Source organism: Sorex araneus, chromosome 3 (genome assembly GCF_027595985.1).
Source record: "Sorex araneus isolate mSorAra2 chromosome 3, mSorAra2.pri, whole genome shotgun sequence".
Classification (NCBI taxonomy): domain Eukaryota; kingdom Metazoa; phylum Chordata; class Mammalia; order Eulipotyphla; family Soricidae; genus Sorex; species Sorex araneus.
In genome coordinates, this window is record NC_073304.1 from 122,325,923 (window position 1) to 122,396,694 (window position 70,772).

A 70,772-nucleotide genomic window follows, 5' to 3' on the forward strand; every position below is an offset into this window, starting at 1 on the left:
ACCCCATCCCCAATTTCTCTTGTTTATCAAAAGTATTCTTTTCTCAAGAGCACTCTATAATTTTTGTGTGTTTGTTTGAGCCACACCCAAGCAGAGCTCAGGGGCTACTCCTAGGTGATGCCAGGGAAGGATTGCTCCTGGCAATGCTCAGGGGGGCAGTGAATAGTGGTGGATCAAACCCAGACCAGGCCTCTTGTATGTTTAGCCTATTGGGTTCTTTCTCTGACCAGTCAATTTATAGAGATCACCTGAAGGCGGTAGTTAGAAAAATAGCAAACCATTTCTGATATAGATGCAGTCTTTTTTTTTATATTTTTAAAATTAAAAAAAATTTTTATTAGTGAATCACCGTGAGACAAAGTTACAGACTTACAGGTTTTCATGCTTACATTTCAGTCATACAATGATTGAGCATCCATCCCTCCACCAGTGCCCATTTTCCACCAATGGTCCCAGTATCCCTCCCACCACCCCCACCCTGTCCCCTTCACCCCACCCTGCCTCTGTGGCTGGGCATTCCCATTTGCTCGCTCTCTCTTTTTGGGTGTTGTGGTTTGCTACAGAGGTATTAAGTACGCATAGATGCAGTCTTTATGGTAGGGATCGACCTTACACCCCTTTATAAGGTCACAAGTCTTACAAAGGGGACTTTAAGAGACAATGCATTAAATGTTAAGCTACTGTGTTCGCAAATAGAAATAAATAGGACCAATGGAAAAACAATACTGCCCTAAGATTTAATGAATTGGGACTAAGGATAAAATATTTCAATGGCAGCAACATAGAAAGGCTCAAAAAAGTGTTAGATCTCAATTTAGATTGGTACGAAAAGTATTGATCTAGAAAGTGAGTTGAGTAATTCAGAAACCATTCCTGGTGATTAAAAGAGAGAGAGAGATAGCAAGATATTGAAATTTGACCAGAGAGATAATACAGAGGTTAAGGTGCTTTTGCCTTGCACCTGGTGAATCCTAATTCCATCTCTGGTACTATATGCATGCATCCCCACCCCGAGCCCACCAGGAAGGATCTCTGAGCAAAGAACCAGGTATAAGACGTAAGCAATGCCAGGTGTGGCCCCCAACAGGTAAACAAACAAAAGATATTGAAATCAAAGACATAAATAGAATACAGTTGTTTAAATAACTAGGAAAGTTATAAATTTATATCTCATTTGTCAAAATGTAATATAGCAAATAGCATTGGGACAAGTATGTGCAAGCATTTTAAACTCACCAAGTGCTGTGTGATTTTTGACAGTCACTGTTATGGTTTTTTTAATATTATTGCTATCATGATTGTGAGCCCTGAGCAATGCCATGTGCAGCCCCCACAAATTGGAGTCTTTGGTTGTATGCTTTGAAATGCATATCTGGTTAGGAATTCCCAGATTCTCTAGTTAGCTGTGTGATCTGGAACAAGATACCTAATCTTTCTGTGTCTCAACTTCCTTACTTATGAAATGGAGATGATAAAAAAAACAGTATCTCCCAGCATAAAGAACTCACATAGGGATTCTTACTCACTGCTGGCAGGAATATTAACTCTTCCCCCCCCCCCTTTTTTTTTTTTTTGCTTTTTGGGTCACACCTGGCGATGCACAGGGGTCACTCCTGGCTCTGCGCTCAAGAATTACCCCTGGCGGTGGTCAGGGGACCATATGGGATGCTGGGAATCTAACCTGGGTCAGCCGCATGCAGGTCAAATGCCCTACCCACTGTGCTATCGCTCCAGCCCCAACTCTTCCCCTTTTTTTGCAAAACAGTATGAATAGCTTTTTATAAAAAAAAAAAACTACAAATGGAGCTTCCATATGATCCAGCAATTTCACTTCTTGGCATCTACTCTGAGAGCCCAAATACTCTATTCAGAAAAAAAAAAAGTTGTGCTTTTATATTTATTGCAGCACTCTCCACATTTCCAGCTAAAACCTGGAAACAACACACATGTCCAAGAATAGAAGGCTGGATAAAGAAACTACAGCACATATACACAGTGGAATACTACTAGGCTATAAGAAAAGATGAAATCAGGCAATTTGCTGCTATGTGGATGGGACTGGAGTGCTTCAGGTTGGGGAAAGTTAGAAGGAAAGAGACAGACACAGAATGATCTCTCACAAATCCACGGTATAAGCAAATACAGTAGGGAAATAACAAATACCCCAAAGCAACAGAAACTGAGAACTAGTCTTCAGCAGGAAGCTTGGAGGGATGAGCTGAAGGGGGGAGACTGGGACAATGGTGGACAGTCTGGTGTTGGAATGTTTTATACATAAAACCCAACCTGATAGTTTAGAAACTGTGGTGCCTAAAATTTTTTTTAAGAAATTGAAAAAGGTAAAAATTCAATGGCAATTTCCCTTATGATATAGTAAGCTTTTATCAGCAAGGACTTTATCTAAATGCTGGGATTCTCAGCTCACAAATAGGACCCAAAGCTCTGATATTTCAACCTAGCTAAGAAAAAAGTTCTCTAGAGAAAAGGTAGCATATGACATCAGGGCCAGTGTGGCACTGGGTTGGCATGGACTGAAACATGCACCGGTTGTGCTGATTCTTGTGGCACAGTCACGTTTCTACAGGATTTTGGATTTCCAACTAAAATCCCCATACAATGAGAAAGCAATTGTCCCAGGAAAGACTGCAGACTGGGTTTTTCTTTGTGTTCCCCCTAGTCCCTAAGTTTCTCCATGAACCTCAATCTAGCAAGCCATATGTATTTCATCAATATTGGTTGCATTTGATATTATTGGTACTATTTTGATATTATATTGATATTACTTTATATGAGTGGTTGCATTTTTATATTGTTTTTAAATTGCTTTATACTAAATTGTACTGCTTCTTTTATCCATAAAAGTACTCAAATTGGGTCTGGAATAACTGGAGTTCAGTCTCCGGCATCCAATATGGTCCCCTGAACCTGTCAGGAGTGATTCCTGAGTGCAGAGTCAGGTGTAATCCCTGAGCACCATGTGCCCCAGAAAAATAATAAATAAATAAATAATTTAAAGTATTTAAATTAAGGGGGTGGAGTGATAGTACAGCAAGTAGGGCATTTGCCTTGCATGTGGCCAACCCTGGTTTAGTCCCCAGCACCCCATACAGTCCCCTGATTGTTTCAGGAGTGATCCCTGAGCACAGAGCCAGGAGTAAATCCTAAGAATTACTGGGTAAGGCCCCCAAATCAAAAAACACATATATTTCTTAAGTTAATATTAAAATACGGGGCTGGAGTGATAGCACAGTGGGTAGGGCATTTGCCTTGCATGTGGCTGACCCGGGTTCTATTCCCAGCATCCCATATGGTCCCCTGAGCACTGCCGGGAGTGATTCCTGTGTTCATGAGCCAGGAGTAACTCCTGTACATCGCCAGGTGTGACCCGAAAGGCAAAAAAATAAAATAAATAAAAATTGAAAAAAATATTAGAAATACATACATAAGAAGTTCAAATCATTTTAAAAACTCAAGGAATGAGGGACACATCTGGTGGTGCTCAGGGGTCACTCCTTCCCCTATACTCAGGGGTTACTCCTTCTTTTATACTAAGGGGACAGGTGGTAGCAGAAATTAAACCCAGCCCTCCAGAATGCAAGGACATGCTCCAGTCCCTAGAGTTACCCCCTCTGGCGCAAATATTGAAAGGATAAGAATCGTCTAGAGAGAATCTTGGAGCCCGTAGTATTACCAAGTCAAGTGTGCTTCTATGCATAACCTAACACCTATGCACAGAGGCTGCAGCGAGCAACGGTTTAAGATAAAGCTTTAGAATCAAATATGCCTACATTTAAGACAAGATTTGGCACAGCATTGCTAGACCTGTGTATTGAACCCTGGCTTGGTTGGCTAAGCATCACCAGGAGCGGCCCCTAGGCCCCCTGAACATTGCCTGGGGGCACCCCTAAAATAAAATTTATAACACAGGCAGCACGTTTATAACTTATTGCTGTCTTTGAAAGGCAGGCTTCTTGAAAGCTAATGTGATTCTTCTTTTTTTCTTTTTCTCAAATTTTATTGAATTACTGTGAGATAGTTACAAGCTTTCATGTTTGGGTTACAATCTCACAATGATCAAACACCCATCCCTCCACCAGTGCACATTCCCCACCACCAATATCCCCAGTATACCTCCCCTTTCCCACCCTCCCCTGCCTCCATGGAAGACAGTATTCCCCATACTCTCTCTACTTTTGGGCATTATGGCTTGCAGCACAGACACTGAGAGGTCTTCATGTTTGGTCCGCTAATATGATTCTTCTTTTAACCCATGTGTGCATTGATTTCTAAGTTGTGTGATTATAGAAGACTTAAAATTTTTTCTTTGGAACCAGAGTGATAGTACAGTGGGTAGAGGATTTGTCTGTGTAGTTCAATCCCTGGCATCCACTGAGGTCCCCTGAGCCTACCAGAAGTGATTCCTGATACCAAGCTAGGAGTAACCTCTCAGCATACTGGGTGTGGCCCAAAAGCAATAAATAAATAAATAAAACTTTTCTCTTATTTGTAGTAAATGTTCTTCTACAATAAACAGAATGTTTTTGTAATCATTAAAAACAAAATTAAAAGTAAAATAAAAGGGGCCAGAGTGACAGTATAGGGCAAGGCATCTGCCTTGCATGCTACCAACCTGGGTTTGATTCCTGGCATCCCATATGATCCTCCGAGAACCACCAGAAAGTAATTCCTGAGGCAGGAGTAACCCCTGAGCATCACCAGGTGTGACCCAAAAAGCCAAAATTAATTTTTTAAAATTTTAAATAAAATAGGGGCCAGAGCAATAGTACAACAAGTAAGGTGCTTGCCTTGCACGCTGCCAACCCAGGTTCGATGCCCAGCATCCCATATGGCCCCTTAAGGGTGTTGGAGCCATAGATGGTACAATGGATAAGGCATTTGCCTTGCATGTGGCTGACCTGGTTTAGGTCTCTTGCATCCCATACAGATCTCTTAATCTGCCATGAGTGCAGAGCCAGGAACAATCCTTGGGCATCACTGGGTGTGGCCCCCAAACCAAAAAATGTAGCACTGTAGCACAGTCATCCCGTTGTTCATTGATTTGCTCGAGTAGGCACCAGTAATGTCTCCATTGTGAGACTTGTTGTTACTGTTTTTGGCATCGAATGACTGGAGCGATGGCACAGCGGGTAGGGTGTTTGCCTTGCATGCAGCCAACTTGGGTTTGATTCCTCCATTCCTCTCAGAGAGCCCGGCAAGCTACTGAGAGTATTCCGCCTGCACGGCAGAGCCTGGCAAGCTACCCATGGCATATTCGCTATGCCAAAAACCAAAAAACAGAAAGAAAAATTTCATGTGGTCCCCTGAGCACGGAATGATTTCTGAGTGCAAAGCCAGGGATGAGCATGGACAGATGTGGCCAAAATAAATAAATAAATAATAATAATAATAATAATAACAAAGCTCTTCTACTTCTTTTGTGACATAGTCTTTAGGTAATTACATTATGCCTCTGTTTCTGTGAAAATGGAGGTGATAATAATAAAACCTATCTCACGGGCTTCCTGGAATAATAAGTTAGATAGCATTGGATGAATACTTAGGAGAGCCTGAAAGAGAAATGACTTAATCAAGTTTGCTAGTAATGATGCAGAAATACTGAAACAAAACATAAGGTCAGCTATAGATCCAGGTTGATAGTTGCTTCTTTGATGTAGCAATATAGAGCTAATATTGGTTTTAGCACACAAGCTAGTTGTTTCTTTTTGATAGCTATATTGTATTCAAATGTGTGGCTGTATGTAACTAATCCCCAGCTCCTAGATCTTGGTGTTTCTAATATTTTACTATTATAAACGACAACAATAAAAATGCTTGTTGCACATACATTGATTCAAACTTGGATAAGTGTTTCTATAGGAAAAATCCTAGAAATGGAATTGCTGGATCAAAGCATATGAATTTTTAAATATATTAATAAACAATGAATTACAACCTATCAGCCTCAAAGTTTGCATGGCTTTACAGTTTGATCAATGCGTGAGCTTTGTTGCCTCATGGTTGGTGCATTTCAACCAGACTCTGTGGCAATTTGTTTTGAATGTCCCCATAGTTACAGAATTAAGGACTTCACGCTACTAGCTCTCATTGTATTCCTTTATCTTACCAGAAATCATAAACTCATAAGAACATAGCAACCAATTTTCTGCAGCAAATATTCAGAATCACAGCCTGACAAAGAATGTTTATGTCATTTCCAGACGAGGAAGAAGATTGGAATTTCTTCGCCTTTCCAGTGGCTAATAGGAAGAACACTTGAAATTAGAACAACCCATTAGTTTTGGAAATAAGATGACTATATCTGCGTCCATGTTTGTTTTTGCGACTTGGACCTTCATTTAATACACTGAGACACACTCTCTTACAGTTACATTGTCTTTGTGCAGAGCTGTCCAGTGATTTGGGTACTCAGTGGTTGTTGCTTTCCAAATGCCATTTTTATTTGTTTTTCTTTTTTGGAGGGGTGGGGTACACCTGAAGTTGCTCAGGGCTTAGTCCTGGCTGAACACTCAGGGATCACTCCTGGAGAGCTCAGGGGACAATATGGGGTACCGGACATCCTACCTTGGGTCAGCCGCATGCAAGGCAAATGCCCGACCCATTGAAGTATTTTCTGGCCCCTGCCAGATGCCTTTTTTTGTTTGGGGGGCCACACCTGTTGATACTCAGGGCTTACTCCTTGCTCTGAACTCAGGAGTCACTCTTGGTGCTTGGGGGACTATACGGGATGTCAGGGATCAAACCCAGGTTGACTGTTTGGAAGGCAAGTGCCCTACCTGCTGTACTATGACTCTGGCCCCACCAGATGCCTTTTAAGAAAGTCACAGACAACAGGTGTAGAACATCACTGCTACTGAACAGTGCCGCCAAGCTGACAGGCCACTTCAGTGGTGGCTAAAATTGATACTCACTTTTATTTTTAACTGAAACGTTTACCCACAAAACAAGTAGCCATGTTCCCAATAGTTGCTTTTTTGTTTCTTTGTTTGTTTTTTGAGTCACACCTGGCGATGCACACAGGTTACTCCTGGTTCTGCACTCAGAAGTTACTCCTGGCGGTGCTCAGGGGGACCATATGCAATGCTGGGAATCGAACCCGAGTCAGCCGCATGCAAGGCAAACGCCCTACATGCTGTGCCCTACATGCTCCAGCCCCCAGTTGCTTTTTTATATCTGATTATGCTATCACTTTAAGAAGTTTTAACAGTCACAACAAGTCTCACAATGGAGATGTTACTGGTGCCTGCTTGAGCAAATCGATGAGCAATGGGATGACAGTGACAGTGACAGAGAATTGAGGGGGAGGAGTCGGAGGTTTGGTCACTGCAGTATCTTAAGCCTTTTCCCAAGTCCCAAGGTCTAAACTCTAAGATCTAGGTCTTATGGTCAAGAGGGACTGTGAAGGCAAATGCCTTAAGTCCTGTATTCTCTCCTTTTTTTCTCTGGATCTACTTTGGGTTTTATCACACTTTTGTTTGTTTGTTTTGGGCCACACCCTCACCATGTTCAAGGGTTCCTCCCGGCTCTGCACTAGGAATCACTCCTGGAGGTGCTTGAGGGACCATATAGGATGCTGGAGATCAAACCCAGGTCAGTGCATGCAAGGCAAACACCCAGCACCCTACTGGCTGTACTATATCTCCAACCCTAGAGGCTTTTAGATCTTTTCTATTAATTCATGGTTATGGAAAATACGTACTTCATGTTCTCCTTTCTCTGTATCTGTCTCTGTGTCTCTGTCTCTCTCTCACACACATTGCTCACTCTACACACACACACACACACACACACACACACACACACACACACACACACACTCCCCAATTTTCCCCGAATAATTATACCATAATTTTTGGTTAGATCAATGTGCAGTTTTTACATTACAATGACAAGTTATATTATTTCCAGCTGAGCATTGTACGTTATGATGATTATAATGTTTTCCTTATAAATTGTTTTTGTTTTCTTGGCTTAACAATCACCTCCTGGCATATTTGCTTAGTTTTTTTGTGTAATGGTTCCAATCCATCATCCTAATCTAAAAATCGCCTCAGCTTGGAGCTCTGTCCTAGGGGTAGGAATGTGTCATATAAAGATTCTCAAAGTGTGATCCTCAGTATCAGTGACAGCAATGGCATTGGGATCTCTTAGAAACACATCTGTTCAAGCCCTACAAGAGATCCACCTGTCCCCCGCTGCTGGGGGGTGGGCCTCAGTCTGGAGTTGAACCAGGCCCCCAGGTGATGCCAGACACTACTCCAGCCTGAGAGCTACTGGTAGAATGGTTATGGATTTGGAGGCTGGGACCTAAGGTGGAGAAGGCAGGGTGGGGTCACATCCCAAGCTTACAGCTTGCCCTGGGTCCATCCTTGTCCCTCACTGGGACCCTCCCTTTGGGAATGCTAGGAAGTAAGGACAAATGAGACTTAACTCAAGTAAATATGATGGATGCCTAGGAGTAAATATTATTTGGAGTCAATTAACTCCCATGTTACAAAAGCATAGCATCAACTGTCTTCCTGTGTCTATACAAAAAGGACATTGCTAAATAAACCATGCAAAGGACATAAAGGAAAGAGAAAAGCAATATAGGATTATTAGTACTTGATGGAAATGGGTGTGCCTCAGGAGCATTGTTGTGGGAGTAGCTTAATAAACCTAAGCTCCTTGAGGAAGGAACAAGGACAACCTAATGTTATCCAACAATAGTATATATAGATAGTATAGTGGAATGGTAATATAGCTTGTTTTGCACACAGCTGAAACTTTTATAAGTGGAAGGAGCCAGGCGCACTCAGCAAAGTTTAAGTCAGGAATTCTTTATTAGCTGACCAGAGATTGTTCTCTCTGTGCCCAGAATTTGAACAGAAAAGCAGCCACCTGAACTGCCTTTCTGGGCTTTTTATGGACCCTGTTCACCTCCCATTCCCATCTAAGCAAGAGAGCAAGCTGGATTCAGAAGCCAAAAATAAGCAATTAGCAAAGCAACCTATTGATTAAAAAAATAGGACTATTAGTAGGACAATACGTGAACAATTCATTGATTAATATAGAAACCCCCCAAAATAAGAAACCAAAGATAAGACAGTAAAACAATAGTAAAACAGACATCAAAACAGAGAAGTTAGACAACAGCGAAATGATTGACTGATATAGGGGTTTAAATATAAGCAATAAGCTCCCCTCTTTATTATTAATCCACCCACATCATGGGTCCTGTTTTTCTGCCAAGTAAGCACATGGCCTATCCACTGCCAGATGACCACACTTCCTGCTTCTCTGCCAAGTTCACTTGCACACTTCCTGCTTTTCTGCTGTGCGAACCTGCCTCCATCTTATCTGTCAAAGGGGCTCACACTTTGGGCACCGGGGTCAAAAAAGTTTACTTCTTTCTCATGGGAATGGGGTCAGTTGGTCTTCCACAGAAACCGGATTTGATCCCTGGCAACCCAGATGGTCTCTTGAGCCCACCAGGAACACAGAGCCAGAGCACTGCTGGGTGTGACCCCAAAACCAAAAACAGTCTGCAGGGTACGGCTATGGGAAAGGAGAATCATGATTCTACACCTCAGTCTGGAATACTCTGTAGAAAAACCTACCTGAAACTCAGCTTTCCAGCTCTCCGGCTTACCCTGCAGTATGGGAAATATGCAAATGCTCAAGAATCCCAAAGCCCTTCCCATGGCCCACAAAGCACTGCCCCATGCCAGGGTCCCACTTCATCTCTCCCATATTGTCTGGGACCCTTCCCCATTCACTGGGCTCCAGCCTCACTCCCTCCCCCGGGTACTTCCTGTCTCCGGGCCTTTACATTTCCTGTTCCCTGTGACCTCTGATTCTTTCATTGGCTCTGCATTTGAATTATTGGTTTATTTCTGTAGGTCTCTGCTCCTCACACAGCTTTTCCTAAACAGATTATTCGAAAGTTGTGCAGAGGAGCTGGAGAGATAGTATAGCGGGTAGAGCATTTGCCTGGCGTGTGGCCCATCCAGGTGGGTTTGATCCCTGGCATCCCATATGGTCCCCCAAGCTCCACCAGGAATGATCCCTGTGTGCAGAGCCAGGAGTAAGCCCAGAGCATCTTGGGGTGTGGCTCCCCTGAAGCCAATTGTTGCAGAAATTCTGGCAAGGGGAACAGACAAAGACATACACTCAGAGGAACAGGGAGAAAAAACTAGTTTACTCAACTAGTGCCAGCTTGAAGTTGCCTCCAAGGCGTGAGCATCTGGCTCAAGGTTTAGGCCACATTTATCCAGTGCTCCTGCCAGGGCTGGGAAACAGTCTGCACCTGCAGCTGGGGAGCAGAGTGGGCGGGGCTCCACTTGACAGAGGGACAGAGGACACAAACACTGCGGGTGCTTTAGTAGACAGTCTTGCTAAAAGAGACCAGAAGTCAGTCTTTCCCTGATAGTGGTGATGAGGACAAAGCAGAAACAGGAACCGGACCACTCTTTACAGGAATCCCCCCATTATAGATCTCGGTATAGGTCCAGGGGAAGACATCCTGGGTATCAGAATTTCATTGTAGGGGGGCCAGAGTGATCATATAGCAGGTAGGGTGCTTGCTTTGTACACGGTCAACCTGGGTTCAATCCCCAGCATTGCATATAGTCCCCCCAGCCCACCAGGAGTGATTCCTGAGCACAGAGTCAAGAGCCACCCCTCAGATAGTCAATAATTAAATGTTAAATTAAATGAAGATCAGGCTTCCCACTCATTTGTGGAATATAAAGTAACAGAATGGGAGACTAACACCCAAAGATAGTAGAGATAAGTACCAGGAGGATTGGAAGCTGGCCTCACACACTGGAGGAAAATGCAGCTCAGATAGAGAAGGGACCACCAAGTAAAGGATGCTTGGAGGACCTTTTCCTTGGATGGGAGACCGTTTCCTTGGATGGGAGATGTGTGCTGAAAGTAGACTATGGACCGAACACGATGGCCATTTAGTACCTGTATTACAAACCATAACACCCCAAAGGAGAGAGAGAGTAAAAGGGAATGCGCCTGCCACAGAGGCAGGGGGTGGTGGGTGGGTGGGTGGGAGGGATACTGGGATCATTGGTGGTGGAGAATGGACACTAGAGAAGGGACACTCTATCACTGTGTGACTGAAACATAAGCATGAGAGTTTGTAAGTCTGTAACTATACCTCACTGTGATAAATTAAAAAAAAAAAAAGGTAAGCTTTCCTTCACAAAATGGCTTCCGATCATTCCTTTGCTGTCCCTTTACCTATTTTCTTGTCCTTTGTAAGATTGGGTTTTTTTTTTTTTTTGAGGGGGTGAACCTCATTGTTACTGGTGATTTGGATGAAGTGGGGAAGTAAGGAAGCCTCCTTGAGAGAACAATGTTCTAACCTCTTCGCTCTCCACAGCTCTGTCACCTGGGGAAATGTCTGGCTGAGGTCAGGACTGTGGAGTCTGTGCCAGCAGGATGACACTGGCCCACTAGCTCTGCATGGCAGCTGTTAAGCGACACCCAAAGCCCCTTTGTCTGCACATCCCCAACCTCCTGAGTTCTTGGGAGTTGGAGCGAAGAGGTTGTTCTTCACAAAAAAAAAAAAAAAAGAAAAAAGTCCATCCTAACCTCTGCCTGTTTGCCAGGAATGCTGCCTTCCCTCACAGAAAAGAATTTAGGAGGACAGGAAATAGGGAAGAGAAGTTTATTTGGGAAACAAGGGACAAGGACAAGAGCTTCACAGTTAGGAGAGAGCACAGACCCCTCCAGAGTGGAGTCAGGTATACACACCGAGCAGAGCTACTGCGAATTTCCCAAGAGTAAGAAAGTACATATTTTGGGCAGATAAAGGGGCCCACTACTCCAGAAGGGGCAAATATGCCCTAAAGAAAGGACTCATCCTAGGTGGAGATGTGCACCACTTCCCCCCAGTGGGGAAATGCTTACCTCTGCCAAGCCATAGTTTTCCTAAACTGCCCCCGCCAAGGTCTATTTCTTGGGCACTGCCAAGTTGGCGGTGGTTGGGGGTGTATGTGTGTGTGTGTGTGTGTGTGTGCAAGGTTGGAACTGTTGATGGTCTCCTTTGCTATCCTTAGTATGGCCTTTGTTCCAGGGATGGAGTAGTCCAAACTTGCTCTGGTCCTGGAACTCTGCATCTTAAAGGTTTCCATCCTGGTCCCTTCAGATGGGCATTTCAAAGGTCTTCATCTTCGGGCTGGTTTAGATTCCAGTGTTTTCCCCCCTGTTTTTCCCAATCCACATCCCGGTGTGTGTGTGTGGGTGGGGGGTTGGCATTTCTCAGCCATTTATTTTCTCAGTCAAGGGCAGGGCCTGCTGACACTGCTCTGCTCTGCTTCCCTTTCCCTTCCTTTCTTCTGTCAAATACTGAGCTCCAGAATCGTGTGGTACTGGCTCTGACTGCAGGGCTGCAGAGGTGGATATGTTCTTCATGCAAAAAGGTATAGAGGGACGTGGGCCAGAAATGTTCCAATGATGCTTACCTGCTGTGCTATGTAAGTGGTATGAATTGCGGAGGCCAAGGGAGGGGTCTTGGTTTAAATCTCAGGGGCAGGTTGACTGAAATGAATCCATTCATGTCTTTTCAGTCTTCAGCTTCCACAAAGGATCAAAGTCTTTATTTTTTAAAAACATTTCCATAGTTGGGGGGGCTGGAGTGATAGCACAGCAGGTAGGGTGTTTGCCTTGCATGCGGCTGACCCGGGTTCAAATCCCAGCATCCCATATGGTCCCCTGAGCACCGCCAGGGGTGATTCCTGAGTGCATGAGCCAGGAGTGACCCCTGTGCATTGCTAGGTGTGACCCAAAAAGAAAAAAAAAAACCATTTCCATAGTTGGGGTAGAAACATAATACAGATGATAAGGGACAGCTTTGCACCTAGCTAACCTGGGTTCAATATCCTGCATCCTATTGGGTCCCCTGAGCCCTTCCCAAAGTAATTTTTGAGCAGTCAGGGATTACTCTCAGCATTGCCAGGTGTGGCCCCCAAACCAAAAATAAATAAATATGTTTTTCCATGTGCGCGATAGCACAGCGGTAGGGCATTTGCCTTGCACACAGCCAACCTGGGTTCAATTCCTCCGCTCCTCTCAGAGAGCCCGGCAAGCTACCGAGAGTATCTTGCCCTCATGGCAGAGCCTGGCAAGCTACCCATGGCATATCCGATATGACAAACACAGTAACAACAAATCTCACAATGGAGACATTACTGGTTCCTGTTTGAGCAAATCGATGAGCAACGGGATGACAGTGACAGTGACAGTTTTTCCATAGTCTTAGAACATCTATTGTGGACACCTCATGTTCCTTTTCCTAGAACTATGAGATTTTCAAACCTTACCAATTTTTATAGCTATATGTAGAATTGTTTTAATGCTTTTTTTCATTTAAGCAAATAAACTTTTATTTTTATTATTATTTTTTTTGCTTTTTGGGTCACACCCAGTGATGCTCAGGGGTTACTCCTGGCTTTGCACTCAGGAATTACTCCTGGCAGTGCTTGGGGGACCACATGGGATGCCGGGGATCGAACCCGGGTAGGCCGCGTGCAAGGCAAACGCCCTACCCACTGTGCTATCGCTCCGGTCCCGCAAATAAACTTTTAAATAAAAAACAAACAAACCAGGGGTCAGAGTAATAGTATCGCGGGGAGGGCATATATGTCTTGCATGGGTTTGATCCCTGCCATCCCATGTGGCCTCCCGGTACAGTCAGGAATGATTCCTGAGTGTGGAATTAGAAATAACCCTTGAGCATCATTGGGTGTGACCCCAAAAGCCAAATAAATAAATAATAATAATAATGAAAAATAAAACCAGTCAGGTCCAGGGAGATAACCCAGTGGTCAGGGCGCATGGCTGGCATGCACAGGGTTGGAATTCAATACCAACACTGCAAGGTTCCCTACACACGGCCATGTGTGGCCCCAGAAGCCCCAGCAATGCTGGGCTCAAGCACTGCGCCATCCAACATGGCTGGCAGAGTGCTACCCAGAGTAGCTCCTGGCTCCCCTGGAGAGTGCTTGGGGGTCCCCCCCTCAACTCAGCAGCAAACACAATCCCCAGTGTCCAAACCTCCTCTCAGACTTTTCATCTGTCCATGGAACAAAGGATAATAAATTACCTCACAATACTGGTATGAGGATTCTTTGTTATCCCTGACTCTCAGCAAGCAGAAAACTATAAAATGTTGGCTACTGGTCCTGGTGACAATCAACGTTTTTTTCTACAACTTATGGAAAACCAAAATAAAGAAATCAAACGAGCCATCGACAAATTTTCAAGTAGCCCGATCTTTCACACAGCAATCGAAAGGATTCACATTTATTTTGTGGTTCTCCTCAAACTCCAGATCCAATTCCCCTTGAAATGTGCCTGGGGAAGCATGCCAGGAGTCCCCTGGCCTTGCTCCACCTGGAGGGCAGTGAATGCAGGAGGAGGTCAGCCTGCTCCAGCCTCTGTCATTTGAAGTGCCAAGACACATCGGTCCATGGCTACAGGGTTTGGCTTTGCTTCCTTGCCTTTTAAAATCAGCTTTATTGAACCAGAGTGTAGAATGAGTGAGTAGGGTGCTTACCTTGCATGCATTCTAGCCCTGGTTTCCCATACAGTCCCCCAATCACTACCAGGAGTGATCCCTGAGTGCAAAGCCCTGAGAACCACTGGGTATGGCCCCAAAATCAAAACAAAAAATCAGTTTTATTGGGCCACAGAAATAGAAGTAGGCCTTGAGCACTGCTGGGTGAAGTCCATACCCACCCCCCAAATAAAACAAATAAACTATTGCAGTATAATCTACATACAACAAAATTTTGGTTTTTGTTTTGTTTTTGGGCCAGAGGTGCTCAGGGGTTACTCTTGGCTCTGCACTCAGGAGTCATTACTGGTGGGCTGGGGGAAGGGGAACCATATGGATGCTGGACATCAAACCTGGGTCAGCCATGTGCAAGGCAAGCACCCTACCCACTGTACTAGCACCCCAGCCTTTATAATAAAATTTCAATACCCAGAAATTGTTCCCTAGTGCTCCTTATCAGTCAGCTCTCACCCCAGAGGTTATAAGGGATAATCACTGATAGATTTTTTTCTAACACCAGAGATCAGTATTGCTGGGCAGTTATATTTAGGAAATCATAAATATGGACTCGTCCCCATTTTTGTAGCCTTATTGAAGGCTACAAAACTCAAGTGCATTCGTGGCACCTATTTAAAATTTACAATTCGAAGTGTTTGCAACATTTTGTCTCTCAAACTCTTATAACACAAGCATTTCAAGGTAATGAGTATATATACTACCCCAAAGAATGTCCTCACATGCTTTTGCTTTTTGGGTCACACCTGGCAATGTTCAGGGGTTACTCCTAGCTCTGCACTCCAGAATTACTCCTGCTTGGGGGACCCTATGGACCATATGGTATGCTGGGGGTTGAAACTGGGTTGGCCTCATGCAAGGCAAATGCTTAACTCACTGTACTATTGTTCCAGCCCTCCATCTTTTTGCCTCCCTCACTTCAATTACTGATTTACTTTCTGTGACTGCATATTCATTTACACTTCTGAGAGTAGTATATATGGGGCTAGAGCAATAGTAGAGTGGGTAGGGAACTCGCCTAGCATGCGGCCAACCCAGGTTCAATCCCTGGCACCCCATAGGGTCTCCCTGAGCCCACCTGAGTGATCCCTGAGTGCAGAGCCAGGAATAAGCCGTGAGCACTGCCAGGTGTGGCCCCCAAATAAATAACAATAAAAGGGAGGGCTATATAAAATCAGCAGGACTGCCCGGCACCTGCTGTCTTTCATTCAGCATTCTCATTTTGATCCACCCATGTTGTATCAATACCTCATTTCCTTTTCCCCTGAGCAGTGTTTCATGGCATACCATCCTTTGGCTACCCATTCATTTGTTGACAAATGTTACTGTTTTCTAGTTCGAGATTCTTAGGCGGAAAGCCATTATGAACATTTTAAAATGAGTACATTTTTCATGCATCTTGAGTAAATAGCTAGGTGTGGAACTGCTGGACCATGAGGTAGCACTGTAGCACTGTCGTCCCGTTGTTCATCGATTTGCTCAAGCAGGCACCAGTAATGTCTCCATTGTGAGACTTGTTACAAGCAGGCACCAGTAATGTCTCCATTGTGAGACTTGTTACTGTTTTTGGCATATCGAATACTCCATGGGCAGCTTGCCAGGCTCTGCTGTGCAGGTGGGATGCTCTTGGTAGCTTATCCGGCTCTCTGAGAGGGGTGCAGGAATCGAACCCGGGTAGGCCGTGTAAGAGGTAAACGCCCTACCCACTGTGCTATCCCTCCATCCCTGGGCCACGAGGTAGATGTAAAAATTTAATTGTACAAAAAAGTTGCCTGGCTCCCCACTCCCTACCCTCCACTCGCATCCTCCTCCTGCCCTTGTACCATTTTACAATCATTCTCATCAACTGGATAAAGTTTAAAGTCAGTCCTGTTCCTACCCAGTGGCTTATGTACATGTTTTCTCTTCCTGAAATACCTTTCAGGTTTGGGCATGGCTGGCTTCAGGGCTCAGCTCAAATGTCATACTCCAAAGAGGCTCTTAGAGGCTGAATGTCCTCCCCAACTCTGATGGTCAGTTCACAGCCCCAGCTCCTCTGTGCTGGAGAGGAGGTATTTGGTGGGGGTGACCCGAGTGAAACCCAATAGGGTGGGGTCCTAATCCAATTTGATTTAAGTCCTTAGAAGGGAGGAGCCACACATAGTGGAAGTCGCCTAGAGGAGGTCTCAGAGGAAACCAAACCTGCCGACACTTAGATCTGAGATTTCTATCTCCAGAAAGGTGAGGAAATGAGTTTGCCTGTTGACCAGGTTTGTGCTACTTTGCGACAGCAATCCTAGAAAACTGAGACAGAGGATGTCCAATCACAATTTTGCAGTTGATTTATTAACTTATTCAGGCAAGAACTATCAACAAATGCTAAAACCAATAGAGAATGTCTGAGCAAGAACCAGATAAATAGCTTCAAAATATCTTCCCACAATATTTAACAGCCCCAAGGGGAACTTCTCAGAGGTGCTCCTTAGCAAATACTGTCAAATGCTTAAATATAACATCACCGATATTGGGATTAAACCGTTATGTAACTCTGAGCTAATACACTTAGTAAGGATCCAAGTTGAGCTTGGGTAGTATCCTGCCCAAGATGCAGAATCTGAATCCAATGTGAAAAAAAAAAATCAAAGAAATCTAAATTTAGGGTCACCTACAAATATATATCAGGTGGGACTATTTTATCTATTTTTTGTTTTGTTCTTTTTGAGTCACACCTGGTGATGCACAGGAATTACTCCTTGCGGTGCTCAGGGGACCATATGGGATGCTGGGAATTGAACCTGGGTCGGCCGCGTGCAAGGCAAATGCCCTACCCACTGTGCTATCGCTCCAGCCCCAAGGTGGGACTATTTTAAAGTGTCAAGATTGTGAAAGACAAAGAAGTCCTAACGTCTGCCTTTCCAGATTAAAGAAAAAAAAGAGGGACTGGGATCCTCCTGAGTGGTAGAACATGGGTGAGGCTCTGAGTTCAATCCCTGAGATTACAAAATACAAGAAACAAAGAGGCATGCCAATTAAACGCAACATGTGACCTTTCATTGGGTAGTTAGAAATACCAATAAAGCACATAATTGGGACTAGGAGCAAAAATTAAATATGCAGGGTTTAGTAAATAAAACAATCATATAATTATCAAAGTGATTCCCGATTTTGAAAATTATAAGATTACACAAAAAATTAAGGTTACAAGATTATCTTTATTCTTAGGGAGTACACATGTATTAGTGGCACACAGAATAAAGTGATATAATATTTGAACTTTAAAATGATTTACGGGAAAAATACAACCAATTATACTAGTAATACATTATATATGTATATATACTATGTTTCTATTTGCCCAGTTATCATTCATCCATCCATCCACAATCATAAACATACACAACTAATTAGGGATAATGTAAATGTAGTAAAATATGACAACTTACTATTCTGAAAGAAGAGTGTATGAAAATTAAAACAAAATTGGGTGGGGTAGGGGGAAGGTTGGACAACACCTGGTGATGCTCAGGAAACCATACAGCAAGGAACAGGGATGGACCACTTTGGTTGGTCCCCTGCACTATCTCCCCAGGCTAGGATAAAGTATAAGAGAATTGTTTTTTTTTTTTTTTTCTGTGAGCCATAACCAACATTTAATCAAACTACAGGTATTAAAGTAGTGAAAGTGAAGCTTCGGTTCCTTATGTTCCTAAGAGAATTATTATTCTTGTAATTTACATGTAAAGTTGACCCTTAAATTTCTTTTTGTTGCATTTAAACTTTATTGTACAACAAAAAGAAATTTAAGGTTCTAATACACAAAGTTACTGCACCTTCACCACCACCAAAGTACCTGAGATACTACACCACTGTTCTTTTTTTTCTACTTTCTGTCTATTAACAGGAATAGTGATTATAAACAGAAGTAGTGATTATGAAAGCAAAATCAGATTTTGACCATGATTACAATTCCAATGAGCTGCTTTATTGGTAGAATGAAACTGAGGTACACTATAGATAAAATTGGTGAAAAGTCCAGCAAAGTGGCATGTGTGTCTTTAATCATTTTCATATTCTTTAACTTTCATATTCTTCTTTAACTTTCTCAATTAAGGAAGTACCAAATTTTTGCTTTGCTACCAAATTTTTTTTTTTTTTGGCTTTTCTTTGGGTCATCACCAGGGTGATGCACAGAGGTTACTCCTAGCTTTTGCACTGAGGAATTACTCCTGGCAGTACTCAGGGGACCATATGGGATGCTGGGAATTGAACCCGGGTCGGCCGAGTACAAGGCAAATGCCCTACCTGCTGTACTACAGCTCTGGCCCTTTGCTACCAAACTTAATTTAATTTGTACACAACTCTAGAAACCAAAGTTTATAGCCAACACAAGACTCTCAAGTCTCAAGTCAATTTTCAATTGAATTCCAGTGGTCTCTTAAATCTTGCCAGTCCCAACTTCCCATCTAAGTGACTTATCCTTCCTCTGTATCTCACAGAAATCTAGTAGCAGTTTTGAGTTTGGTGTACCTTATGATATGCCTCACAGGATCAAACCACATTATGTGCACCTTCTTTACTAGCCTCGAAGTCCTATGTATAAACCAGGTCCTATGCCTAAGACACTGATATAAAGTTTTTTTTTGTTGTTTGTTTTGTGCCACACTTGGAGGTGCCCAGGACTTACTCCTGGTTCCGTGCTCATCGATCACTCTGGTGGAGCTTGGGACTGAACCCAGGTCAGTTGCTACAAAGTAAGAGTCCTACACATTATACTATTTTTCCTGCCCCACTAATATAAGCTTTAGCTCAATTTGGACATAATTAGCACTAAAAACATTTGTGTACTTAAATTTTCATTTGATTCTCTTGACTTTCGGTGATTAAAAATAGGACATAAATACTATGTGAGATATAGCTATAATATAATGGACACACTGATTCTGACAATAATGTAAAGAATTTATAACCAAGCTTATACGGTTTGCATGCTCGTTTCTCATTTCTTGGTTTTTCAAAAGCAGGATGTCTGGAAATTCAGTCTGATAAGTAACTTCACTAAACTGAACTATTAGCCATGGAGAAAGGTAACAGATCTACATGACACGATTTTATCTGCACTTCTTAGAACAGTTGTTTGTAATATGATTTTATGAAACACAATCCTTTTCTGATAAGATAGGTACATTTAGAACCGTGTCAACAGTCAATAAAATCCTTTCTGGAAAATTCTAGTATGACACTGAAAATATTGGACTAACATTAATAAAAAATATGTAATTACTGAAAGCTCTTTCAGAGAACATTGTCTCTTTGAGGACTTATGATTGGCACCACTGTTACTTTAGTGCAAATTTGAACTTTTGTACAAAAGGCCAGTCATCAGGGGCCCAGAGAGATAGTACACAGGCAGGGGGCTTGTCTTGCATGTGGCAATATAGTGGGCAGGGTACCTGTTTTACACATGGTCAGCTTGGGTTTGATCCCCAGCATCCCATATGGTCCCAGGTGCACACCAGGAGTAATTCCTGAGTGCAGGGCCAAGAGTAACCCCTGAGCATGATTGGTGTGACCCCAAAACGGAAAAAAAGGGGGTGGGAAACAGTCTTTCAGGGGCTACTGCTTACCCAAAATCTCTAATCATATTTTAGCTCACTTTTCCTTATCAGTTATCTGTAAAAAAATTGTGTATTTAATAATGATATGCAACATTTATTACATTGGGAGTCCCCATTATTCTAACTACTTTAACTGTGACCTCAATGAATCAACTATCATTTTTTTTTTGTTTTAACAAATGAGGACTGGAGTCACATGAAAGTTGACTAACTTACCCAAGAGCACCTACGCGTTTTCTCCTTCACAGGCCGAGAAACTCACCTAGCATGCTATCTTCGCGCTTTCTCCAGTGACTTTGAATGGTACCTAAGAGAGACATTCAACGGATACTCATAGGTGCAGTTAACAGGATAAATCGGCATCTTCATGGCACGGCGGTTCACACTAGTGAACAACATATCAAAAAACTTATGCCTAAGAGCATCTCTTCCTCTGAGCAGTCAGCTCCGCTCCCGATTAGCTTTTTTTTTTTTTCTTTCTGGGTCACACCTGGCGACGCACAGGGGTTACTCCTAGCTCATGCACTCAGGAATCACTCCTGGCGGTGCTCAGGGGACCATATGGGATGCTGGGAATCGAACCCGGTTCGGCCGGGTGCAAGGTAAACGCCCTACCCGCTGTGCTATCGCTCCAGCCCCTAGCACCCGATTAGCTTCTAAGAGGGATGTGAACAAGTGTTAAGAAGAAAGTAAAATGTTACACCGATAGAATATACTGCAACAAAATGTTACATTATGTAAAATATATGTAACAAACAACCCAAAGTTTGCATATGTGCATAAACGTAAAGTGCTGCCAGTGCTGGAAGGAAAGGCCCGGTCTGACACGTATTTTGCAGCAGAGGAAACAGACTCTGGGTGAGGGGAGGATCAAGTAGGAACCGGGGTGGTGGATTCCACCCTGTTAGGATGGTTCCCAGGCAGGGCCTGTGAATCAATTTCAATCCACCAATCCCAGCACCAATCAGTATTTATCAGGCCCCTACAGTGTGCAGCTAATCCAAGCGGGGGTGGGGGGGAGCAGCCAGCGCGCAGGGGGCAGGGCGCAGGGGCGCTGGGGGGAGGGGGCTGAGCGCAGGGGGCTGGTCCCGCTGCGCCACCCGCCCGGGACTTGGCGCCTCTTTTTTGTGGGCCGGCGGCGCTCGCTTGTGATTGGGCCCCGGCGCAGCGTGCACGGTGCGCCAGGCGGCGGCGGCGGCGGCGGCGGCGTCAGCCTTGGCAGCACCCGGCCGGCGCCGCTCTCGGCCGGCCTCCCAGGGGATGGGCCACCAGGAGCCCCCGCTGGCCCGAGTGCGGGCGGGCGGCGCGGCTTATATAAAGAGGTTATGTAAAGGGCTCGGCTGGCGCGAGCACGTGCAGAGCCCCGGGAGCCCCGGCGCCCGCCTAGCCCCCGCCGTCTGCACCCGCGCAGCGGCGGGCTCCGGCGCACGCCCGGCCCGGGCCGCCGCCGCCCCTCGAGCCGCTCGGGCCGGGAGGCCGCCCTGGTCCGGAGCCGACCGTCCCCGCGAGTCCGGGGCTCCGAGCGGGAAACGGACCGCGCGCAAGTGCAGGGGCGCCCGCGGCCAGGTAAGAGGGCGGCTGTGGGGTGGGGTGTGAGGGGGGGAGGGGAGCCTCGGCGCTCCGGGGCGTTCGGGGCGGTGGGGGGCGGGGGCAGATCCACAAACTTCGCAGCTTATCCACTCCACCCGCCGCCCTTGGGACGTGGGTCGGTCCGCTGGGCTCCGCTCGGGCTTAAGTCAATGGGCAGTTTATAACTGGGAGCGCACCAGGCGGGGTGCGCAGAGGGGGCCCCAGAGGGAACCGGCCCTACGGAAAGGGCTCCCGCCGCCGGAGTGGCTCTGGAAAGGCCACTTCCGAGAGTCGCAAAGTTAACCGAGGCGAGTTTCCAACTCCCCAGCGCCCAGGGAGCCGGGAAGCGGGGCGTGGGGGCCGCTTTCCTGAGCATGCCCCCCTCCGAGTCGGGGCCCCGTGGTTTCGCCCGCCCCGTTTCCTCTCCCGTCCCGGCGGCCGCCGAGGTTTCCGTCTTAAAGGGGACGCGGCCGCCCAAAAGGCGCCGGTGGCGGTGGGACGCCCTGCGGCCTCGCCGTTTAACCGCTTCTTTCGCTCGCAGGTCACCATCCCGGGTCCCGCTCCTTTGCGTCCCGGGGTCGGACGGAGGGATGAGGCAGGGGGGACCCGGGCAGCGCCGTTGCTGCTCCCCCCGCCGCCCGCAGCCATGGAAACGGGGGAGGAGGACGGCGCCCGCAGAGGTACACAAAGCCTTGAGCGGAAAAGGCGAAGCCCAGTGCCGCGGGCGCCCGGCGCGAAGCTGAGGCCGGCGGCGGCCCAGGCCCAGGCCCAGGCCATGGATCCGGCGGCGGCCGAGGCCCCGGGCGAGGCCTGCCTGGCGCGGCGGCGGCCGGAGGGCGGCGGGGGCCCGGCGCCGCCGCGCTACAGCCTCCTGGCCGAGATCGGACGCGGCAGCTACGGCGTGGTGTACGAGGCGGTGGCGGGGCGCAGCGGGGCCCGGGTGGCGGTCAAGAAGATCCGCTGCGACGCCCCGGAGAACGTCGAGCTGGCGCTGGCCGAATTCTGGGCCCTGACCAGCCTCAAGCGGCGCCACCAGAACGTCGTGCAGTTTGAGGAGTGCGTCCTGCAGCGCAACGGGCTGGCCCAGCGCATGAGCCACGGGAACAAGAGCTCGCAGCTGTACCTGCGCCTGGTGGAGACCTCGCTCAAAGGTAGGCGCGCCCGCCCGCGCCGGGCCCGGCGTGGGGGCGGGGGGCGCCGCGCCGGACTCCGCGGGGGACCCGGGGCCGGGCCCCAGCGCCCGGGGCCCGCGGCCGGCTCCTCCTCCCCGCCCCGGCCGGCCAGCGCGGGCCAAGTGCTTGCCATTGTCTCAGTAAGTGCGCGGTAACTGCGAGCCATTATTGCTAAACACCCAGCGTCGGAGAAAGGTCGGTTGGGGAGTTGGGTTTCCGAGCTGCTGGTGGTAGAACTTCTCACTCGAGGGAGAAGTTCTGCCCCCTCCCCCCCGCACTTTCAAAAGATCCCAGAAAGCAGAAACTTTACTCTGCCCACCTCCCCCCTTCCCCGCCCCTCCTGTGTGGTTCTAAGTATCCTGACACCCTCCAGCGCCTTTCTCCCCTCCTTGGAGACCCCACCCCCTCACCCTCCAGTCCCCCTCCATCTCGGGAGCAGTCAAGCAAAGGCAGTTTTTTTTTTTTTTCTGGTTCTGTTCTCTGGGGCAAGAATAACAACTCCACAGGTGGGCCCAGAGCTGTCAGCGAACCACACCTGACATCTTCCCCCCCACCCCCCACCCCTCTCGTTTTGCTCTTCATCTTTTCTTTATTCCTCTGGGGAGAAGTGATTTGTTGGGGGAAATGAAGTTGCCCTCCCTTGAGGGCTCATGATAGTTTGGGGGGTTGGGGGTTGAGGGCAGTGGATATGTTTAGCCTGGGTACTCAGGGCTCACCTGCCCCTTGTTGAGACTCCCAAGTAGCCAAGGTGCTCAGAGGTGAGGGAGCCAAGGGGCTGGAAAGTTGTGGGGCCTCACCCCTGGGAGAGTTCCTCCTTGTCTCAGCGATGGCTTGAGTCCTTCTCTAGATGTCTTCAGAACTTTCAGGGACAACCCTCTTTCCGTCCATGGTGCATTAGAGGCAGTGAACCACCTTCGTAGGAAGTCAGATGATTCTCTGGCTTTATTACAAAGTATTATAGTTAGTGTGGACCAAGACAGTATTGATGCCAGTCCTAATGCTTTCAAACTAGAATGGCAGCCTCTCTCCTGGGGAACTCGATGTGATCTTTAAGAATGGATTGGATTTGGGGTGGGGTTCTGTAGGGCCTTCCTTCCCCCCATCCCCTTGAAGCTTATGGCACACTCAGCTGCTGTGAGTCCTCTGATGGAACTCCCAGTTGCTTGTTTGACAGCAAATGTAGCAGGGGCGGGATCAATTTCACCTGGCAGTTCTTTTGAAACCAGGCCCCTCCACTCTTTCCATCCAGCAGTCAGCAGTCGGCAGAAGCTTACCCTCTTCCCCAAGGATGAATGTATTTGTTTTGAGAACAATCCTCCAAGAGATCCTTTAAGCTCACCTGTATTTGATAAGCTCTTCGCTTCCATTCTCAGACTGAATTAATTCTCCACTGTGGTTACTTAATGGTCTGGACCTCCTTATTACACCACGCCCTTGGGATATGGGAATTGTTTCCACTCTCCAGCTCTTTTAATGCCCGTCTTAAATTTTTAACCTGCGTTTGGAGCTTCTCACACTTTTCCTGACACCGAATTTTGTTAAAGAGACTATACAGTATTGTTTGTAATAAATGTACTTCGGGGCTCGACTAGCTTTGCCAAGTCTTGTCTGAACTGACTGCCTAAAAGACGGGCGTGAGAGAGTGCAGGGGGCAGGCTGTTTGCCTTGCACACAGCAACCCAGGTTAAATGCCCTGAGCACCTCTGGATGTAGCCATAAGGAGAAAAAAAAATTAAAAAGCACACAGTGTTTGAAACTTATTCTGGGAGGGCCCAGAGATAGCTCAAGGGCCCAGGGCACAAAGGTTTTCCCTGCAAAGGCGGTAGATCTCTCCCCCCTCCCACCTCGGCACTTCACTTCCAGACCTAGCCCTGGGGGTCACTGAGCTCCCCTGGGCTGTGTGGGTCTTGGCATTGAACCTTAAGGCTCAGTGAACCAAGTATGGGAGTTCCCCCCTCCCTTTCCCCCAAGTGAAAGTGTGTGGCTATTCCTCTAGCCATCTGCTAGGGCCTCATCTGTTACAGTTCCTGTGCTGCTGAGAGAGCCCCCAGAGGAGGAATTTCCTCCCGCCTTAGGTTCCTGGTACATTTCAAATCTTCTTCCACTTCCCTTCACCATTCACAACCTTCTTTTCCTCAAGTTTCCCAAACTTGCTCCATCATGAACTCAGAATTTTTTCTGCTGTCCAAAACGAAGTTGAGAAAACATCCCCTGTTTTGTTCCCCGAGACCTAGAGAAGTGAAATATTTTGCTTTTGATTGATTGTCATTAATCAGTCCCTCTCAGTTGGTGGAACTTAAGTATTTGAGCCTCTACTGTGCTTCACTGACGCTCTGCTGGATCTTGGGAAACTGATTTTCACCACCAGGATGGGCCCTGAAACTGACTTTGGAATGTACATATCAGGTGTTAATTTCTTGCACAGCAAATAAGCCCTTTTTCCCCCCATTCATGTTAAATTGGAGAACAAAGAACCAAACTACTTCTGGTAAAATTATTTCTGACATCTGGCTTCCAAACTTTGGCAGTCTTTTGTAGGACTGGCAAGTGGGACAGTACGGGGCTACTCTTGACCACAGTGCTGGAGGGCCATTCTTGGCATGTGTGGGGACGGGAGGCCATGTATTGCAGGGAAGTCAGACCTGGGCCTGACCATGCACTGTTTGCTCACTTGGCCTTTGAGCTAGCTCTCCTGGCTCCCCAGCCTGACTTAGTAGTGTCAACCTTCCCTGGGCATTGGGTTTATAGCATACTGGCACTCAGAAGTGTAGAAGTAGAAAAAAATAAACTTTGTTTGTAGGCCACGCCTGACAGTGCTCAGGGCTCGCTATTGTCTGTACTCTCAGGGATCACTTGTGGTGGGGCTTGAGGGACCGTATGTGGTGCTGGGGATCAAACCTGGGTTGGCCATGTGCAAGGCAGGAGCCTTGCCCGCTGTACTCTCTCTCCGGGACTAGCAGTTCTAGAAGGAAAATCTGATTTTGCTCTTGTCATTAATATCTCTGATCACCTTTTCTTGTTTTTGAACTTCCTCCTAGCACTGTGCTCAGGGGTTACTCCTGGCAGTGCTCAGGGGACCGTATCTGGTTCTGAGCATCACAGCAGAGTCAACCATGAGCAAAGCCATGTGCAATGCCAGTATTCTCTCTGGGCCTGTCCAGTCACCTTCTACACCTTAAAGTGATTTTGAAATAGATCAAAAGTGTTACATCTGTCTTGAAGTCTCAACTGACCCAGATCCACCTGGGTCCCTATAGTGGTACTTGCTGGAAAACAGCACTTTGCCCCAAAGGAATTTATATTTGAAAAGTTTGAGGACCAGTTGACAACTTAAATGCTAATCAAGGCCACAGGAGGGAAGGCAAGTTGGCTCATTAATGGGAGCTTTGTTACAGAATTTAGTGATGAGAATCTGGAGTTGGCAGAAGTTAGCAGAGAAGGTGGGCTTTGAACACAGGCTGCCCAGAGGCCTGTGGATAGGTACAGGACAGAGAAAGTGGACTTTTTTTCACGGCTGGACCAAATAAAAAATAGTTGCTTTCCCTTTAGGATTTCCTATAGTGATTATTCAGAAAATATTTCCGTAGTCCTAAGAAATTACTTAGGGGTGGCAGGTAGTTAAATGGGCTCACTTTCTAGCACTCTGAGCACTGAGCTGTGAGTAGCCCCTGAATACCACTTGCTGTGACCTAAATCCACCCACCCACAGAGATTGATTGATTTGCTTTTTGGGTGACACCCAAGGATGCTCTGGGGTTTGCTTTTTGGGTGACACTCCTGGCTCTGCAGTTAAGAATTACTCCTGGCACTGCTTGGGGGACAATATGGGATGCTTCAGCCCCAAAGGAATTCTTAATACATAGTCTTGTACCTTTGTTGTTTGAGGGGGGACCTCGCCTGACTGCTCAGGGGACCAAACTTGGCCAAAACATGCACTCGAGCCGTTGACCCATCCAAGACACCGAACCTTACACATCTTAATGCAGTTTATGGCCTTATCCAACTTTGAAAAACTTTTTTTTTCCCTTTTGGTCACATATGGTGGTGCTCAGGAGTTACACCTGGCTCTATGCTCAGAAATTACTCCTGGCAGTCTTGGGGGCCCATGTGGGATGCTGGAGATTGACCCTCCATAAAAGGCAAGCACCTACCCACAGTACTCTCTGGCCTGAAGACTTGTGTCTCTACGTATGTTCTTCCTTTCTCTTGAGTATAAACCACAAAAATATTCCAGAAGCATTTATTCAAGAGGTGGAGTCCAGAATCGGCAGCCGCCTTAGCTCTCTGTTCTGATGTTACAGGGGAGGAAGCTGAAACCCAGAGAAGGAGAGGAGTTACCCCAGATGAATTAGCAGTGGTGTTTAAACCAGATTTCCATGCTTTAAAAAAAGACTTGATTCACAGTGCCAGAGAGTTGGTACAGCCCACTCAACTGACTGGGTTCAAGCCTGGCCTTCCATATTCCCCCCAAGTATCACTGAGTGATTCCTGAATGCAGAGCTAGGAGTAACCCCAGGCATCACTGGATGCGGCCCCAAAACAACAAACAAAAATTGGTTCACATCCTGTCACTTTTTGGTCGGGTTGACTTTTCATCAAGAATGGAGGCTTAACTGTTTGCTTTTCTTTCCTTGTTTCACTTGCTAAGGGACCAGGTTCTGAATGTTCCTTAACTAAATTCAAGATTCCTGCCACTTAGGTTGCAAGTAAGCCTGATCTTTGTCAAACTCAGAAATTCTGGTACTGAGCCAAGAGATAGTCAGGCAGGTCAGGCACTTGCCTTGCCCATGGCTGGTCTGGGTTCATTCTTCAGCACCCAGTAGGGCCCCCCGAGCCTATCAGCAATAAACCCTGAGTATCAGATATTTCCCAAAACCAAAAATAAAAAAAAATTAATTCCAGTTGTTTCTCTAACCCACAAATAAGTACACAAGTTAGGACACAGTTATGATGTCCAGGTTAAATTCGGAAGGTTCATAGAACCAGATGCTGAGAAGTTCGGAAAAACTGGGAACCTTGCCTCCTCATCTGGGTAAGCCCTGGTTGTGCGTTGCTGATTACTTGGTGTTTGTGGTACTCTGGATGTCAGTGGATGACTTAATGTGGGTGGGGTGTTGGCTTGGGTTTTCTTTGTGGGGGGGGGTTGGGGAGTGGGGTGTGTTGTCTGTTGTCTTTATCCATCTACACCAGGCGCTGCATTCGATGCATCTCCACAGCGTCTTCCATGAGAATGACTCACTCCAGTGACCACAGAGTGGGGTATGAGGGATCAACGTTTCTCATCCAGCGGTGATGGCTCTCTTGGCCCCCAGAATATCCCCAGGGAGCCCCAGGTGAAAATGTAAATGGGAGTCAACTGGTAGGATGCAGGCATAGGAAGGAAAGAAGGGTGGAGTGGGTGGGGCTGAGAAAGCCGCCCTCTGGAGAGCAGTTTGGAGTTCCGGGGAGTAGCTTGGGACCCCCCCTCCCTGGAAGTGAGTGAGACTCAGAATACTGATACTGACCTGGAATCGAAGGCTTCCTCCCCGTGTGGCTCTCGGTGAGAGCTAAACCTGAGGGACTGTGATGTGCCAGGAGCTCGGAAGTGAGTCCACCTCTCGGGGGACTCCTGCCTACTAACTTGCTCCGTCCTGAGCGCAGCCACCGTCTGGAGTCCCTCACAGTGCTCCCTGTTCTTAACAGGAGAGGCCCAAGGTGCTGATGAACCAGCTTTCCCAGTGTTAGGCGCTTCAGGGAACAGCCAAGCCAGGACCCAAGTCCAGGCAAGAAGAAGGCTGGTTCTGTCTGTCTGTCTGTCTCTCCTCTCTGTCCTCTCTCCTTCTCTCCGCTCTCTCCCCACTTGGTAATGCTTGAGGGACCACGTGGGGTACAGGGCATTGAACTTGTGTCCACTACGTGCAAGACAAGCACCCTCCTTGCTGTCTGTCTCTGGTCCCTGAATCTGCTCTCTTGGACGCTGTGCTAAGCCTTGGGACAGATGCCTTAAATTCTAGGCTCTTCTGTTTTGTTTCGGGGTTTTTTTGTTGTCAGAATTGGGCATAATTATTTATTAGGAAAGGATAGCTTCTGTTTAATTAGTCCTTGTGACATACTGATTTTTACGGGTGCCTTCCCTGTTTGGGGCTACCAGGGACCCTTTGTCTACATTCCAGACTGCCCTTGAATGTTTCAGGACTAACCCTCACACCGTCTGTCTCACAACCAATCCACTGTCTTCCTTACGTGAGCATTGGGGATTCTAGGAACCGGCCCCAAGAGATGGGGATAACCCTTACTAATTGAGAGCTTTGGTTAATTGGGGTTGCATTGGGTAAGACTTTGTAGTGTAAACTCTCAAGGAGAATTTAACTTCCTAATAGAGCATCAACCTCTTTTCACCCCAGATCAGGTGGCTTTCTTGGGGCTGGGAGATCTCCAAGTGACTCACAAAATCTAGATTCTTACCAACATTGTCTTTACACATTCTTCTGTTTGCCCTATACTAGGACTTTCCGTTTTTTCTTTTTTCAGAAAGCCTCTCCACTCAGTTCTCATCTGGGTTCCTTTGACCTAATTGAGTACTTAAAGGGGCATGTGTGTGCAGCCCCAGACTTGGGTCCGGGTCACTGCATGTATGTAATGGAGGTGGACAAGGTGTTCCTCACTGTAGCCTGTGAGAGCTGCGGTAGGGGAAACAGCCGCCAGGAATGAGGACTGCGTTTGGGGGAAGGGAAGGGTGAGTTGTCAGTGGTGAATGGAAGTGGTCCTTGTGTGCGTGGAGAGACAGGCCTGGCTGGCGGACTCTGCATTGTTAACAGGGTTCCCTGTAGTAGCCTGGTCTCACGCCAGAGGTGAGTAACTTGTCTGGGGTCAAACCACCTGAAGGACCAGGCTCTAGGTTTCCATCCAGGTTCTCTTGGTTTTCTGTGTTCTTGATCTGCCTTCTGTCCACGCTAGCTATTGGTGATGTCCAGACACAAGTTGTTTGCGCCTCCTTGGTTCAAGTACCACCAAGAGTGTTGTAATTACACCTTACAACAGCCCGGTTGAGGTGTCTGTCCACAAATGATGGGAGATGGAAAACCCTGGGCTTTTGAGAGGTTTGCCCAGACTCACCTAACCTTGTCACATTGGGCTTGGGCGGGAGGAGGGGTTGTTGCCCCAGGCCTGGCTCTTCCCTGCCCTCCCTCCCCCTTCTTAACCAGCTCTGCAGGTTCATTCTAGGCCTCGGTATCTTGCCCTGGCCGCCGCCCAGGGGGGTCTGTTCTCTAGTGCATAGTGAACATTTGTCTAATCTCAGGAAATTCTTGGAACACCCCCTGTAGCGCTAACATTGTCCACCTTGTAGTGACACTACACAGCCCACGGTTGCCTAGATAGGAGGTAGGATGAAGTCTGTGCTGCATCTTTCTGAACTTCACTGAGCTTTAAATAAAGCATTTTAATGTACAGCCATAAAACTAAGGGTGGCATGGTGTACTCCCAACAAGTTCAAACTTAATTTTTCTGCATTCTTTCTTGTTTTAAATGTTGACTAACTTTATATCCCCTTTCCACTTTACATTAAATTTCCTTATGGCTTGTAATAAGATCTCTTTCTTTGACTTTTTAGTAAATTTTGTTGAAAATGTAGAACATGAACTGTGAATGCCTTCATCCAAGTGGTCATGCTGTAGTTCACATCAGCTGGTCTTGGCAGTCATTCCGGCTCTTCATTTTTACCATACTTTGCGCAATACACATCCTTGGTGTATTTTTGTGCTACTGGTGGGGGTGACTTTCCTGGTTTAGTTTTTGTTTTCTGTCTTCTCGGTACTTCTGCAATAAATTTAGAGAGTGGGGTTTTCATGTCAAATGAATCGAGTGATTTTCAGTGCTGTGTATCTATCTATTGCCAAGTTGTTATCTTCAACTTAAAAATGAAATCTCCATGTTGTACAGTTGACCGCCAACCACTTGAGGCTTGATGAACTGCAACTCCTTGGATGCAGTGCATAAGAGCTTGGGTCAGCGTGGGAAGTAGAATGTCTGAGAAATTCTGCTGGTGGCACTGGGGCATTCATTGAACCCCACGGTCAGGAATCCAGGCCTTGAAGACTGGGTCCTACCTCTCACCAAGACCCCCAGACCAATTACTCAACGGGGGCTTTATGCCTGTTCTCTGAGGAAACTGGGGATTATGAGGGGATTGCCTGGAGCAGCAAATGACACCTCCCCTCCCCCCAGGGCTGGCCCCCAGGATATTCTGAAGGGACCACAGCATAAGAGTAGAGGGCAACCATTGGGACAGGGGAGAGCCCAAGGGGATGCCAGTTGAAGGGGACCACAGTGGAGAAGAGGCTCAGACACACTTCAAAGCCCTGTGGGAAACCTGCCTTCCTTCCCATCAGGGCCTTCCTGGCGTGGCATAAACTAGGGGGTAATTCTAATTGGACCTTGTCAGTGCTCATTTCTTGGGGTTTCAGAGCCCATATAGGGTGCCCAGGGGACCATGTTGGATGCTCGGGATTGAACCTGGCTCACCCGTGTGCGGGGCAAAATGCCTTACCTGCCGTACTAACTCTTTGCCCCACCCTGTGAGTTGGGGCGGGGGCTTGTCTCTTCCATCTGGGGTCCCTCCAGCCTCCAGAGGAACCTTAATCCATTTTTTCTAAGACAAGCCCCTTCACCTGTTAAATCTCTGCGATCAAAACTTAGTCGATGGTGAGTCAAACCTTTGCCAGGAGCCTATGTCTCACTGAAGCGAATGTTTTAAAATTGATTTCTTAGAGTCGGTGAGCAATGATATTTCTCAGCTCGGTCCAGAATTAATTGTCAGGCAGTTGCCGTTGGTGACCAGCTAGGTTCAGATCCTTGACTCCAACCCCCGCCCCCCCATGTCTGAGGACCTGATTCCAGCCGCTCTGCCTCGGCCCTTCTCCCCATTTCCAGCTACCTCTCTTCTGGGCTGGCCCGGATTACTCATGTCCCTTGTGGCCAGGTGACACTCCTGTGCTGTGAGCTCAGCCTCTGCCTCCTGCGAGGGCAGCTCAAGGGCTGCCCCGGCTGCAGTGCTCAGCTGCCCTTCTACCAGCCTTTCCCTACTCCTCATTCTCGGAGCTGTAGACATGCTGCTCCTACAGGCTTTCCTCTGTCTGACAGGCGTTGTCTACTCAGGAAGTGTTCGAATGGAATTTACTAGAACATGAAGTTGAGCTTCTGAAGGAGGCTTGGAAAGCCACTTACGAAAGCCCCGGGGTAGGTCGTGCCCCTTGCTAGGCGATGCTCCTGCTGGCTGTTACCCTGAGCCGAGGCAGTTGGTTTCAAGTTCTGGAATAAAGCCAGCCACCTTTTACTGGAAGCCTTCCACATTACTGTATTCTTGTGGGGGAGGAGATGGGAGGTCTTTGCTTTTGTTTTCATTTTCTTTATTAACTGTGACATAGGGTATATTTTGAAACTAATTCCGCAATATCTGCCCTGGGACTTGATGGAAAAGAAGTAAGATAAACCTGAAGGTGGGCTTGCCTGTCTTTAATAAAATACATTTCTTGGCTCCCTGGGGCTGAGACAGCCTAACTGCCGGGAGGACTGGCTGTGCGGGCCCCGTGCCGGTGGTCTTGGGCGGGCTCCTGGCCCAGGGCACAAGGCGGGTGTTGGGTAGGTGGGTGTGCCTTAGTGTCTGTTGGTTCAGATGCGCCTGCAGAAGTCACAGGGAACAAGATCCCTCCAGAAAACGACCTGGTCTAGTCACAACAGGGATCTTAGCTCTTCACAGCCCAAGGAATGTGATGTGGTCACATGCTTTTCTTTATTGTTGTTTCGATTCATCTTTTGCCTAACCTGTGGAGGAAACTTAATTCCGTGGCCTGTAGCTCTGGAATCAGTAAACTTGCTGGCTTCCCATGCTGGGTCCAGGCCAGGCGAGGCTATCAGTGACACCGGGATGCGATTACCCAGCCCCACAAACACATCGGACTGCAGAATGCGAACGATGCCTGCAGCATGATCCTAGTCGCTCAGTGTGGGTGAGAAGGCTGGGACTTGGAGTAGTCTCAGGGACTGTCCCTCGGACAGCCTCCTTCCCGCTGGGCTTCATTCTCAGGCCACCTAGTCAGCGGGCAGAGTCAGCACCTAACTCTGGCCTGTGTGCCCGCAGCTCTCTGCCCTTCCTTATTCTTCACCTTGGTTCTCATTTATTTGTTTTTGGGCCACACCTGGCGATGCTCAGGAATTACTCCTGGCAGTGCTCAGGGGACCATGTAGGATGCTGGGGGTTGAACCCGGGTCAGCAGCATGCAAGGCAAACACTACTTGCCGTATATTGCTCCGGTCCTGTGGCTTTCTTTTTTTGACAGAAAAACCACGGACCCGCCTCCATTTTCCTGTGAAGTAGCTGAGCAGCCCAGGTGGGCAGCTAAATCTGTGGGAAGGGAGCAGGGAGTCTCACGAACACCCAGGGCTTCGGTGGGCCGCTTCCTCTGACAAGCACAGACCCAGCCGTGGCCTGTGCGGAGAAGAGCTTTTTGTCTTCCTGACAAGGAGCTGTGTCCACCACTTTTCCATTCTGTCATGCCCAGTGTCTGCTTCCTCTCCAGAACTTTCCTCTCAGCGAACAGCTCCCTCCTGTAAGCGTCTCCTGGGCTTTCTCCCCCCCACCCCCCCCCCCCCCGCCGCTCCCTCTCACTCAGGGCAGCTCTTTTATTTTCTGCCCTTGGATTCCCATAACCTGGGCTTAGACTAGTCTGTTTTGCAGACTTGTTTTCTTTTTCACTTCAGTTGCCATAGTTACCAGCTTTGTATATAAAATGATCATTATTCCCCACCCTTTATTTCTCCACGAAAAGTTTCACTGTTTTCTGATGTGGCCTTTGCAGAAGGAATTTGATGGCTTTTTAATCATTTCCTTTCTGGGTCTATCACCAGCACACACTCTTGCTCTTCTCTTCGTGGCTCTTTCCCTGGAGTCTGGACTGATTGGGTCTTCCGATCCCTCTTTTAATCTGCAGTGTTCTGAGATCGAGAGCCTCTGCCCACTAGCACTGATGACCTAAAAAAGGAAAATAAAAAAGAGGATTATGAGATAGGAAAGAACTGATTGAAAAACCCCATAACTGGTTCTACCTGTATTACTTTGATTGTAATATAAACAAACAAACTGTATAGTTACAAGGGAAGGGTGACGTGTCCAGTCATGGTCTAGAGACCTAGAGTTTTGCCCGTACCATGGAGTCATCTTCATGCCTCAACCTTCAACTCCCAAGCTTTGGTAGACTGTGCCTTGGCAGCAGCAGGCTCTCGGGGCTAGCGACGTGGCCTGCCCATCACCAGTTCTTAAAGTAGCAGAAGTGGCAGAGGCTGTATGGAAAGGTGCAGCCTTTGTTTGGGGGCTACCAAAGACTGTATCCTCCATCGCCCCTTTGTACAGGGACCTGCCTTCAGGCTCTGACTCAGTCACAGATGATCCTTATAGGGCCCTCCCTCTCTCCCCAAAGCGGGCCCCGCCACTACCTCCTCAGCCAAATAAGGGCTGCCTAGACTTAGCATTGAGGGCAGTTGGCATCAAATAATTTCCATGGACTAACTCAGTGTCCATTCATTGCTTTATGAAGAGTATGAGCGTTGTTTGGAGATGCCAGCTACATCTATCTTCTTTTTTTAATGAAACGAAGTTTTATTGAAACTTATTTAGAAAGATGGGGATGGGAGAAAAAGGAATAAGTACATGTTTGAAAGCGAACACTATCTACAGTGAAAATAAGCAAAGAGACCAGTGAGATCATGGGCCAGGGAGAACAGGGGCTTGAGGAGCAGACCGCCAGTCATACCTGCCCTGCCTGCACCTGTGGCTTGGAAGCTTCCAGAAAGAGGGAGCGGGAGTCTTTGGTCCGTAGAACCTGATTCCACCACTTGGTTCTACTTCCAGCCCCAGTGTTCCCACAGACTTCACTTTATTCCTCTCCCATCATTGGTTCCAGTGTTTGTTGCCTCCTCCTCCTCACACCTGGAATTCCCTTCTCCCTGCTGACCCGTCAGCTCCCTGGCCATGCAGGGTCCCTCAGCTCCCGCCCCACCTGCAGACCTGGTGACTCTTCCCCGCCTCCTCCCCCTTGGCGGTGAGGAGTTGGGCCTGGTGCCCCTGCCGGCCTCCTCTCACTGAGACCCCCTCCCTAGGCGGGTGTGCACCTCGCTGGCGCCAGACCTGTGCTGGGCCCACAGCGTACCCTGAACGGAAGCAGGCAGGCCAGGGAGGAAGAGCTTGTCACCTTGACATTTGTGTGCCCTCTCCATGCCGTGCCCTGTTTCAGCAGCAGCCCTGGGGGGCAAGGGGTCGGGCCGCAGGCTGCTTATTTGGGTACAGAGCAGTGAAAACCGGTGGCACTGTGGTCAGGTGGATTAGGTCTGTGAGCCGTGGCTGCTTTCATAGGCAGGGCCGTTTCTCCACGGACCGGCAGGTGCCAGTGGGGTACCGTGTAATTTGGTGCTGCTAGTGCCACGTGGCCACTCAGAGCAGCAGTAGGGACTCGGAGGGGTGAGCCACGTGGCCTCCCGGCCGTTCACCCGCTTGAGCCAGTCATTCTCCAGGTACACGGAACCCCCCGGCCTAGGCGCTGTGCATCGGTCCCTGTGTCACACCTGCCCCATCTTGGCTGGTCTGAGGCGACTCTGCCCTGAGGGTCAAGGTGGGCCTCCTCGTGGGAGTCGGCGGGGTGCCAGCTGCCCTGTTCCTCTCGGATGGGAGCACTTGGCACCTGCCGCCCTTTAACTTGCTGCTTTCCTGTAGTCGCAGGCGGTGTGAATGTGTCCATCTCACTCAAGCTCTCTCCGGTCTTCCTTTGATTCAGGAGAAAGGATCCTGGGTTATGCTGAGGAGCCCTGCTATCTCTGGTTTGTCATGGAGTTCTGTGAAGGTGGAGACCTGAATCAGTACGTCCTGTCCCGGAGTCCGGACCCAGCCACTAACAAAAGCTTCATGCTCCAACTCACGAGCGCCATTGCCTTCCTACACAAAAACCAGATCGTGCACAGGGACCTAAAGCCAGACAACATCCTCATCACAGAGCGCTCTGGCACCCCCATCCTCAAGGTGGCAGACTTTGGCCTAAGCAAGGTCTGTGCTGGCTTGGCCCCCCGAGGCAAGGAGGGCAATCAAGACAACAAAAATGTGAATGTGAATAAATACTGGCTGTCCTCAGCCTGCGGCTCAGACTTCTACATGGCCCCCGAAGTCTGGGAGGGACACTACACGGCCAAGGCTGACATCTTTGCCCTGGGCATTATCATCTGGGCAATGATAGAAAGAATCACTTTCATTGACTCTGAGACCAAGAAGGAGCTCCTGGGGACCTATATTAAACAGGGGACCGAGATCGTCCCTGTTGGTGAGGCGCTGCTAGAAAACCCAAAGATGGAGTTGCACATCCCCCAGAAACGCAGGACTTCCATGTCTGAGGGGATCAAGCAGCTCTTGAAAGATATGTTAGCTGCTAACCCACAGGACCGGCCTGATGCCTTTGAACTTGAAACCAGAATGGACCAGGTCACATGTGCTGCTTAAAATTCAGGGCAAAGCATCTTGGGTGTTTTTTAAACTAGGTGAGTGAACTTTTTGTTCTGCATGAACACTTCCTGGACTGGATTCTGCCTCCTGGGCCCTGGAGTAGGCATCACGGAGGTGTGGGGGGGATGTAGGGCTGGAGGCAGCCGAGAGATGGTCATCACAAGGCCTCCCACCCCCCCCAGGAGGACACACATCCTCTCGATAAGGAGATGTGTGTGACTATTTGAGTTGGGAAGGCTAGAGAAGTCTGAGTGTGTGTGAGCTGAGTCTCAGGGTTTTAAGAAACACATTTTCTCGTTTAATAAATGCTTAATTTCAGAAAATACTAAAGTACAGACACCTATTTATTTCCTATTCCCTCCCATCCCCAGAGAGCAAATACTATCCTTCATATTCCTCCACTCACGTCCATTTCTGTATGGTTTAGGTCAGACTAAACTTAATCTTTATTTCCTGCCCCTTGCACTCATTAATTGAGCAGTTCCCCGTTGGAAGTATAGCTGGAGGTTGCCATTCATCCCGTTATGGTGTCCATGTCTGTATCTTTGTGTGTACTGGGACTGTTACTGTCCTCCCTTACATGCCAGAGGGACCTCCCTTTAAGTCCTGTACACAGTCATTCATGAGGGGTTATATTTACATGGGACTTGCCAAATTTAGTGTATCTCTTTGTTTGTGGGGCACCGTGGTAGGTGCTGGGGTAACGGGAAGCCGGAACCTGCCCCATTCTCATTCTACAGCTGAGATTGGGACACGAGCTAAGAGCTTGTATCCTATTTCCTTATGATGAGAGAGGTATTAAGAGAAATGAAGCATAGAGGGGATGCTTCCCAGAGGCAGGAGTAGAGATTTCGGACCAAGAGGGTGCGTCCCAGGTCGAATAACTAGCCCTCTGGAGAGAACCTCAAGCCTGGGGCCCCCCAGGCCCCTCAGACCAGTTGAGAGATCCCACCAAGTTTGGGTCCATGAAGAATGTGGACATGTGGTAATCAGAGAGTGCACAGAGCTGAGGTAGAAAAGCCAAAAATGTGTACCAGGAATAACAGCCGCAGTAGATCAGTCTGATCAGAGTCTGGCTGTGAGCGAGGGAAGGATCCAGAAATTAGAGAAACGGGACCCTGAAGATGACTTCGGGTTCGGCATCTAGGAGCCAGCTGTCCCCCAAGTAGAGCAGCCTTAAGAATGGTAGCCCGTATGGGCCAGAGAGATCACTGGTGGGAAGGCAAGTGCCTCACGTGTGGCCAGCCCCAGTCTGATCCCCGGCATCTCATACGGTCTCCTGAGCTGTCGGGTGTGGCCCAGCCCCCCCAAAATAGCTGTGGCATGTGTAAGTTGAATTGGATACCGGGAGACCAGTGGCATCGATGATTTCCTAAGCAGAAACCCCCTGGGTTTGCTCTGTGGGAAGAGAAAAGAACCCGAGGCCACCGTCTGTGCTTGGTGTTCTTGGACATGCCGTTTTGCTTCCCCTTTCAAACCGGCAAAGAGCGAAGTCATTGATCCAGCCTCCCAGGGCGAGGGCATGGCCCACTTTCCGTCCCCTCCCTTTCTGCTTGGTGTCCGTAGGGAAGCTGGGTATAAGCCACCCAGATATTTTGATGTGGTCTCAAGATAAGGTGATGAGTTGCCTGGCCGGCTGGGTTTGCAGAACTTGAGGCTTGAGTTGAAGGTGGTGGATTTGGAGGTGAGGGAGGAGGAGGACGCCAGTGGCCACCAGGGAGAAGCCTGTAGACACCCCCCCCCCCCCCAGGCACAGGCCTCTCAGCTCGGCGGGTCCTCAGCCCCTCCCTCTCCCTCAGCAGCAGATTTCTAAGTAGAGCTGGTAAATATTTGGTTGAACCTGGTTACAGCTGTAATGTTCTCATTGAAGTCATATCTGGAGTGAGTCACGGACTCTTAACAATTCTTCATTCTGCAAACATTTCAGTTTCTTTGAGGTGTCAGACCAGTGTATCCTTCCTCCTTACAAGTTAGAGAACATCAGTCCCTAAAACTCAATTTGGAGTAGTGTCATGTTGGACCCCCTAGCAGGGTTGGCTAGACAATGTTTTAATTGTATTTCATGCTGTCGCTTCCCAATTCTTGCTCATCTTTTTCACTTGTGAAAGAAAAACCTCTTAGAATTCAAATTTGCCCTAGGTTGGGAAGGAGGTTGTCATTGGGAAAAGGACCTGAATTTGGGTTAGGATTATGGAGTTGTCACAACTAATTGAGATCAAGGCTCCCGTTTTGGACTTCCATACCTGGGCTGTGTGCTCTTTCACTGACAAGGCTTTAGGTAAAAAGGAGTGATTCTTTTGGGTCAGCGAGGCAGGTGATCTTGAGATAGGAATAGGAATAGAGTTGTGCTGTTTCCCTGACCGCTAACGTGTAAGTCACTTGGCATTCCCTTCACCATCACCTTCCTTGCTCGGTCCTAGCTGGGCATTTAACATTCGTGGATCTGGACGCAGACTTTTGTGAATAGTCAAAAACTTCAAAACAGTAGTATAAAGGAATTCCTAGTCTGGTTTGAGTCGGGAGGAACTGTTGGGTCCAGACCCTTCCCCCACCTCCCACTAAGCTTCACAGATGGAGATGCTCATTCCTCACATGTCCTTCCTAGTAAACGGCAAACCGTTTGCCCAGGATGGCTTAAGGTGCAGAAGATGGTGAGCAGAACTGCAGTGCTGGTGACTGTGGAGCTTGTGTTGCATTGGACACACTCGATCCATAGTTGATGTTGCAGACGGTGCTCTGTAGGCAAAGGCCAGAGCTGCAGGAAGACCAGACAGCTGGGACGGGAGCATCGTGCCTTCCCAAGAGGGCCTTCCTCTGGGCGAGGATTGGAAAGAGTCCAGGGGGTCAATGGTGAGGATTTGGGGAAGAAGGGACCAGTTTGGAGAGTGACGGACTGGGAGTTGGCCAGAGAGACCAGGGCTGCCCTGGTAAGGATTCAGGCCTTTACTGTGAGGAACGTGGGGTACCAGTCTGTGTTTTCTGTCTCATCTGATGTTTCGAAAGGGTCGCCCCTGTGCCTGCGCTGTAGGGTAATCTGTGAGGGCTGAGACGGAAAGAGATTCCTTTTTGCCAGGAATCCAGTGGGGGAATGTTCGAGTCAGCCAATAAAAAGGCTTGTTACATACAAGAAAAGGTACGAGAGAAAAGAAAAAAAGATGACTGAAGGCTTTTTGACCTTGGGAGCCTTTGTAGGGATATCCAGTTGCCACCAAGTAAGTCGGGAACTTCAAGGGGAGGGGTCAGTGTGGCAAGAGAAAGGTCAGTCCAGTCACCTGAAAGTGAGATGCCCCCTCCCCTAGGAGTAGGCAGTCCAGGGAGGCAATTTCAAGGGAGCGATTTACAGAGATTAAAGTGCAGAGGAAATATGGGGTCGGCAGTGTCTGGGGTTAAGTTGTGTGCCTGGCTCGTGGTCAGCCCCTCTTCAGTCCCTGGCCCTGTAGATGGTCTCTCGGCACTAGCCTGGACCTTGGCAGCCTCTCATTACTGCTGGGTGTGGCCCAGGAAACAAAAAGTGGGTCTGGAGAGATAGTCAGTGACCCAGGTTTCACAGTTGGTGGTGCCCCCCCAAAAAAAAAAGCAAAAATAAAGATAAAAGGATATAGAGAACATTTTAAAAAATGACTCTAATCTTCAGGCTGTCCTAGAAGTAGGAAGCAACAGGGGTCAACCATGGCGCGTGTGTGCCAGGAGGTTGAATTACATGAGGACCAAGACTGCACCAGTGGATCAGTGGATTAGAACAGGTGAGAAGTCGCCACTGTTCAGTTCTGGTGGCACTGCATGGGCTGATGATAGATCATGCAGGGGCTTGTTTGGTTTGAAGGATTTGCCACTCTTGAAATGAAGGCCTATGGGAGGTTTGATTCGGGGGCTGTTCCCATGGATTTGGGAGTATTAGGAATTAAAAGTGAGGAGTGTTTTAAATTTTTTAGAATAAGGTATAGTAAATCCTTTTGCCATTGGTGGAAAATACTTTCAAAACCAAGGGGGGAAAAAAAAACCAGTGACTTTTCATAGACTTCCCGAGGAAGGTTACTGTGAGGGGGAGTGGAGCTGAGGATGGGGGATATAATTGGAGACAGGAAAGGGAATTCCTCAGGGTCCCGAGTGAAGGGACCTGTTTGATTCTTCTGGCCCAGGAGCACATTGTGCTTAGTCTCTGGAGCCTCGGGCTGCCCAGAGGGAAGGGGGGGAGGTGGGAAGTGCCTGCTGTACTCTGTCTCATCTGATGTTTTGAGAGGGTCGCCGCTGTGCTAAGCTGTAGGGTAATCTGTGAGGCTGAGACGGAAAGAGATTCCTTTTAGCCGAGAATCTGGGGATAGAACCGTGATTAGAAGGCTCTGGGCTCTTTATTTATTTTGCTTTAAAGATAGATAGATAGATAGATAGATAGATAGATAGATAGATAGATAGATAGATAGACAGATAGATAGGCAGAGAAAGCTTTGGGGACCCAATAAGGGGCAAAATCTGATTCCTAGCTAATTTTATAGTAGACCTGTTGTCAAGCTGTGTAGGAGCCATGAAAATGTTAACATTGCAGCTATCAGGAGCCTTTAATTTGAGGCTAAATGGTTTCCAAATTTTTCTTGTTGGGGCACCACCCTGGTGATGCTCAGGGCTTACTCCTGAGCTCTCTGGGGATCATTCCTGGCAGTGCTTGGGGAACCATAGGTTGTGCGGGGAAGCAAACCAGGATCTGCCATGGGCAAGGCAAGTGCCTCTCTGGACTGTGCTCTCTCTCCAGGACTGGTTTCCAAATTTTCCACAGTGAATTTTCATGTATAGAATTTCCATTCCATGTGCTTTGGATTGGGAATGTGGGATTCCTATGAAAAGAGTGCTGCTTAATGCCCAGCTTCTTCCGGGTGGAAGTGAAGTCCTGTCTGGCCTCACAGAACCAAAGTTGGGGTTCACGGACAACCGGGAGGCATAAATGGTCTCCGAACATGCAGTTACCACAAAGTAACCCAAATCAACTATGTAAGGATTCGGAAGTGGTTCTGGCAGTGCCCTCATTTATTTCAGTTATTTATTTTGCCTATGTTTTAATTGGGGGCATATAGGGGATGCTAACACAAAAAGTTTTTAAAAGTCCTGACTCTGGAACTGAGTTCCATTTCTGTTACTTGCTGTGTGACTTCAAGCACCTTATTTCTCCTTTACGACATTCTTAACCCTCGAAGTAGACAGTGAAGTAGATTGTGTGTCTTACTGAGGTTTTTGGGAGCATCACAAGAGGCTCTGAAGTCGTGCTCTGCCTAAATGCCGTTCTTTTAGTAAGATACTAAACACTTTTCCCAGAGACAAGTATTGTCTTGTTTCTCTCCCCCCTCAAAAGAGTGGATCTTAGTGTCTTCCTTCTTAGGATTACCCAATGACTTTTTAAAAACAAAAAGCAAAAAAAACACCAAAAGCTATTCAAGGCAACTCTGTCCAAAGTGTTCCTGTTTAAAGATTACTCAACTCTGCGACCCATCTCGCCCTTGGTTGTTGCTTTCAGATGTTTAGTAATTCCTAATGGTTCCCACTCGCCAGCCACAGCCGTACCCAGAGCAGGACGCTGGCCAAGCTGATGTTCCAGCGCCACCGCCCACTGCTGCTGGGGCGGGTGTTGTGGGATGAGGGCATCTGCATTCGCAGCCAGGTTTGCTGCGAATACACAAACGCTGGTTACTAGGGCCTTTCGGAGCCAGGTCCTTTGAATGATACTTATTTGGCGAGGGCAGCTCAGGCCTGTTGAGGGAAATCAGATGTTGGTGTGACCGGAAGGGTCATGGAAAATATTCTTTGCTTCCTATGTTATCTGGGTGGCTGCAGGATCAGATTTCTTATTGAAGTAATAAGCGATGTGTATAAATATATATATAAATATATATATCCCTGGCCTAGAGTGCAAAGAAGTGGCTTTGGGCTACCCATCCTGGGTGATGCACGTCAGCCTTTGGACTGTGCTTCAGTGTTTGTTTTATGAGATTGGCAGTTTTATGAGGTTAGTCTTGGGGTGAGGGTGGGGGTCCCCAAACAGCTTGGTGGGTCCTAAACAGTCTTGGGGGAATCGAAACTTTTATTACCTCGCCTGACAGTCGGTGTCATGCTTGCACACCGATGCAGGAGGTGCCTGTCCACATCATTGCTTTTTTAGTGGGGATTACACCTAGCGCATATCACATTGTCCGGGTAATGAGAAATGATACGGAAAACTGGAAAACGGGGGGGAGGAGGGTGGTGGTGCATAATGAATGTGGTTTGTTTTAAACAGCCTTCAAAATAGTCCCTGAAGGGTAAATTAAACAGGGGTGTTAGGTGAGAATCTGGGAACCCAGACTGAGTTAGATTAGGCCTCCGGGCCCTCCTCTCTGCCCGGGAGCTAACCCTGAAGCACAGGAGACTGTCCTCCCGGTGGGGGTGCGGGCTAGACTGTGGGGGAGAGAGACCTGAGGGTGGGGGGGGAAGTGTTTCAGGCTCTGCAGGAGGGCGATATGCCAGAGATGATGATTAATAATTGGCCGGGTGCTGAGTGCTCTCTGATCATTATTTTAATGTTTACTTCTTTCAAGTACTCCTGCAGGTCATAGGACTTCATAGAAAGTCATAGGCGCAGAAGCTAGATTTGAACCCCGGTCCGCAGTCCTCTGATTTCGCCTGAATGGACATTTCGATCTCTTGAATGGACGTTCCTGGTGTTTTTGTAACTGAACATGCTGGGTCTTCCTACCCTGCCCGCAGTGCACCTCAGATGCGGGATGTGGGCACTGCCTGGCATTTAGCAGGCTGAGAGGTGGTTTCCTCTGTATGAGAGTTCTGGTGAACAGCCAGCAGGTGCCCAAAGGAAAGATAAGCACAGAAGACTATGGAGAAGGGGTCACTTGCTGAAGCCCCCCTTTTTTGTGTGTGTTCCATCGGTACATTCCGTGTAGTCTCTGGAGCCTTGAACTGCACAGGGAGGATTGTCTTCCATCCTTACTTATCCCAAAGTGGATGAGGCCTCAAAGACGTGGGGTGCGGGGCTGGAGCGATAGCACAGCAGGGAGGGCGTTTGCCTTGGACGAAGCCGACCCGGGTTCAATTCCCAGCATCCCATATGGTCCTCCAAGCCTCCAGGAGTAATTCCTGAGTGCAGAGCCAGGAGTAACCCCTGTGCATTGCTGTGTGTGACCCAAAAAGCCAAAGCAAAAAAAAGCAAAAAGTGGGGCGCTACTCCTGGCAGAAGCGCTTCATGTGCGGTGATTCTTGGATCCATGGAGGCCCAGAACCTCAGCGCTGCTTGAGTCCTGGTGTGAGAAGTGCTGGTTGCCGGGGAGCAGCATAAGCAGAGAGGCGTGTGCCTTGACTGTGGCTGACCCTGGTTCAGGGTGGCTGTTCCCGGCACCGCATGGCCCGTCCCACATATGCCCGTCCCCCATGCACCGCGGATACAGCCTTGGAGGCCCGGAGCTCTGCCAGGGTCAGCCAGGTCAGCCTTGGCCTCAGGGGTGCAGGCAGTCTTGCATTCTCAGGTCCTCCCGTTGAGATGTGGGCCCGGTTGGCCAAGCATCACCAAGGAGCCCCCCTGCCCCCCCTAAGTAGCAGAATGGAAGCCCAGCTCTGTCTCACCTTGTACAACCCTTCTCGGAGCTGGGGGTGAGCGTCTGGCCGGTGAGACTCCTAGGGGAGTCCAGGGCTGGCCTCTGACCTTGTCTGGCTACTGTGTTGTTACCTGGGAGCTTTGCTCCAGACGGGAAAAGGCTGAGGTTGGTAAAGGCCAGATGGTTCCCAGATGGGGCCTTTGCCCTGCTGTTGGCAGCTGGAGGCTGGAGCCAGCCTCGCCAGAGGAAGCTGCCTCTAGGTTACGTAATGGGGCCGGGGGCGGGGGGTGCGGGGCTAATCTCCCTCTTGAGCCTCTGTAGGACATCAAAGCATCCGTGAGGGACATGCTTCCCCTAGGGCGGCTGCATGGCCACCCCACCATCTCCCTGGGCTCTACCTAGCCCAGAGCACATCCCCTTGGACAGATCCCTGTGTGCTGCTGGCTGGGGTCCTTCCAGCTCTCTTTTCCTCTTGGTGAGGCCCTCGAAGACACTCCCACCAACAGAAACAACTTCACAGACTTGCTTCCAGCTCCTCCCTGGCCCCTCCCCCCCCTTTACTCTGTATAAAGCCTCTTTGTTTTGGCTTGGAGGGGGCAGGGGGTAGGGCGTGGAGGTAATTGGAGGTAATGGGATCACGCTAGATTCAGGACCTCCTCCCCGCTCAGTTCAGGGCTCACTCCTGGGGGTGCTTAGGAGGCCCGGTGGTGGGTGGCATCACTGCAAAACAAGCACTTAATTACCCTGTTAAGGTGCTTCAGCCCCCTTTAAAAGCCCATTGGGATAGTTTTCTGTTTTGAGGTGCACAGAGGGGTCCCCAGTAGGAATAGGGGTGGGTGCCCGTGTTCTGACACTGTTCTTAGCCCCGTCAGCTCAGCCAGCCTCTAAGGCTGACACAGCGCTGACACAGCGCCAGGCAGCAGGGAAGGCAGGGCTGGGCAGAAGACCCAAGCAAGGGTAGGTCGGAGTGCCCCAAAGGCGAGTGGGAGACCCCAAATCTTACGCCACCAAGGGGAGCCAGAGAGAGACCTCACTGCAAGCAGGGGGTGCGAGCTGTAGAACAGGTCTGACACCCCTGCAAAGACGGGCCCTGATGTGACCCAGGCATCCTTGTCTTTCTCCCCATCGGTCCCCTGTCATGAGCCTGTGGCAGGTGACTCTGACCTGGCTCTGGGCACGCGTGAGGCCCAGAGTGAGAAGGAAGGTGGCTGGCTTTCTCCCTGGCCTCCGCCCCTGGTGACCACGCGGGGCCTCTTCAGGGAGGGGTCGCATGCTCGAGTGCCTGTGCTCCTCCCCCGTGGAGCTCACCCAGGCCCCCCACCCTCCCCAGTAAGGATGCTGTGGGCTTGTGCCCGGGTGTGTGTGTGAAGTGAGGTTCCCCTCTGGGTGCAGGGGCCCACCCACCCTCCTGAACACGGAGGACAGCCCCGCTTCTCATTCCAAGAGGGAGTCCCCCAGGGTGGGGGCTGACAAAGCAGCGGGGATGGAGCCCTCCAGCGAGGCTGGGATTCAGAGGCAGGGCAGGCCTTAAAGCTGCCAGCCAAGTTTAAAATAAATCAATACCGTAAAACACTGCAATGGATCTCCCCACTCGAAAGGAATTTCACTTTCAGTTAGAGGTGCCAGGGGAAAGCTATAACTCAGGGCTGCGCTGCACACAGGTCAGAATTCTGTATTTTGTTTCTTTGTAAAAGAAAGTGATGTCTAGGGACCGACTGAAGGAATGGGCTGAGCCTGCGCTGGGGGGTTGAGGGAGGAGAAACACCGTAGCTTTGGAGGCAGCAGGGGAAGGAACCCTTCAGAACCCTTCAGGTTGTGGTGTGTGTGTGTGTGTGTGTTGGGGGGGTGCTCGTTGTCTCATGGTGGGTGCTGGCCTTTGTTGAGTATCTGCTCCAGTGCAAAAGTCAGAGGTGATGGGTGCCCGCTGACGCACAATTCTCTTGCCTCCGTCCTCCGGGGGAAGGAACACCATTACGTGCCACCCTTTTGTCTCCCCGTCACCCCGAGCAGACATGTCTGGGACATGTCCTCCCGGAGAGCGCCAGACCCGGGCAGAGCGGTGGCCTGGGTTCCCAGTGTCATGCTCTCCGATCTTGGCAGTGCCCCTGGCCAGCCCCGCCCCGCCCCAGACCTAAAGAGCACTGGAAGTCGTGGCGAAAGCTGACTTGTTGTTAGTAACCAGATGGTGTGCTTGGGTGTGTTGGGTCGAGCCGTGGTTTGCACGGGGCAGCAGGAGTGCCGAGGATGCTGCCCCACCCCAGACAAACAGCAGGCTGGCTGGGTTATTTTTTTGGCTTTTTGGTCACACCCGGCGATGCTCAGGGGTTACTCCTGGCTCTGCACTCCGGAGTTACTCCTGGCAGTGGCCACGGAGCCTGTGGGATGCCAGGATCGAACTCGGATCGGCTGCGTGCAGGGCCAGCGCCCTCCCCACTGTACTATGGCTCTAGCCCCAAGGCTGGCTTTTTTTTTTTTTTTAATTTTCCCCCCCAAAGTGACTGGAGTCTCCAGGACTTCAGGCCCAGGAACTTAATCGGAATCCAGATGTTCCCCACAGCCAGACTGCACCCAGATCTCAGGGCGGGCCACCCAGGGCCTGGCACAAGCCTGGGTCCCAGCCCTGTCCCAGTTCCCGCTGACGCAGACTCTCTCAGTGGAAGGACCGAAGGGGCTCACGATAGGAGCTTCTGTGTTGAGATTCTGGCCTGGCCCAGAGCTGGGGGGCAGGAGCAAGGGCTTCCTCCCAGGACGAGGCTGCCGCTGCTGCAGGAGATGGTCAGTCCAGTTGGACAGAGCGCAGGCGCAGCCCCCATCACCCCCAGGGGTGTCCACCGGGCAGCGCACAGGTGCTGGTGCTCCAGGAGCCTGGCTGGGGCCTGCTTGATCCAAAACCTGGCTCGGGCTCTGAATGCGAGTCATTCGCATCCAGGACACCAGGGTGCTTGGGCCAGCGAGATAGCTCAGGGGAGTGTGAGGGGCTTATGCCTCACAGGGGCCCGAACCCAGGTGCCATCCCGCACCACTGAGCAAGGGGCGTCTGAGCACGGAACCGACCGGCCCTCCTGAGTTAACACGGAGTGCTCCCCTGGGACACTGCTAGGGAAGCCCCACCCCTCGCCCCCCCCAAGTCAGTCAGGTGCCTGAAGGACCGCTCTCAGCCCCCCTCCCCTGCGCGTCTCTCTGTGCATTGTTTCCGAAGGGTGAGGCGTGACCCCGCTCTGGCCTGCTCCAGGGAGAGGAAGGCAGCGGCGTTCCTCCGTCAGCGGCCCGCGCCCCGGGGAGTGGACTTGCAAGCCTCAGTGAAACACTGAGCGGCCCGGGACTGCGGCAGGCACAGACTTTCAGGAAGTGAGGGATCCGGTGAGAGGCGAGGTCGCCCGCAGCGGAAGGCAGGCTGAGGAGGGTGCGAAGGAAGGCCAAGGCCAAGGGCGGGCGGGCAGGCAGGTACAGTCCCCGCCTCCTGACCGGAAGCTGCTGGGCACTGCTATGTTTCCCCTCCCCCCAACGATCCCTCACTTCCTGAACTCGGGGCCTCGCTCAGAGCCGGTTCAAGGACCCCGTGCTAGGAGGTGGCCGACACTTAACCGGTGGGCTTCAGGGAGGATTAACTGGGCAGGGAACGCAGAGCTGGCCTGAGGAGGCACTGCAGGGACACACAGACCTGCCCCGTGGACCCCGTTCCTGGCCCTGCTGCTGAGAGCCGGAGTCAGTGTCTCAGAGCGGGTGCAAGCACGTGCACTGTCCGAGCCCCCTCCGCCTTGGTCGAGGTCGCGGGCGCCTGGGAGGTGCTCATCAGGAGTGAGGCCTGGCCTGCCGGGGCAGCTGCAGCGTCCCGCGGTGTGTGGATGAAACACGGCAGAGGACATGGGCCCTGGGGGAGGGGCCTGGGAACTCCTTTCCAAGGAACGACCCCGAGACTTAGGGTGAGACGTTTGCCAGGCAGTGGACGAGCGCTGGGCGTGAGATGGGCAGGGGACAGGGCGAGGCGGGAAGAGACCTGAGCCCAGACCTGCGCCCGCCAGAGGGTGCAGAACAGGCGCCGGCGTGAGGCGGTAGAACTGCAGTTGGTCATGAGAAACTACAAGGTGGGTTTGGGGTTTGGGGTGGCAGGTCTGACGGCTTTCGGGGGTACTCCTGTTTCAGTGCTCAGGGTTTACTCCTCACAGTGCCCGGGGGACCGTGTGGTCTGGGGGATTGAACCCATGCCTCCTGCATGTGAAGCGTGTGCTCCGGCCCCTCGAGCTGCTGTTGCGGTGCCAAGTAGGAGCAGAGGCAGGCAGGCTCGGTGGCCGGGCACTACTCCCCACCCCGGAGCCCCCTGGGCAGGGGAGACTGGCCCGGCAGGTGGAACAGAGTGCCTGCCGGAGGCTGTGGGGGGCTGGGAGAGACGTGAAGGGGGCAGATGAGGGCAGGGAAGGAGCACTGGCTCAGGGGTCCCTGGGCAGAACCGGGGTCAGGAGGATAGTTGGGGGGGGGGGGCGGGGGGCATCCATGGTTTTTGTTTAGTGTTTGTATCTTCTGTACAGGGAGGGCACACCCAGAGGTGCCCAGGTTGGGTTCGGGGCAACCCTATGGGGTGCCAGGGACCAAACCCGGGCACATGCAGGGCAGGCGCCCCAGGGGCTGTCCTGTGGCTCTCCGCACCTACGGGTCTTGATGGGCAGGGGGCCATCCCTCCCAGAGGGGCTGTTGGGGTGGCTGGGGGCTGCCGAGTGTTGAGTTGGGGGTGACAGCAGGTGCCCGTGCCCCTGCCCTGGGCTGAGGCTCCCTCTCCTGCAGGCGGCCTCTCATTAGGAGCCTCGCTGGCCTTCTGTGCCCGTCTGCCTGGGTGCTGGCTCTCCCCCAGCCGAGAGCACAGTGCTTTGTCGTGGTGGCTGTTGACGCCTGCGTTTTGGCGCTAGGGAACCTTTGCGGGGCCCTGCCAGGGGTGGGCGCAGCTGCGGGCACACGCGTCTCGCGCTCCGTTTCTTTTTTCTGTACTTACGTAATATCAGGACCATGATTGCTCGCTGCAAAACTGATTTCGAGAGCCACTTTAATTTGTAAATTGGGGAACGGTTTCTATTTTGGGGTTAAGGAAGAGATGGCAGGGGGCCGGAGGGGGCAGGGCCGGAAGGCTTCTGGCCCCAGTTGCCTCCTGCACGTGCCCACAGGAGGCTAGTGGGGACGGGACTGAGGGGCGTCCCTCGGCCCCCTGGGAGGGCTTAGAGCGCAGAGGATGGAGGCTGGCTGTGCTTACAGCCACTCTTGGAGAAACTAGTCTAGATCTTCCCTTTCTCTCTTCTTTTTCTTTCTTTTTTTTTGGTTCGGGACAAGCATTTAGCAAATGGCTGCTGAAAATTTTCAGCGTTGCTGGTCCCCTAGCTATCACTGTTTGTTTCTGGGTGGCAGGAACAAGGCGGTGTGCATCCTGGAGTCCTGCTGGAGGGCCGGGAGCCGCCCCGTGATCCCAGGTCAGGGCCACACCTGACGACAGGGCCTGTGTCCAGACCTGGTTCCATGCTGCTGCTCCCACCCAGAGGTGCCGGGGGCAATGCCCAGGGCCGCTGGGGCTGGACAGGCAGTGCTGGAACTCAGCATGTTGCACGTGCAGGGCACATGGCCCTGACCCTTGAGCCACCTCCCAGCCCCGTGACCACCCCCCCCAGGACGTCTGCGCACAAAGACGCATTCGTCCTCTCCCTCCCTTGACTCCTCCCTTGTGGGCAGCCTGGTGCCCGACACTGCCACGGCGCGGGGTGAGCAGATGCCAGCCCAGGCCTGGAGCTCGGGGGCCCTGCTGTCCTCTGCCTGTCTTCCAGTGGCCGTCCTGCACACGGGATACCCGGGACAGACCTCAGATGACGTGGAGGCTGGGGACGGTCCCCCGTGCTCATGGGCACCTTCCCGAGCACAGGAAGCACGAAGGGGTGACCAGGACACCTGGGGAGACTGTGCTCCCGACCCTGAGCCTCTGCTCTCCCTCTCGAGGGCCCCCACTCCCTTCCCTGTGCTCGTGTTACTCCTGGGACCCTGGTGCCGACAAAGCCCAGGCAGTCGAGGCTGGCGCAGTCAGCAGCACGCAGCAGCGAAGGGCGAACGGCGGCTGCGTGGGGCCTGTTTGTTTCTGCCTGATCCTCCCAGATTAATCATCTGTTTTCACTCCACTTCTCGCCGAGGCTCTGCAGTGCCCTTCCTTCCCTGGGAGAGTCGGCCCCGCAGCCCTGAGTCGGTTCCCTCTGCGGGCTGGGCCTGGCGCCACTTGCCGTAGTAACCGGAGCCCGTGTGCTCACCCCGCACCCAGCCACCTTGCGCTTGACCCAGTTGGACTCTCGCCTGCCTGAGCCGCAGGGTGTCTGTGCCGCGTGGAAGCACGGCCTCTCCCCAGCCGCCGCCGAGGGCCTCCCCCGAGCCCCGCGCTCCCAGGGCCCACCCGCTTATCACGGCACCTACTGCAGCTGAGCCTCGCTCCCATCGGGGACCAATTGGGGCCACTGGCAGCTCTCGTTTCAGCCCCGTACTTAGCAAGTTGGAGGTGGGAATTAGTTGGGGTATCCCTGTAGCCTGCTGCCAATTACCAGAGTTGTTTCTCAAAACCAAAAGTCCCCACCTAGTTGGTCTGGTGCGTGTTTTCGCTCAGTATCAGTTTACCAGCTGTGGTGCTCAGGAAACCGACCCCAGTGCCTTCAGCTGACTGGGCCCCTGGTGTCCCAGGCCCCGGAACTGCTGGTTGAGACGAGGGGGTGATGCCAGGGGCCATCCTGCTTATTACTGGTCACCAGAGACCTTCAGACCTCAGTCTTTGGGCCTGGAGCAATAGCACAGCGGGTAGGGCGTTTGCCTTCCACGTGGCTGTCCTGGGTTCGATTCCCAGAATCCCGTAAGGTCCCCTGAGCACTGCCAGGAGTTAATTCCTGAGTGCAGAGCCAGGAGTAACCCCTGAGCATCGCCTGGTGTGACCCAAAAAGCCAAAAAAAAAAAAAAAAGACAAAACCTCAGTCTTTATTGAGTCAGGGTCACACCCACCAGTGTTTGGGCCAGCGGGGGCCTGCGGTCTCTTGGGGGCCACCAAAGCCACACTCCTGCGATGCTGAGGGATTGGAGTCGGGGCTTCCACATGCTCGCCTGTGGTGTGTGTCACCATGGAGATCCCTAACCTGGCAGAGCACAACAACCAGCGCATGGGCAGCCCCCAGATCCGCAGACACAAGCCCCTCCTGGGCACGGCAGCAGAGACAGTGTGGTCCCTGCCACCACCAGGCCGACCTCAGCCCCGTCCTGTCTCCATGCCTGCTCATTCCCTCTCTGCTATTGGCTGTGCCCTGCTGACCTTCGGGCCTGCCAGTTTGTGTCCTCAGTGGGGTCTGGGGGCCATGGACCGGGTTCTGACGTGTCGCTTGGAGCCTATTGCTTCTCGGGCGCTGGATGGCAGACACAGAAAGGACTCGGCGGGTCAGCTTGGAGGGACGTGGGGATGGCAGCAGAGTGATAGTGTAGTGGGAAGGGCATCAGCCTTGCACAGACAACCCAGGTCCAATCCCTGGCATCTCAGATGGTCCCCCAAGCCCCACCAGGAGTGATGTCTGAGCACCACTGGATGTGGCCCAAAAGCAGAGAAAAAAGCCGTGGGGAAAAGGGACCTTTCCACCTTGCTGCTGCCAGAGAGGAGAGAGAGGGAACATGCAGGGCGCTTCTCTTGCACACGAGCTCACTCAGGCTCAGTCTCCAGCACCCTATATGGTCCAGCCCAGAAGTGATTCCTGAGCATTGCCAGATGTGACACCCCCCTCACCCCTCACCCCCCAGAAAAAAAGAGAACTGAGAACTGGGGCATCTTCCTGCATTTCACATTAGTGTCACCTACCCCGTGGCCACTGGGAGTGGCCTTTGTTTGGTCACGACCTGGTGCAGTCACCTCGAGAGGACGAGGGCAGCCTCCTAGGGAGGTGATGTGCCTCTGGAGGGCGAGAGGGTCCTGCATGGAGCCACCCTGCTTCCCCCAGCCCCGGCCCCGGCCCCCTGCCCCCCACCGGATGTCACTGGTCAGCTAAGGCGAGTTGTGGGGTGCATTGTGGTCTTCCAGAGGGACTGTAGGGTCTCCGGCTCCTCCAGAACCAGGATCTGGGTGGAGGTCCAAGGGGTGAGCCAAACTTGAGTCTCCCCGTCCCGCCGTCCTGGGCAGTAGTGACCGGTGTGCTCTGCAGCCAGACTGGCCTCGACTCAGCCCCTACAGTTCTGAAGCGCCCTGTTGGCTGCGCTGCTCTGCCTGCTCCCCCTCCCCCAGCCGGTGGGGCAGCCCTATCCCGCCCTGGCTCCCCTCTCCCGGCCTGAGGGAGGTGGCTAGTCTGGGGTATGGGCAGGTCAGAGGGCACCTTGGCCGGTGGCTTAGGGTGTGGGCCTTCCACGCCAGCTCAGTGAGCACCGTCCTAGCAATGGGGTGGGGTGCCTGGGTGCTGGGCCAGCTGCCCTCACAGCTTAGTAGGTGCCTCTGCAGTCCTTCTGTACCTGCCCCTAGCCCCCACGCCCAGCAGAGTGACCGCCGGCCCGTTTCTAAACCGAGAAGACTGGTGCTGAGCAGAGCCGGGCCCCACATCTCTGACCGTCCTCCCCTGAGGCCTCAACAGCACCGTTTCTTTTTGTTTTTCTCTTGTTTCTGGGGGCAGCCCCGCAAGGTTCACGGCTTATTCCTGGCTCTGTGCTCAGGGATCACTCTTGACAGCTTAGGGAGGACCTGGGAGATGCTGGGGATTGAACTGGGCTGGCCAAGTGCAAGGCGAACGCCCTCCCCCCTCCAATGCCATTCCTCTGAGCCCCGTTTCTCTGCACGCACAGAGCCTGCTCCAGCCTTTGCCAGAGTGTGGCCTCCTTGCTCGGGGCTCCTGACTTTCTGGATCACGATGAGGGACAAGGAGGTCCCTGTGGGCCGTGATCCCGGGGGTCCAGGCCCCTTCTGCATCCCCAGACGCCAGTGAGGCCCCCATGTCTCTGCCCCCCCCACCCTTTTGACACCCAAGAGTGGCACCACCACACGGTGCCCCCAGCTTTGCCCCCCGGCACTGCTGTGGCAGCGACCCCACTGGCCCCAGGCCATGTCACTGATGGGAGTGGACAGGAGTGGACAGGAGTGCCAGGGCCGTGACCCCCGAGGGCTGGCAGGCTGACAGCTGGCGGGTGAGTCAGTTAGAGCTAATCCTCCTAAGGAGAGACCTGCCCCTCGTCACCCCGCAGTGACCGCCTGGGACCTGCTGGGCTTGTCGTGGGAAGGAGGCCATGCCACCCGCATCTCAGCAGGCGCCTTGCGCGGTCATCGCAGCAGCCGGCCCCCACTGCAGGGCCTCTTGGCACTTAGGGCAAGGGGCGTTCTTGGCTCCCCGCTACGCGTAACCCGGGTTGTGCCTTGCGAAGTGACCTCCGAGATTCCTCTGCGTCCCTGTCCCTGGACAAATGTGTGTGGAAGTGGGGCGTGGCCCCAGCAGGTGGCAGGTGCTGGAGCATGAGCCCCGGGGTTGTGCCCCATGGGTGGGGCCCCTTTCCTTTGGGTGATGAGAGTGTTGGGCAGCACCAGAGATGCCAGTCTCGGGGCCATTTGGGAGGCAGCGTCCCCCGTCTGGAGGCCGGCCTGAGCCCGTTGCAGGCTTCTTGGGGTCCCCTTGCCATCTCCTTTAGGGCGCCACGCCTGGTCGTTCTCGGGGATCTCGCCGTCAGGCCGTCCTGAGGGTGATCTGGTCCTGGCCAGCCGAGGGGCAGGCCAGTGGAGAGCCGCCCTCCACCAGCACCTCCGGGCCACCACGGGGCAGAGGGAAGTGCAGGTCAGTGGAGAGCCGCCCTCCACCAGCACCTCCGGGCCACCACGGGGCAGAGGCTCTCGCATGTAAGCTTTGATTCTACAGTTCTCAGGACAGGCTCGACTCTCAGAACCAAAGTGGACCCGTAAGACAAGTAACGAGCCAGTCGGCTGTGCCGGGTGCTGGGGCGGGTCCTTCCTGCGCGCGAACCCTCCTCACGGTGGCTCTCCCCAGGGCCTCTCCCCACGCATCCGTTCTCCAGTCGGGGTGGGAGGGCTCAGATCAGGAGGAACAGTGAGTGGTAGGGCCTGGATTCAGACCCAGGGCTGCCCGCCAGGGGGAGGACAGCCACGAACAGTGTGGTCACCTCACTGGCCCGGGGAGATCATGCAAAGGGCTGCGTTTGCACGCGTGGTGTGGCGGGACCTGGCTTCGATCCCTGGCACCCCGTGATCACCCAGACGCTGCCGGGTATGACCCACAACCCCCCAGACCAGAGACAAAGAAAAGACCGTAGTCGGGACTTTTATTTGTTTAAATCCTGTGATTGCCAGCCTGATGCATATCAGAGAGCTGGGGATTTGGACCCAAGGCCGCGTGCCAGGGGGAAAATGACCACTTACAGCGTGGTTACCTCACTGGTCGAGGAAGGTCATGTAAGGGGCTGCCTGTTCACATTCAAAGTCACTTTGTCGCAGAAATCACATTCTGACACCAAGTTGGAAGGCCGGTAGTCAGGGATCATGGTTCTTTGGTCCAGAGGTCGAGGGGCTGCGGCTCCTTCTCGCCCTCAGCCCTACCACACTCCTTTCCTCTGTGCCCCCAGCCCCATCCTCCTCAGCATTGTGGGGGCCTCGCGGTGACAGACCCGATGCTGCGGGGCTTGCTGGAACTCTGCTCACTTCCCTGGTGGCCCTTGGCCCTGGGCACGGTGCCCGGGCGAGCGCTGCAGACACCTCGGGGGCATGGCGTGGCCGGCTCCGGATTCATTTCTGGCCGTTGCATGTTCAGAAACCCTTGAGCGTTGCTGCCAGATGTTCTGGTGGCAAGACCCCCCCACCCCCCGGCCCCGGGTCCCCTTCTGGGTGGTTGTCCACAAGAAAGGGACTGGGGGGATGTAAGCCCCCCACGTGAGCGCTCATCTCTCGGGAAGGCTTGCGTGTCAGGAGCAGGAGCGGTGCACGCGTGCATCTGTGCGCTGGGAGGGACCTCAGCACTGCCCCTTCCCCTCGCCCCCCTGCCCTGCTCTCACGGGGCTCCCCGGGGCCCCACCGAGTGCCGACTAGGTGAGCAGACTTCGGAGAATCAGAGAGGGTGGCTGGACCTGGGCACTAAGAAGGCGGGGAGGGGGCCAGAGTGGCAGTACAGCAGGCAGGGCGCTTGCCTTGCACACAGCTGACCCGGGTTTGATCCCCAGCACCCCGTGTATGGGTGCCCTGAGCAGTGCCAGAGGCGGTCCTGAGAGCAACGCCGGTAGTAAGCCAGCCCTGCGCACCAAGGCAGAAACAGGCACAGCGGCAGCAGAGGACGCGCGAGTGGCCTCAGAACCCTGGTCCCGTCCATCCGTTCAGCCCCCTGGGGCCAGCGGGGGTCTCATGGGAGCCAGGGTCCACTTGGCTCTGTGGCTCGCTGCAGATCAAAGCTGGTGGGATGGGCATTCACGAGGCAGAGCAGGGCAGAGAGGGACAGGGACAGTGCCCTGGCGGCACTGACGGTGGCGCTTCCTGCCAGGGCGTCCTCTCCTTGGGGTTCTTGTTTCTCTGTGGGGGCCCGGACTCCACAGTCCCCTTAACCTCTTCACCCGGAAGTGGGTCTCCCACCCGGTGCTTCAAAAGCTGCCGCTCTCTCTCGTTCCCCCCTACAGTGTATCAACAAGCAGATAGAGTGTTCGCTTAAAGTCTCTTATTTTTGGATTTGGGAGTTGCTTGCTCCTCATTTAAATAACACTTCAGTGACCATCTTTATTCATAAAGCCCTTTGCATATTTAGGATTATCGGCTAAGCCAGCTTTCCAGAAGAGGAATTATGGGGTCTGCGGGTCTGAACTTAGCAGAAGCTCAGGAAGTGCACACACCTACACGCGTGCAGGCACACACGCATGCGCACACCTTCCAGGAGCTGGGACACTCGCCTCTCCTGGGCGTGAGTCGTCTGATCCTGCCCCACCCGCAGCCTGCCCACAGGCTCCCCAGCACGGCTCCTGGCCTGTCCCTCACTTGAGAGAGTGTCGGACCCCCGAGAGCCGGGCCCACCTGGCCTCGGGTGGGCTGTGCTCCCTCCCCACCCAGGCTGGCCCATCGCCCGAGAGCAGCTGAACTCGGGGCACCCTCAGACCGCGCGCCTACAGGGGGGCAGAGGACTGGCTGGCGTCCAGGCCTTTGCCGTGTTGTGGCTGGTAGTCAGGCGGGGCCCAGCTCGGAGAGTCACGTGTGTTCCCTCGAGTTGCCTGTGGCGCTAGGTTCAGGTGATGAGACCGAGGAGCAGAGGACACGTAGGTGCGACCAGGACCCCGGGGCCACGCCCCCAGAGTCTTCCTCTTCGCCTCTGCAGCGTCTGCAGCATGGCCGAGGGGCACACAGCCCAGCTCGGCCGGGTTCTGAGGCGCGCCTGGCCGTTCTTGTCTCTGAAACCAGGTAAGTGCTCAGGAGCGAGTCAGCGGTGTCCCGGGTCGATGCAGCAGGTCCGGGGGCAGAGGGCAGCAGAGGGAGCCCAGGGAAGGCAGGAGGGGCCGGCAGGGGGATTTGTGCCCAGCACTGGGGATTGTCTCGAGCAGAGTTTCTCGGGCCATGTGAGCCCGGGATAGTCCAGGGGGAGCCCACAGCTCAGGATGGAGGGGGGTCCGAAGGATTTGGGACAGGTGATTGGATTTGTAGCTGGGTTTGGTGTCCTCATCTGAGAGGGAGGTGTGTGCCTCCAGCAGGGGGCAGTAGTGTGTGTGGAGGGGGGGTGTCCTCATCTGAGAGGGAGACTTGTGCCTCCAGCAGGGCTCAGTAGTGTGTGTGGTGTGTGTGTGTCCCCTCATCTGAGAGGGAGGTGTGTGCCTCCAGCAGGGGCAGTAGTGTGTCTGTGTGTGTCTGTGTTGTTGGACACAGCAGAGCTTGCTGAGTGCTGGGCTGGGTGCTGGCTGCCAGCGGGGTATGGAGCCCACTGACCCATGTCCACCCGTCTGCCTTTGTCTTGCAGGCCGATCCTTGGGACCCACAATCTCCTCGAGTCTCACGCAGAAGATGGCAGAGGGTGCAGGTGGCGGCGTGGCCGGATGGCGACCTCCCGGCCCCCGGGGCTCCAGCAATGTGAAGCTTCCGTTTGGCTTCCCCCACTCCTTTAGTTTTGCTTAATTCTAAACATGTTCCTGTGTTTTTCTTGCCTCCCCCCTGCCTCCCCCCACCCCCCATTTACATGACTCCGACACCAAGAGCAGGAAGCCGAGCTGCGGACAGGCTCCAGTTTCTCAGAAGAGATTCCCTATGGACAAAGCCTGTGTATAAATTTCATTTTCCATTTTTATGAGGGGCCAGGGGGCTATTTTGTTCATGTCCTTTTGTGTCCCCGTCTGTCCGTACCCGTCTCGGTTCTGCGAGCAGCCCTCCGCCTCCCCCGACACCTCCCCGGACGGGGCCGGCCACGCCTTGGAGCGCCCGGGGGCTTCTCCTGGACTGTAGGGTGGGGGTGGGCCTCGGAGAGCTACGGAGACCTGGGCCACCTTCTGCCGAGAAGCAGGAGCTGCTGGACTCGCGGGCTGCTCCCGGCCAGCCCTTGGGCCTCAGAGGTGACCAGAGGCAAAGACGCACCTGAAAGAAGAAGGCGGGGCGTGGCCCGAGCGCTCCAGAACGGAGGCAGTCCTCTCTCCTGCCCCCCTCCCCCAGCGCCACGGGGTGGCCGGCAGAGGTGGCCGGCTCACACTGCCCTTTCTGTTCAGTGACCTCCTCCCACGGGCCCCCCAGGAAAACCTTCGTGTCCAACCTCTGCCCAGGATGCAGCTGATGGCTCTCCCGAGGGGCCCCATCACCCATGAGAGGGCCACACTGTCACCTCTCCCCCACCCCCAGTCCTCCTCAGCCATCTTCCCAGATGGACCTGCCAGGCGTCCAGGGCCCCAGGAGGTGCTCCCGTGGTGACCGTTGCCACAGGAACAGGGTCACTCCCGTCATCATGGAGGGGCCGTGTGGTGGCCGACATCAAGCGCCATCCCTCCCTCAGTCCTGGGACCTTGTGTGTCACCACTGCCCGTGGAGGCGACAGGGAGGTGCTGGGGGGGCAAGACCCGCCCCTCCCCCACTCTGCCTGCCCGAGCGGCACGGCTTGCGTTCTCCCTCCTGTGGGGCTCCTGAGCCCGGACCCCCGTCCCGTGTGGTCCCTGTCACCCTGTGGCAGCCCTAAAGGACTGTCACATCCGTAGGAAGAAGTAGGAAGAGGTTTCGGAGGCAGGGCACAGGATTCTGTTTTGTGTATTTATTTCTGGTATTGTTTCTCTCGGCGATGTTGCCTTCTCGACACCCACGTGGGGGGCTCCCAAGCGGGCAGTCCCTCAGACTTGGCGCGGAGTGGGCGGGCAGGCACCCCTCGTGCCGTGTATGCGCCAGGGGCTAGTGGTGGCCCCGCCTGCCCCCTGCGCTGGCGTCCCCGTGAGGCCCCGCGTGCCAGTGTTGGCCTTCTGCCCATCTTTCTCCGTCCCGAGCACTGCGCTGCGCTCCCAGGGGTCCTGGAGCTGCCCCTCGCCCCCTTGGCTTTATGTTTGCCATTAGGGGACCCCTCCTACGTCACGGGACATCCGTGGGTTTTGGGGGGTGGCGGCCACCACCCTTGCCCCCTTACCTGGCGGGCTCAGCAGCGCCCCCCCTTCCCCTCAGGTGCTGCCCTATCCTGGCAGCGCCCTCCACGGCCTCTCATTGCCTCTCCCTGCCCCCGGGGCTCTGGGGCCTGCTAGTAGCTCCGAGTCCAGCGCCCCCCTGTACCACCACGCGTGTGCACAGGTCGGTCCCGAGTTCTAGGAGTTTCCAGACCTCAACAGAACTGCGGTTCTTCCCGGCCCCTCGGAGGGAGGGAGGGCCCCAGCCCTTCCGCTTCCCTGCGGCAGTGAGGAACCAGCAGGTCTCAGTGCCTTACCCGCGGCCTCCCCGGCCAGGCCCCCAGACGCACACGCCCCTCGCACCTCAGGCCCACTCAGGCAGGGGAGGGGGCCCCGCCCTCCCGAGGGCAATGGCACACTTGCCCCCCTCCCCTCCAAGCTTGCTTCCAGCTTATCCGCTGAGGATACAGACTTGGGGGGGGGACACCACGGAGGGAGGGAGGGGTCCCTGCCTCTTAGTAGCTGCCAGGTCCCCCACCCCTTACCTCTCCTGGAGGACACCCGACGAAGGTCAGGCCGCAGACCTGGGCCTCACTCCCCCCCCCACCCCCACCCCAGGCGGTGTGGCTGCAGAGGGGGATCCTGGTCTCCGGGCCAGGTGGTGGCCCTCCCACCCCCCACGGCTGCCTCTGAGGGAGCGTGTTCCAAGTTTACTGTAGAAATACCCTGTTTACAGCTGGAGAGACGGCCCCCGCTGGGAGGAGCCAGGCAGCCCCCGGCACCTGCCTCCTGCGCGGCCCAGCCAGGGATGCCCGGGGGAAGGCAGGCAGAGGGGCCTCTGGCTCCCTGTCACCCCGCGGTGCTAAGCCCCCGCCCCCCGTGCCCCCTTCCCGGCAGCCTCTGCCCCACACACTCCGTGCGACCATTCCCTTTCCCCAGGGCCGCCTCGCAGCCGATCCCTCGTGTCCTAGAAAACCAGTGTTTGGAGCAATAAGAGGATTTCCTTTTGCTGGAGTCCCTGGAGCCCTGGAAAAGCAGGAGTCTGCCTTGGTGGCCCCACCAAGAGCACCCTTGTTCAGTGCCACCTGGGCGCCCAGCCTGCCCACCCAGCCCCTCTCCCAACGGGGGTGGCCCGTGGTGACTCCAGCTCCTAAATGGGGTTCGTGAGTTACTGCCACCGCACCCCCGCCCCCAGGCTGTCCCCCTTCCTCAGGCCTGTCAGTTGCTTGTGCGGCCCAGTGGAGACCACCCTCCCCCCACACACACACATGGGGCCCCCCGCAGGCCCAGCTTCAGACCATGCAGATTTGGGGGGCGCGGCAGGGGTGGAAGATGCTTCCTGGAAAGCAGCTCTTGGGCGACCAGGAGGGGCTGACGGACACTTGCACGGCCGTCCAGAGGCGACACCACCATCGGTCGCCCACAGCCCCCCGGGACTGCAGGGGCTCCTAGGGGGCTTCCAAGCTTTGGCTCTTTTTTTCCACGAGAGGCCACGGCTGAGGAAGTTCGTTTAGGAGCATTGTAGAGCCGGTTGCACCCCAGCACCTCAGAACAAGCAGGATGGTGAAGTGACCGTGTTTGTCATGGGGCCGGCTTGGGTGTGAGGGAGGCTTCAACCCCCACCCCGGCACAAAGTTAGTTTCGAATACGAGTTAAATCTATTTTTCTTTCCTCTTTTTTTTTTTTTTTTGCACAGAAGCTGGTAATTTAGGACCTACGTGTGAACAACTTTATAAGAATATTTTTTGTACTTGGTTTACTTGGGTTGCTATGATAACATTGTATTTAAGTTCCTTGAACACTGTGGATCCCCTAATGTGTATGAATGACTGAGGCTTTGTAAATTAAGGGACGTTTGTGTGAATAAAGTTATTGGATGGGGTCAGAGAAGCCATATGTGATCTGAACTCAAGTGCTTTGTGGATTTGTTGCCCTGCGTGGGGCAGTGGTGGCGGGAGGGGGGTGCAGCCTCCCATGTCCCGCGGCCCCCCCCCCCCCCGTGCCTGTGGGGAGGGAAGTCCCCGCCCCTTTGAGAACACTGCCCTGTGGACTTGGACTCCGAGGGGCCAACGTCATGGCAGCAGGGATGTGGGGACACTGGTGTAAACTGAACAAGGGCACGGGGCGTTGAGAGTAGGGTCACATTCTTGTCTGGGGGGGGGGGGCCGGGGGGTTGGGGGGAGGCAAAGCCCGTCACCCTCTATCTGCCTGGCCAGCAAGTGATTCAGTGCCCCACGGTGGGCACTGGCAGTGGCAAAAGCCAGGTACTCGGCCACCGCTGCCACCCGCACATCGGACTGTGTAGGCATTGGGCCAGAACCCTGAGGCCCGGAGGAGCCAGGCTGCAGAGTGGACAGAGGCTGAGTGCCTGCTGGGACGGGCCAACCCGTCCCCCTGGGATATGCACTTTGTTCTCCTGTAGCAGGAGGGGAGGGGCCGTGGCTTGGCGGTCACTGCGGCCCAGTGGCCAGTACTCACGTAGTTCTGTGGTGGCCTGTCCCCACAGAGAAGGCTTTGGGGTCCTCCCACAGCCTGGGAACCTAAAGTCCCTGGTAGGGGTGACACTGAACAGGGACCTCCCCCCCCCCCTCTCTCTCTCTCTCTCTCACACACACACACACACACACACACACACACACACACACACACAGAGGCTCACACTTCTCCCCGGAGAGCTGGTCGACCCAGGAAGGAGAAAGGGGTGGGACACAGTCAGGACTTCGGAATGTGTGAAGGAAAGATAAGCTCAGCTTCCTGCCTAATCTGAGAGGAGTGGGGGGAGACTGGTGGCATTCCAGATCCTCCAAGTTCTGTTTGGGGTCCTCAGGGAAGGGGGTGAGGGTGGGGAGCGTTACCGGTGAAGAAGCTGCTTCCAATGAGATTTCTGGGATTACTCTGAATATGGGAGAAGGAGGCCTGACCCCTACGTTTGTTTGTTGTTAAGTAACTGTTGAGCTATTTCACCTCTTCAATTGTGGGCAAGTCGGAGTGTGTGTGTGTGTGTGTGAGAGAGAGAGAGAGAGAGAGAGAGAGAGAGAGAGAGAGAGAGAGAGAGAGACAGAGACAGAGAGAGAGAGACAGAGAGAGAGGAGCATTGAGTAATGATCCTCACTGGTTCCAGAATTATTTTTATCAGAAGGGGAAAAATAAAAACCGCACAGACCCACTAGCAGCCTTTTCTCCCAAACACACTCTCACTCTAGGCAACCACTAATCTACCTTTTGTCTCCCTGGCTCTGCCTCTGCTGGACATTCCCTGGGAGTGGAGTCAGTGACAGCGAGGCCTTTGGGCCTGGTTCTCTGCGTGCTAATGAGTTTTCTCCCTTCAGACTTTTATAGGAAGGAGGCGGGGGAGGGCTGGGGGACCCACTCCTGGCTCTGTACTCAGGGATCACCCAGCGGTGCTCAAGGTGCTTACAGGGCCATCTGGGATGCCGGGATTGAACCCGTGTTGGCTGCCTGCAAGGCAAGTTACCGGCTGTCCTACGGCTCCATCCAGCCTTCAGGCTTATTTTTTTTAAATTGTCAATTAGGGCTCATTTGTATGGAAGCTTCACAGGTTATTTTGGGGCTCAAAGGGGGTGGTTTGGGCCACAGCAGTGCTCAGGGCTTACTCCAGGCTCTGTGCTCAAGGATCATTAATTGGCGATGCTCAGGGGAACATCCGTGTTGCTGGGAAATGAACCCACTTGGCAAACCTGCTCTACTCCCCGCAGTTCCAAGCCCCACTGTCCGTCAGTGAGTGACCCCCCAGAAATGTTACCGTAGATGGCCCCGGGAGTCAGCCAGTTCCCTGCAGTGGTAGGCCCGGTGCTGCTGTGTGTGTACGTCGAGCTTCTGTCTGCTCCTGCAGGGTGCAGGATCTCTGGGTCTCGGGACAACCGTGTCCTTTGATGAGGAGCTGCCAAATTGGCTTCCCAAAGCAGCTGCCCCGTTTCACAATGCCTGGCACCACTGTCTGTCTGGGGGCCACTTTGCCCACATCGCTGCCAGTGCCCACTCCTGTCTTCTTGGATAGGCAGTGTGGACCACCGTAGCACCTTGCTCTCGGTTGCAGGTTGGGGTGGAAAGCTCAGAGACTGTAGGAGCGAGGGAGTCACAGGGCTGTAGGCAACAGGCCCAGAACTGGTCTGCAGAACTGAGCCCACGGGGTGGGGGTGGCACCCTGGGGGAGGGCGTGGGATTGGAACATGGGAACATCACATACATGAACCCCCATCATTAGCAGGAGTGTGAATCATGGAGCCTAAATTCTTTTTAAATACATATGTATTTTTTAAAAAGCAGATTGCTCAAATCACATCTTGCACCCCACTTAGAGAAAAGGCAAGCATTTCTAGGATGCTTGGTAGAGTCTGGATTTGGCACTTGTCTCCTTATAATGTGAAAGTTACATGAAACTACAACAAAAAGGAAGAGCGATAAGGGAAAAAGAAAGGGAGAAGGAAGGAAGGAAGGAAGGAAGGAAGGAAGGAAGGAAGGAAGGAAGGAAGGAAGGAAGGAAGGAAGGAAGGAAGGAAGGAAGGAAGGAAGGGAAGAAAGGAAAGGGAGGAGTGAAAGAAAAAGAGAGGAAGGAAAGGAGGGAGGAAGGGAAGAAAGGAAAGGAGGGAGGAGTGAAAGAAAAAGGGAGGAAGGTATAGGAGGGAGGAAGGGAAGGAAAGGAGGGAGAAAAGTGAGGGAAGAAAGGGAAGGAAAGGAGGAAGCGGAGAAGGAGGGAGGGGAGGAAGAAAGGAAGAAAACAAGAAGGGAGAGGAGGGGAGGGGAGAAGAGAAGGGCAGGGCAGGGCATTTCCTTAGCTGCACGGCAGTCGCCAGCCTCTTCCTAGGAGAGTTGGCAGAATGGATCTTTTTCGGGGCACCTCCCCGCCCCTGCCCCAGGCCCGTGGACTTGTTGCAGGTGTACCCAGAAGTGAGGGAGTTGGCTTTGGGCGTGGGGGGGAGGGACATGGGGCCTTGTGCTCCCGCCCCATCGCCCCGCCCAGCGCTGCCCGCCAGTCATCCCTGTACTTCCCAGAGCCCTCGGAGCACACGGGCCTTTTCCGGCTCCGGCGCTTTCCTTATGAAGTGAAAGTCCCATGAACATACGACAAAAAGAGGAAGAAGGAGGGGGTTCTCCCCTGCAGCATCTGGGTCTCTACTCACACCCGAGAGGGCCCTGCCAGCCCCCCACCCCCGGCCAATTCTCCGTCACAGTCTGCTCCTCGATGTCCCCTGAGTACTGCACTCCCCACTGGCAGTGGTCACTGTGTTGGTGCGCACAAGTGTGTCGAGAGAGACCAGCATCCATGGCCCTCGGCAGGGCCCGACTCGGCCGGCAGAGAACGGAGGTGAAGTGCAGCCCCCCTGAGAGGATCTTCATCAGGAGCCCCAGCTCCAAAGCCCCTCGCCCATCTGCCAGCCTGCAGCTGCTCTCTCCATCTCTGTGGCTATGTCACATTTGGTTTCACAGTCCCCAGCCTCTGGCGGAGCGAGCCCGCTACGGGGGGCATCCCCAGACACGGATATTGCTCCAGGTGGGGTTTGATTTCCTGTGTCCGGAACAGGGATCAGCAAACTTCTCCAGTGCAGGATCAAAAATAAAAAGTCATTCTTTGAGGCTTTGCATCGGGGCCCCTGGCACGGGGGTTGCAGCGGCCACAGACAGTAAACAAAGGAGCGAGGCCACGCGCCAACACAGCATTTGGTGCAGACTTCGGGCTGGAGGACATCTCATTTGCAACCAGGGTCACAAACTCCTCCTCTGGGGGCTTTGAACGCCCCTTCAGCCATTTAAAAGTGTACAAACTTTGGGGCTGGAGCAATAGCACAGCGGGTAGGGCGTTTACCTTGCATGTGACCAACCCGGGTTCGAATCCCAGCATCCCATATGGTCCCCTGAGCACCACCAGGAGTAATTCCTGAGTGCAGAGCTAGGAGTAACCCCTGTGCATTGCCGGGTGTGATCCCCCCCCAAAAAAAGCAAAAAAATTAATTAAATAAAAATTAAAAAAAGAAAAGTGTAAAAACTTCCCACCCACCTAGCCACCCAGGGTTGGTTACTTTGAGCTGAGTTCATGGTGGGCAGGATGGTCCAGACGGGATGGGGGGTAGTTGGGGTGGGGGAGGGGGGTCCGGCTCAGAGCATGCCTCTGTCTGCCCGTCCAGATGAATGGGAGCTGGCACGGCACGTGGTGGGGTGGAGGCCTGAGCTGAGGGCGGCGGCATGTGAGAGAGAAGGCGGTGCAGGGAGGGGACCTCACCCAGCAGCCGGCATGCAGACGGGAGTCAAGAAACAGCAGGAGACGAGACGAGGGGAGCCAGGATCAAGAAGGAAATAGAGCCCGCAGGGCTGGACGCGGGAACTGCCTGTGTGCAGAGACGGAGGTGGTCTTGGGAGCACGAGGTTTGGCCGCAGAGTCTGGTGAGCACAGCGGGCTGCCCTCTGAGCCTGTTTTCCTTACCTCTAGAGTGGCAGCCAAGCCAGGACCCACTGTGCAGGGTTTGTTTGTTTGTTGGGTGTTTTTTTGGTTTTTTAAGTAAAAGTATTTTTTGCTATTGCTTTAATTGAATCACTTGAGATACAGTTACAAAGTTGTTCATGATTGAGTTTCAGTCATACAATGTAACATCCCCTCAGTCCCTTCACCAGTGCACATTTCCCACCACCAATGTCCACAGTTTCCCTCCCCCCAGCCTGATTCAATAGCAAGGACTTCTCTCTCTCTGTCTCTCTCTCCTCTCTGTCCCTCTGTCTCCCTCTGTCTCTGTCTCCTTCTCTGTCTCTGTCTCCATCTCTCCCTCTCTGTCTCTCTCTGTCTCTCTGTCTCTATCTCTGTCTCTCTGTCTCTGTTTCCCTCTCTGTCTCTGTCTGTTTCTGTCTCTCTATCTCTCTCCATCCCTGTCTCTCTGTCTCTGTCTCTCTGTCTCTCTCTCTCTCTCCTTCTTGGGCATTGTGGTTTGCAGTACAAGTACTGAAAGGTTATCAGGCATATCCCTTTACCTACTTTTAACCCTCAGTTCTTAAATCATTAAAATATTTTATATTTATTCACAAATATAAATATATTTTAAAATATGTTTTAAAACATTTTGAAATATATTTTTTACAGTGGCTGTGGCGGGGGGCAGGGACAGTGCAGAGAGATCAAACTGGTTAAGGCACTTGCCCTGCGTTCCACTGATCTGGTCCCATTCGAATCCCCGGCTCCCTGCCGGACCCCAGACCTATCACACGGCCTCTACCCCACGGGGCAGTGCAGATTCAAAGGACTCCCCCCGAGACCGCCAGCCCACTCACAGGAATTGCTCTCTGAGCCCCTGCTGAGTGCCAGACTGTGACTCGCACCTGGTGGCATAGATCGACACCGGGCAGCAGAAGTCAGACATGGGACGAGGGACAGATGGAGTCCAGGGACCTTGGTTCAGGCTGGATGGACCACAGTGGCCAGGAGACTTAGAGTCTGGTCGAAGACCCCTGGATGCGGTGTGGCTTGTGGTATCTGTGTCCCCTGATTTCTGGACAGGCATCCAGGCTGGGAGGCAGGGAAAGGAGGCCATCCAGTTCCAGCATCTTCATTTTCCTGGGTCATCAAATGAGCCTTGACCTGGAACGGAAGCTGATGAGCTGTGGATGCTGTGGGGCTGAGCCAGTTGTTGTCAGCCCAGATTCTAACCCCCCTGGGGCCCCAGACTCCCTGTCCAGGATCGTTCAGGATCGTTCATTCACCCCTTCACCGCCCCTTCCGGAGTCTTGCCCAGTGGTTAAAGGGGTGAGTTCTGTCCACCGTGTCAGTTATTAATTCACTGCCTTGCAGTTCTAAGTGCTCCTTCCGCACTGTTCGAGAGTACGCAACAGAGCTGCCGGGAGCATTTCTCATCACTGTGACCGCAGTGGCCAGGGAGATGGTTCAAAGGGGCTGAGCTCACACAGGAGTCAGGGCCAGTCCCCAACACTGCGTGGTTCTCTGGGCACTGCTGTGAGACCACGGGTTTGATTCCTGATGCTGCCCACATATGCTAATTGTCATCCCTGTGGCTGGTTCTGCTCTCTGAGGCCCTGCAACACTGCCAGAGTGTGATCTGCACACAGCCGGGTGTGTCAAGCAACACAGCTACAGTTATGCGGTGTGCAGGCGTTTTGGCCAGTCGGGCAAGCCCCAGCAAGCACGCCTGTGAGCACCACAGTGACCCTGGTGAGCACCCCAGCCAAGTGTGCTCGTCCTGTAGCCAAGCATGTGAGTCCCTTGGTCATTGTGGCAACACTGCAACAAGAAGGGAAGAGGAGGGGAAATGCAGCCAATGAACGAATCCATCAAAGGAGTCCAACTTTAGCCTCTCGGGAGAGGACCCGGGAGGAACATTGTAGGAGGCTCCCTGGAGCCTCCAGCTGAGATGGGTGGTTTCTGCCCTGGCCACACAGAGAACAGAACCCATGTACGAACTCAGAAACTGAATGAGGGAAGAAAAGAAATAGTTGTTTACAATTGCATCCAGACTGATCAATTACTGAGGGACAAATCTGGGAGATGATGTGAAGGATGCAAATACAGAGAGCTGTAAAATAGTGCTGAGAGAAATAAAATTTAAATCAGTGAAGAGCTCCAGGTTAATCCTTGTTTACAGATTGTGCATCTCAGATGCGTACAGCTGAACTGTGTCAGTAACCTCCAAATCAGTGATGGGTATGAGAGCAGCCACTCACATTCACACACAAGCACACATGCCCATGACGCACACACATGTATACTCATGTACACACATGGACATATGCCCACACATATGCTCATGCGCACACAGGTATACTCATGTACATGTGTACTCGTGTACACATATATATGCTCATGTACACACTTACATGCTTGCATATGTTCACATACATATTTGTGCATGTGCATGCACATGCTTATGCATTCACATGCTCATGAACATACACGCGTGCTCATGCACATATGCTTACTCATGCACACACGGTCACACACACATGGTAACTGACAAACACATACTTTTTCATACCCATGATCATGAACACACATACTCATGCACACAATGCTCATATAAACTGCACAATGCTCATGCACACACATACATGCACACTCATGCTCACACAGACATGATCACACATTCACATGTTCATGCATACATGTATGCAACATGCTCACAAACATGCTCACATGCTCACACATCTCATGCACATGCACACATGCTCACACATACTCATGCACACATGCTGACTCAAAAGTACATGCTCACCCATACGCTCACACACATGTTCATACACATGCACACATGTTCATTCACACAAATGAATACATGATGATGCACACACATGCACATTCATGCACACAATGCTTATGCACACATGCCCATGCAATACACACTCATGCTCACACATGCTCACATACATACTCATGCACACAGCCGTACAGTACACACTCATGCGCAAACACAGCGCAGCAAAGCCTGCACAGCCCCAAAGCAAACCTGTAGCACAGTGCAGAGCCCCACGTGAGGACGTGAAGCAATGCGTGCTACTTCCCCAGCTCCTTCACATCCTGGAAGCAGGTGGCTTTCTTGCAGGTTAAGTTAGTGTCACATTTTACACATTTGTGCTTTCATGTTGGTAATTTTTAAGTAGCCCCAGAGTGCTGGAGGCTTGTCTGATGTTCCAGAGCTCCAGGTGGCTGTCTTGTGCCTTCTTGAGGAAATACATGTTAGGTCAGTTTCACTCGGGCACCAGATACAACACTGTTGGGCTTGAGCTCAAGTGAACAAATTAGCAGGAGATATTGCATAAGCTCCCTTTACACAGAAACACACATAGAACAAGGTTCCTTTTGAGGAAGGGTGAAAACATTGAACTAGAGGTTTGTGGGAACCTTACCCTGTCCTTCCCTTAGGAGCCTTGGTTCAGGATGGGCTAAGTCAGTATTGGTGGAAACTTTCTAGAACATAGAATGACTGTACTTTGTAAATGGGTCAGAAAACTCGCTTTAAAAAAATTGGGGGGCTGGGGCAATAATACAGCAGGTAGGGCTTTTGCCTTGCACGTGGTTGACCCGAGTTCAATCCCTGGCATTCCACATGTCCCCCCGAACACCGCTAGGAGTAATTCCTGAGTGCAGAGCCAGGAGTAACCCTTGAGCATCGCCGGGTGTGACCAAAAAATTAAATAAAATAAAATTTTTTGGTTCTTGAGTAGCACCTAGAGATACTCAGTGCTTACTCCTGGCTGTGCTCAGGGATCATTCCTGGCTGTGCTCAGGGAACCATATGCAGTGTGGGATTGAATTAGGTTTGGCCGCATGCAAGGCCCTGTACTAAACCCCTGGCTCTTAAGTTGATTTTAAAATACATATGCAGTTATAAGAGATTTGATATAGTGAAAATAGCCCTGAGAAAGAATAAAGTTTGAGGGGTCAAGGGATGACTCAGGTAGAACCTCTTCCTGCAAACAGAAGCTGTGAGTTCAGTGTTTGGCACCCCTGTCCCCCACATTCAGGGTACCACCACTGCCACTGGGGACCCTAGTTCCACAAGCCACCTGCTTGCTGCTCATGGAGGCCAGTCTGTGAACCCCACATCTACGGTGGGCGACTTCCAGACACAACCCAGTGTGTGAGTAGCAACCAAGTGTATGTGACCCTGCTCGTCACAACAAGAAGAGAAGGGGGAGCATGCATGGAGGAGGGTTGAGGGGTCATACCCACCGGTGCTCAGGGCCAACTCCCAGATCTGTGCTTGGGGTCACTTGGTGATGTCCAGGTGACCATGCAGTGCCAGACTGAATCAGGATCAGCTAAGTACAAGGCAAGAGTTTTAAATCCTATCTCTCTCTCTGCCCCGGGAAGGGAAAAATAAACACATAACTAAATGTTTGAAAAACAAAACTTGGGGCTGGAGTGATAGTACAGAGTAAAGCATTTGCCTTGAACCTGGCCAACCCAGGTTTGATCCCCAGCATCCCATGTGGTCCCCTGAGCATCGTCAGGAGTGATTCCTGAGTGTAGAGCCAGGAATAACTCTCGAGTATCACCAAGAGTAACCTGAAAACAAAACCAAAAAGAATGTCTATAAAACACAAAACCCAGCTCAAACTATCTGACTTGAAGAATTGCCATAAAGGCCGCTGGAGAGATGGTACAGCCCGTAAGTGCTTACCTTGCATGTGGCTGACCTGCGTTCAATCCCAAGCACCCCAGATTATCCCCTTAGCATCACCAGAAATGATTTCTGAGTGCAGAGTCAGGAGTAATCCATGAGCATCACTAGGTGTGGCAAAAAAAAAAAAAACATAGTTAGAATGGTATTAGTTTATAGTAAGACACAGATTGCTAGAGACAAGAGAGTCCCAAGTAAAAACACACAGTTAGGGGCTGGAGCAATAGCACAGCGGGTAGGGCATTTGCCTTGCACGCGGCCGACCTGGGTTCGATTCCCAGCATCCCATTTGGTCCCCTGAGTACTTCCAAGGGTAATTCCTGAGTACATGAGCCAGGAGTAACCCCTGTGTATCACCAGGTGTGACCCAAAAAGGAAAAAAAACATAGTTAGACAACTGATTTTAATTTTTCTTACTTCCAATAGTGCTCAGGGACTATTCCCAGCCCTGTGCTCAGGATTCACTTTTGGTGAGTAGTCAGGGGACCGTAATGCATGGTCAGCATATAATACATTTGCTCAGTCCTCTAAGCTAGCCTTCCAATCCTACACAACTGATTTCCGACAAAGCTGTGATGGTAATGGAGAAAGGATAGCCTTTTAAACAAATGGTGCTTTTAAACAGATTTCACAAATTTAGGCTTCAAGCTGCCAGACATACAAACTAACAATAAGTGAAGCCTAGACAAAAACATAAAACCTGAAACAGTAAAACTCCTAGAAGGAAATTTTGTGGCCCAGGGTTAGACAAATATCTCAGATTCACTGGTTGGTTCTATTCCGATAGATTGAACAGAAAACGCAAACTGGCCTAGAGTAACTGGAAGCAGATCGGTGGTCACGGGGGCTCAAGAGGGGCTCAGGAGATGGGTATAAACGTGTGCAGGAAGGCTTGGGAGGGGAATAGGCGTGTTCATTATCTGGGGGTGATGTTTCATGGTTATATGCATACTTCAGGGTTTGATAAATTGTGTACTTTAAATTGGGGCAATTTATTCTGTGTCAATAAAATGACATTTTGTCTTTCTTTGTTTTTGGTCATACCTAGTTGTGCTCTTGGCTTACTACTAGCTCC

General features: G+C 51.9%; 1 protein-coding gene across 1 annotated transcript; it reads left to right on the plus strand.

Annotated features, from left to right (window-relative positions):
* The first annotated feature begins 21,376 nt into the window (after nucleotides 1–21,376).
* On the plus strand, nucleotides 21,377–57,090 carry STK35 (serine/threonine kinase 35). The gene is made up of 4 exons (XM_055130476.1): nucleotides 21,377–21,747; nucleotides 22,292–22,901; nucleotides 35,726–36,476; nucleotides 56,957–57,090. The coding sequence occupies exons 1-3, from the start codon at nucleotides 21,442–21,444 to the stop codon at nucleotides 36,436–36,438; spliced, it is 1,629 nt and encodes a 542-aa protein (XP_054986451.1). The 5' UTR covers nucleotides 21,377–21,441; the 3' UTR covers nucleotides 36,439–36,476; nucleotides 56,957–57,090.
* Nucleotides 57,091–70,772: the final 13,682 nt, after the last annotated feature.

Coding starts and splice junctions, on each gene's coding strand:
- STK35 (XM_055130476.1), top strand. CDS start 21,442: ATGGGCCACCAGGAGCCCCCGCTGGCCCGAGTGCGGGCGGGCGGCGCG. Junction 21,748..22,291: donor GCAGGGGCGCCCGCGGCCAG/GTAAGAGGGCGG, acceptor TTTCGCTCGCAG/GTCACCATCCCGGGTCCCGC. Junction 22,902..35,725: donor GGTGGAGACCTCGCTCAAAG/GTAGGCGCGCCC, acceptor CCTTTGATTCAG/GAGAAAGGATCCTGGGTTAT.